Source organism: Sciurus carolinensis, unplaced genomic scaffold (genome assembly GCF_902686445.1).
Source record: "Sciurus carolinensis unplaced genomic scaffold, mSciCar1.2, whole genome shotgun sequence".
NCBI lineage: Eukaryota > Metazoa > Chordata > Mammalia > Rodentia > Sciuridae > Sciurus > Sciurus carolinensis.
Genome location: NW_025920201.1, coordinates 403,074 through 475,162, shown reverse-complemented (window position 1 = coordinate 475,162; position 72,089 = coordinate 403,074). Strand labels below are relative to the sequence as shown.

Below are 72,089 nucleotides of genomic sequence, written 5' to 3'. Positions count from 1 at the left end.
AGAATGAGATGAAAGAGCAAATGCAGGCATTGAATGATCGCACCAATCGACAGTTAAAAGAGCAAATACAGGAAGCAAAAGATCATTTCAATAAAGAGTTATAGATATTGAAAAAAACAAACAAACAGAAATCCTTGAAATGAAGGAAACAAATAAACCAAATTAAGAACTCCATAGAAGGCACAACCAATACAATAGAACACATGGAAGACAGAACCTCAGATATTGAAAACAAAATATTAAACCTTGAAAACAAAGTTGAACAAAGAGAGAAGATGGTAAGAAATCATGAACAGAATCTCCAAGAACTATGGGATATCATGAAAAGGCCAAATTTGAGAATTATTGGGATTGAGGAAGGCTTAGAGAAACAAACCAAAGGAATGAACAATCTATTCAATGAAATAATATCAGAAAATTTCCCAAATTTGAAGAATGAAATGGAAAATCAAGTTCAAGATACTTATAGGACTCCAAAACCACAAAATTACAACAGACCCACACCAAGGCACATTATAATGAAAATACCTAACATACAAAATAAACACAGAATTTTAAAGGCTGTGAGAGCAAAGAACCAAATTACATTCAGGGGGAAACCAATATGGATATCAGCAGATTTTTCAATCCAGATCCTAAAAACTAGAAGGTCCTGGAACAACATTTTTCAAGCCCTGAAAGAAAATGGATGCCAACCAAGAATCTTATACCCATCAAAACTTACCTTCAAATTTGATGATGAAATAAAATCATTCCAAGAAAAACAAAAGCTAAAAGAATTTACAAAAAGAAAGCCAGCATGACAGAATATTCTCAGCAAAATATTCCATAAGGAAGAGATGAAAAACAAAGAAGCAAATCAGCAAAGGGAGGAATTATGCTAAAGGAATTGTTAAATAAATTAGGAACCAAATTGTGTCAAAAAAAAGAAATAAATAAAATTTTTAAAATGAAACAAATGACTGGGAATACAAATCATATCTCAATAATAACCCTGAATGTTAATGACCTAAACTCTTCAATCAAAAGACACAGACTGGCATACTGGATTAAAAAAAGATCCAACAATATGTTGCCTGCAAGAGACTCACATCATAGAAAGAGATACCCATAGACTAAAGGTGAAAGGATGGGGAAAATCATACCATGCACATGGATTCAGCAAAAAAGTTGGGGTATCCATCCTCATTTCAGTTAATGTGGACTTCAAGCCAAAGTTAGTCAGAAGGGATAAAGGAGGACATTTCATAAAGCTTAAGGGAAGCATAAATCAGCAAGACATAACAATCATAAACATCTATGCCCCAAACAGTGGTTCATCCATGTATGTCAAACAAATCGTTCTCAATTTCAGAAACCAAATAGACCATAACACAATAATACTAGGTGATTTTAACATACCACTCTCACCACTGGACAGATCTTCCAACAAAAGTTGAACAAAGAAACCATAGATCTCAATAACACAATCAATAATTTAGATTTACTGGACATTTATAGATTATACCATCCAACCAAGAGCAAATAAACTTTCTTCTCAGCAGCACATGGATCCTTCTCTAAATTAGACCATATATTATGCCACAAAGCTAATGTTAGCAAATACAAGAAGATAGAGACACTACCTTGTATTCTATCAGATCATAATGGATTGAACTTAGAAATAAATGAAAGAGTTAAAAACAGAAACTATTCCAACATCTGGATATTAAACAATATGCTATTATATGATGAATGGATAACAGAAGATATTAGGAAGGAAATTAAAAAATTCTTAGAGGTAAATGAGAACAAAGACACATCATATCAAAATATCTGGGACACTATGAAAGCAGCACTTAGAGGAAAATTTATTTCATGGAGCTCATTCAATAAAAGAAGTAAAACTCAACAAATAAATGACCTAACACTACAGCTCAAAGTCCTAGAAAAAGAAGAACAGACCAACACCAAAAGTAGTAGAAGACAGGAAATAGTTAAAATCAGGGCTGAAATCAACGAATTGAAACAAAAGAAAAAATATAAAAAATTGACAAAATAAATAGTTGTTTCTTCGAAAAAAAATGAGGAAAATTGATAAACCTTTAGCCACACTAACAAAGAGAAGACTAGAGAAAACCCAAATCACTAAAATTCGGAATAAACAAGGAAATAGCACAACAGACATGATTGAAATACAAAACATAATTAGATGCTATTTTGAAAATCTATACTCCAACAAAATAGAAAATTTCGAAGACATCAACAGGTTTCTAGAGACATATGTGTTGCCTAAACTGAACGAGGAGGACATACACAATTTAAATAGACCAGTTTCAAGTAATGAAAGAGAAGAAGTCATCAAAAGTCTACCAACAAAGAAAAGTCCAGGACCAGTTGTGTTCTCTGCCAAGTTCTACAAAACCTTTAAAGAAGAGCTCATTCCAATACTTCTCAAAGTATTCCATGAAATAGAAGAGGAGGGAACCCTCCCAAACTCATTCTATGAAGTCAATATTACCCTGATACCTAAACCAGACATAGCCACATTCAGGAAAGAAAATTTCACACCAATATCCTTAATGAACATTGACGCAAAAATTCTCAACAAAATTTTAGCAAATTGCATACAAAAGCATATTAAAAAGATAGTACACCATGATCAAGCGGGTTTCATTCCAGGGATGCAAGGTTGGTTCAACATCAGGAAATCAATAAATGTCATTCACCATATCAATAGACTTAAAATCAAGAATCACATGATTATTTCAATAAATGCAGAAAAAGCATTTGATAAAATACAGCACCGCTTCATCCTCAAAACACTAGAAAAATAGGGATAGTGGGAACATTCTTTAACATTGTAAAGGCCATCTATGCTAAGCCCATGAGTAATATCATTCTAAATGTTGAAAAACTGAAAGCATTCTCCCTAAAAACTGGAACAAGGCAGGGATGCCCTTTTTCACCACTTCTATTCAATTTCATCCTTGAAACTCTAGCCAGAGCAATTGGACAGACCAAAGAAATTGAAGGGATAAGAATAGGAAAAGAAGAACTCAAACTATCCCTATTTGCTGATGATATGATTATATACTTAGAGGAACCAGGAAATTCCACCAGAAAACTTTTAGAACTCATAAGTGAATTCAGTAAGGTAGCATGTTACAAGATCTATGCTCATTAATCCAATGCATTTTTATACATAAGTGATGAATCCTCAGAAAGATAAGTTAGGAAAACTACCCCATTCACAATAGCCATGAAAAAAATAAAATACTTGGAAATCAATCTCACAAAAGAGATGAGAGACCTCTACAATGTGGACTACAGAACACTAAAGAAAGAAATTAAAGAAAACCTTAGAATATGGAAAGATCTCCCATGTTCTTGGATAGACAGAATTAATATTATCAAAATGGCCATACTACCAAAAGTGCTATACAGATTCAATGCAATTCCAATTAAAATCCCAATGATGTACCTTACAGAAATACAGGAAGCAAGTATGAAATTCATCTGGAAGAATAAGAAACCCAGAATAGCTAAGGCAATCCTTAGCAGAAAGAGCGAAGCAGTAGGGTATCGCAATACCAGATCTTCAACTCTACTACAAAGCAATAGTAACAAAAACAGCATGGTATTGGTACCAAAATAGAAAGGTGGATCAATGGTACAGAATAGAGGACACGGACACAAACCCAAATAAATACAATTTTCTAATACTAGACAAAGGGGCCAAAAATATGCAATGAAGAAAAGATAGCCTCTTTAACGAATGGTGCTGGGAGAATTAGAAATCCATATGCAACAGAATGAAACTAAACCCATATCTCTCACCATGCATGAAACTAAACACAAAATGGATTAAGGACCTCGGAATCATACCAGAGACCCTGCAGATTATAGAAGTAAAAGTAGGTCCAGATCTTCAACATTTCAGTTTAGAACCAGAGTTCCTCAACAGGACACCCATAGCACAAGAAATAAAAGCAAGAATCAATAACTGGGATAGATTCAAACTAAAAAGCTTTCTCTCAGCAAAGGAAACTATCAGCAATGCGAAGAAAGAGCCTACAGAGTGGGAGAAAATATTTGCCAGTCATAATTCAGATAGAGCACTAATCTCCAGAATCTATAAAGAACTCAAAAAACTCTATACCAAGAATATGAATAACCCAATTGACAAATGGGCTAAGGAAATGAACAGACACTTCACAGAAAAGATCTACAAGCAATCAACAAACATATGGAAAAATGTTCAACATCTCTAGTAATAAGAGTAATGCTAATCAAAACCACCCTAAGATTCCATCTCACCTCAATGAGAATGGCGATTATCAAGAATACAAGCAACAACAGGTGTTGGCGAGGATGTGAGGAGAAAGGTACACTCATACATTTCTCGTGGGGCTGCAAATTAGTGCATCCACTCTGGAAAGCAGTGTGGAGATTGCTCCGAAAACTTGGAATGGAGCCACCATTTGATCCAGCTATCCCACTCCTTGGCCTATACCTAAAGGACTTAAAATCAGCATACTACAGAGATGCAGCCACATCAATGTTCATAGCTGCTCAATTCACAATAGCCAGAGTGTGGATCCAACCTAGATGCCCTTCAGTTGATGAATGGATAAAGAAACTGTAGTATATATATACAATGGAATATTACTCAGCCATAAAAATGATAAAATTATGGCATTTGCAGGCAAATGGATGAAATTGGAGCATATCATGCTAAGTGAGATAAGCCAATCTCAAAATTCAAAGGATGAATTATCTTGCTGATAAGTGGATGATGACACAGAATGGGTGTGGAAGGGGTTAGTGTTATGGTTAGAATTAGGGTTAGGGAGGGGGGCAAATATGGTGGAAGGATTGTATAGAGGGAAAAGAGGGGTGGGGGGAAGGGAAAAATATCAATGAATCAAACAACATTACCCTATTTGAATTTATGATTACACAAATGGTACGCCTTTACTTCATGTACAAACAGGGAAACAACATGAATCCCATTTGTTTACAATAAAAAATAAATAATAAAATCCAAAAAAAAAAAAAAAGAAATCTGAGAGAATACAAATAATTCAGAGAGTTAAGGAAAAAGATATAGGATATAAATGAGAAATCAAACAGAAAACTTTGGGGGAAAAAAGCAAACACAAATCTTAGTAATGAAATACTCAATAATGTTGTCAGATTAAAAACTCATCTTAATACCAAAGTACTAGAATAGATCAAAAGGAAGAGAGAATATCTGAATTCAAAGATGATTTTGCCAACGTATTATATTCAGACTGAAATAAATAAAAGAAACCTCCAAGACACCATTAAAATATCAAACATTCATATAATTGGCATGCCAGAAGGCTAAAAGCTACATTGAATGCATAGAAAAAATATAAGTTGATATAAGAGTCACAAATTTCTCAAATATTAGGAAAGACATGGACATCCATGTTTGAAGGATATTTATAGCCCCAAAATAAAAATAATCAGAGATTAACATCTTAATGTCATGTTATCGGTAAACTGTCAAAAACACAGAAGTAAAGAACATTAAATTTGCAAAAGAAGGTGAGTCCTTCCACAATAAATGAATACCCATTAGACAACAACAGATTTTACAGCCAAATCTCTAAAGGCCATAAGGGCATGAAATAATGTACTTCAAGTCCTGAAAAAAAAAAAAATCAAAGAACATTAATATAAAAGCAAGATTATAATTCAGAATTGAAGAATAATCAAAAACATGTCAAAATAATTATAAGAAGAGGGAATTCATAATCACTAGGACAGCATTATTAGATGATATTTAAGAGAACTCTACACTCAGAAGAGAAATAAAGACAACTGCAATCATGAGAACATGTGAAAGAATGAATCACAGTCAAGGGGTAGACATGCTAAAGAGATATAGGAAGGAATCAGATATTTATGTAGTAGACCATCAAACTTATGAGAGGACTAAAAGATGAATAAATGAACACAGAATATTCAAAACAACCAGAAGAAAAATCACTGAAATGGCAGAAACACATATATTTTAATAATTCTGAAATTAAGTATCCTTAATTCTCTGATTAAATAACAGACTGACTAAATAAGTCTTAACAATATGCTACATATAAAAAAAACTTATCCAAAATGCAAGACAAACTGAAAGTGAAAGGAAGGATGGAAAAAGTATTAAAAGCAAATGGAATTCTAAAACAAGGATAGCAATAATTATATTCAACAAAATAGACTTTTAAACAAGATCTGTGAAACAATTTCACTATATATTGATCAAGTGAACAATACATCAAGAAGCTATAACAAGCTGGGCATGGTGGTGCATGCCTGTAATCTCAGCGGCTCAGGAGCTGAGACAGGAGGTTTGCAAGTTCAAAGCTAGCCTCAGCATGGTGAGGTGCTAAGCAACTCAGTGAGACCCTGTCTCTAAATAAAATACAAAATAGGACTGGGTATGTGGCTCAGTGGTAAAGCGCCCCTGAGTTCAATCCCCAGTACCAAAAAAAAGAAGCTATAACAACTACACATGTAAATGTCCTGAAATTTGGAGGCCCCAATTTTATAAAACAAATAGTACCATACATAAAGGGAAATATAGGCCTTGATATAAGAATGATGAATAACTTTAATACCACACTCTCACCAACAGAAAATCCAGACAAAAATCAATGAATAAATAGATATATTATATTATAGATCAAGTGGATTTCTCAAATGTCCACAGAATATTCCATCTACCATATGCAGAATACACAATCTTTTCATCAACATGTGGATCTTTTCCCAAAATCTACCACAGATATTCCACAAGTACTTCTTTACAATGTTTTTTGAATTGAAATAATTTATTACATCTTATCTCATCCCAAATGGAATAAAACTAGAAATCAGTAGCAAGAAAAATGCAGAAATTATACAAATACATGGAAATTTGGCAGCACACTACTGAATGAACATTGTCTTTGAAAAAAACCACAGGATAAATTGAAAGTTACTTGAATTAAATGAGAATGGAAACAAACCACACTTCAATCTGTGAGACATACCAAAAGTAGCCTAAAAGAAAAATTTACAGAATAATTGAATTAAAAAAGTATAATGATTTTACATAAATAACCTCATGATGCACCTAAACTTCTTACTAAAAGAACAACAAATCAAACACCTAAATTAATGGAAATAAATAGAAAGGCTCAGAGTATAAATGAATAGTGACTAAATGAACAATACAAGTGATTAGTAAAACTGAGAGTTGGTCCTTTGAAAATATGCACAAAAGACCTTAGCTAAATAGCCAAAAGAAAAGGTGAAAACTCAAATTAAAGATGGAGAAGATGACATTGTAACAGACATGAATAAAATGTGAAAGGTCACTAAGAAATATTTTGAAAGACTATATGCCAATAAATTTTAAAATCTTAAAAAATAGGCAAACCTTGGAGACATAAAACCACTGAAATTGAAATAAGAGGACTGAAAATCTAATACATCTGTAACAAGTTATAATATTGAAATAGGAATAGAAAGACTGAGCAAGAAAATCCAAGTTCAGTTAGATTCACTGCTGAATTGGAACAGATTTTGGGGAAAAAAAAAAGAACTAATTCTCAAACTACTGTATAAAATTGAAAGGAAAGGATCACTTTCCAACTCATTTTATGAAGACAGTATATTATGTGGTACTAAAATATGACAAGGTCACAACAGAAAAGAGTACAGGCCAGTATCCTTCATGAAAATGAATTAACTGAGGATGAGAAAAATCTTTACAATGAAAATTACAAAACACTGAAGAAATGACTAAAGAAGACACTTCAAGGTGGAAAGACCTCAAATGTTCATGGATTGGTATAATTAACATTGTTAAAATGGTTATAGTACTCAAATTAATCTACACATTCAGTTTAGTCATTGAAATGCCAACACTATCTACATATGTTTATAACAGTTTTATTTGTAGTAGCAAAACTCAGAAAATCAGGTGTTTTTGAAAGATAAATTATAAGGCAAATAGTGATACCTTCATTTTATGAATCATAAAAAGATACACTCCATTAATACATATGGATTCATCAGAATTATTTTTTATAAGTTAAAACTCAAAAGTTTATATACTGTATAATTCCAATTATGTAACATTTTGAGATGAAACATTTTGGAAATAGACAACAGATTATTGATAATTGGAGTTTCAGTGCAAAGAGAGCTGGGAGGGAGGTGATGGAGGTTATAAAATGACAGCAAAAGAGAAACTCTTGTGATGAAACCACTCAGTATGGTATCTGTGTTAGTAGCACAGCAAAGACTTGTGGGAAACAATGAGCTAAATGTGCACCACAGACATGTTCACAAATGTGTGCTGTTAAAATTGAGGAAACTAAGACAAGTATATTGTGTATTCAGTATCTTAGTTGTGACATTATCCCATAATTCTGTGTAATGTACCCTTTTTTAAGAATTTACCATTTATTTATTTATTTATTTATTTATTTTTAATTTGGTGCTGAGGCTCAACCCAGTTTCTCATCTGTTCTAGGTAAGCACTCCCCACTGAGCTACAATCCTCTGCTGCCAGGGGCTACTGCCACAAGCTGCACCTGGACCTCATCAAGGAGATGTGGCAGTTCTTCCTCATGGTGGCCTAGGCCTGCTACTCCATCCCCAACTACCACCGTGGCCAAATTGGCTTCATGTTATGCAGCAAAAACCAGAGCACCAATTTCCAGGAGCTCCAGCAGCGGCTGATACAGACACAGGTGGAGCACATAAAGCTGAAATACTACAACATGGATGTGCACCTTGCAGCCTTTGTGCTGCCTGAATTCACCCACAAGGCCCTGAACAAAGTGTGCTGAGCCCAGGTGACACTGCAATGCTGCCCAGGATCTCGGACTAGACTGGGAAGTCTCCGGGTTGCCCAGGACCCACCAGGCCTGGACCACATCCCTTGTCAGCTCATATCCACCAACCAAGTATTCCAGGCCCCAGAATGCTGCCTGGCCTGCCCTACTGGGTGGACTCTGTGTGTCTTTTTCTCTGACATTGAGCCCCGAGCCTATACCAGCTCTGTACAGCACTGTCTCTCTGCTCTCTCTTGCCCCTCAGCAAACATGTATTCATAAAATCAATAAAACATTTTGAGGTGAGTGAAGGTTTTTTTTCCTCCTTTCAATATAATGTAAATATAAAAATATATTCCACTCTCTTCATTCTTTTTGGTGAAAAGATCCTTACAATCCCTAACCCTTTTTCTATATATGTAATCATGTTTTTCTCTTACTTGTTTCAAACTTTTCTCCTTTCAGTGATTTTCTGAAGTTTTAATACATATACCTACAAATAGTTTTTTGGTTGTCAGATTTATACTATACATTCTACTTGATGTTCTCTGAGCTTCCTGAACCTGATTGTTGTCTGTCAGTGATGTTGCAAAATTCCAAGCTGTTATTACTTAAAATATTCCTTTCACTGCCTTCCTTCTCTATCTCCCCTGCCTCTCTTCATCTTCTACCTCCTCTTATTTTCCACTGGAACATGTGCTATACTGTCATAATTCTCCCATAGTTCAGGAATGCTCTGTTGATTTTTTCCCATCCTTATTTTCCTTTCCATTTCACTTTGAAAAATTCTACTGGCATACTGTCAAGCTCACTTTTCCCCCATGTGTGTTCAGCCTTCTGAGGATTTTCTTTGAGACATTCCTCATTTATGTTTCTTTTATTTAATTTCTGCACTCTCCTTTGGATAATCTCTTAGAGGTTACCTTCCTCAACTTATAGTATGACACTTGAATTGTATGCTATTTATTTAGAGGCCACAACAGCAATCATCATTGTTTCCACTTTCCCATCCAAAATTTCCCAAACCCATTCACATGTGACTCTCAGTCTCACATTTTTTCTCTTTAACCTGTATTTTTCTGACCATAAAACTTTTATTAATATAACTTTACAGTAAATGTTGAAATTGGAATGTTTTATTGCCCAAATTTTTCTTCAAAATAAAGAACAGCTGGAATAACTGCTGATACTATGTATCAGCATACGTAACTACGTATGACTATTTCTTCACTAATAGACATAAAAATATGACAACTATGTGAAAAATACAGGATATATGTATGAGAATGTGTTTTACATGAGATGATACTATAGTAAATGTGAATGAGCTTAGAAAAGTAAATATTAAATCCCTAGAATTAAATTCCTAATATTACTGGAACAATTCAAAGAAGCATATTTACAAACTTGAGAGGAAAATTAAAGGTAATTCTAATGCAAATTTTAAGTTTTGATGAGAAAAAAAGAGAAACAAAATGCAAGACTATTTAGTGGTATATGCTTAATAAGATGGTACACCAAATATAAATATGTCAGCAATTTTATTAAAGTTTAATGAATTCATGGCAAATATAATGGCAGAAGCTGAGAAGATGGGCTTAAAACATTATTAAGTATATGCTGTCTACAGTTGAAATGTTTTAAATATAAAGAGAAAATGAATTATAAGTAAGTTAATGGAAAAATGTGTCAGGAATTCAGTAAATGTAAGCACACCCGAATGTTTGACAAAATAGATCAAGACAATAGGTATTAGCAAAGTTATGGAGGAAAATATCATCACAAAAATATGTTAATTCATGAGGGCACAATAGCAGTCATACTCACTTTACAGATTTAAATATAGTTTCCAAAAACAGTGAAAAAATTTTACAGAATTAAAGCAAAAAAATAGAATATTCCATAATTATAGTTGGAAATATTAATATTCAAAAGACTGTACCAATAAATTAACAGATATGAAGAAAGTTGCCAACCAACTTAAATTATTTTTGCAAAACACCATAACAATAGCAATAACAATAGCAGAGATTTTTCCTTTTTTATAGTTTTTCAAATGTTTGGTACACTTACTGAAATGACCATATACTGGGCTATGAAGTAATAAACTTAAAACCATTGAGATTATATCAGTTATGTACTCTGGCCACAATAGAATTATTATATTCAATAGCAATAATAAAATGATATAGCACACCACAAAATATAAAAAAAAAATTAACACCTTCTAAGTAACTGATTGTTCAAAGAAGAAATGACAGGGGCTAGTAGAAAACAGCTTCAAGTGAATGACGCTCAGTATGCAGACCTAAGCCCAGACTGGGTCTGGAAAGCCCAAGGTTAGCCTGTGTGGAGGCTAGTAACAAACCTCAGCAAACATTCACCTCTCATTGCTCTGTGACCCTCAGGGAACAGGTGAGATAGATCATTCAAAGTGGATATTTAAACTTTTTTCTTATACACCAAGTTTAAACCTAGTATCACAATGAAAATAGCAGTAGAGAGCTACTAAAATATGAGATAATTCAACATTCAGTATTTCACAGACCAACTCTCTGTCAGCCTGAGTTACAAGCCAATATTGTAGTGCTTTAGTCTCCTCAGACATTGGTAAATTCATCCTATCATAGTAACACATTTTGATTTGGGAAAAAATTCCAGACCTTAAGATGCTTAAATTAACAAATGATATACTTTAACTTGTAGGGGGAAATCCATAAAAATCCTGATAAAACTGGAATTAAAACATTTGGAATAAATTTTAATTATATGATTAAAAATGTGTGTACATTTATGTGTATAAGCACACAAGCACATGTAAATCAAGACTTAACACTATTTCATTTAGGGTTTTTTTGTGTGTGTGTGTTTCCCCTGCACATTATTTCTTGTTCTTCCTGAAATTGGTATCTAACTACTTCAGATTTCCTTACATCAGAATCTGAAAGCCTACATTTCAGATCTCACCCATAAACAAACAGGGTTTTGAGAAAAAAGGAATTTTCACAAGACAAAACACCTTTTTAATTTTCCCGTAACAAGGGGAAAACAAAAGTAAAAAGTCAGTATAGGAACCTTCAGTGCTTACTAACCTCTGGAAGGTCAGAAAGAAATGCTGTGAAACTGGACACACCCCACTGCCTGGATGTGCAGCAGTGCAGGGCACTCCAGCAACTCATCCTCTTTTTCTTCCAAAGTTCTTCTCTCTCGAATTCGAAGAACATGATCCACTGGCGAAGAGGAGGCATAAGTCCACTATGGAACCCCACTAAGTATTCTTCCTCCAAATGTGTTCTGCAACTGCTGCCAAGGGGTCTATATAGCACTTAGGTTACTGTGATTGGTCCACAGTTATGCTAATTAGGGTTTGCAAATGTACCAATGCTATTGGCCCAAAACAGGCAAATGCTATTAGTCAATTCTTGAGTCCAGCATTCATTCAGCTCTGCCACTTCCATTTTCTCAATGCAGGTAGAGAAGTGGAGGTTGAGGTTGGGATGGGCCCACAGTGCTGTGTGGGGCAGGCTACTGTGACAGGCCTCCCTACTCTTTCTGGGTCTGATGGCTGCAGGGTGACAGGTCAGTGAGCCTTCATTCCCCTTTGTGCTGTCACACTATGGTTGTATGGCAGCGTTCATGCTGCAGCAGGGCTTCCAGTGCTCAGGCCCAGCCAGGCCTAACTCTACCACTCCATGGTTCAACTGTTGCTCTCAGCTGGAGCCAGTCGCAGGCTGTGAGGCCCAGAGCCATATCACTAGTACAGTATCCATTGCAGAAAATGTGCAAAAACTGATATTTCCATCTCCTATGCATCTTCAAACTTTATATACTTATATTTTATATTGTTCTTCACAGAGAGATAAGACTAGCTTTCAAGGTGAGCATCCCAGAGAACATAGACAGAATACTTTTTGTTCAGAAGGCAAGTTAGCCACTTGTTTTTTATAAAAGAGTATATGAGGAGAGCAATCAATTGTCAAACATAATCCTTCCTGTGTGGAGGAGAATGACTCAGTTTGTAAATAAGAACAGAGCAATTCTATTAAGGCAGTCATTCTAGTGGAACTCTTTATTTCTAAAACACATTCACAGTGTTCACTCACTGAGGTGAATTTATAGTAATGATTATATAAAATTTCTTTGATGTAATGTGAACAGTGTGATGCAGGCTAGGTTAATAATAAAACTGTAGCTACTGAGGTGAGCTCATCTAGCTAATACAGGAGCTTTAATGTAAACAGCTTACCATGAAAGAGACACAGACATGCAAGTATTTGCCAGGAAATTTATTATGTTCTGTATTGGAAAACACATTAGAACCATATACTCCTGGACTTTCTGATACTGCGGGGCAAGAAGATTATGACAGACTACAACCACTAAGTTATAAACAGATGTATCTCTAGTCTGGTTTTCAGTGGTCTCTCCATCCTCATTTGAAAATGTGAAAGAAAAGTGGGTGGCTGAGATAACTCAGAAGTCCAAAGGCTTCTTTCTTACTTGTGGGGACCCAAACAGATCTCAGAGATGACCCATCTACTATTGAGAAACTTGCCAAGGACAAACAGAAGTCTATCACTCCAGAGACTGCTGAAAAGGTGACCCATGATCTGAAGGCTGTCCAGTATGTGGAATGTTCTGCATTCGTACAGAAAGATCTAAAGAATGTGATTGATGAATGTTGGCTGCCCTGGAACCGCCAGAACTGAAGAAGAGCCACAGGTGTGTGCTACTATGAACATCTCTTCAGAGTCCTTTCTACACAGCTGTTGGTCAGTATCATACTGAAAGCAATGTTTAAATCAAACTAAAGTTTAAAAATCAATATTCACTTCTGAAATTATGAGAAATGCCCTGTACCTACCCACATGCACTCGTGTGAGACAAGACCCATTGGTATGCCGCTCGACATACTAGTTAATTTTGAGTAATTTTGCATTGTCAGAAAGTGATCAGTACTTGTTTTTGTTTTGTTGTTTCAAAAAACACTTTTTTGTTTTGTTGTTTAAAAGCAAGGCATGCTTGTGATGACTTTGTAACAGACTAATTTGTTGAAACTATTCCCAGGTTCAAACCTGGAGAGTAATCCGGAACACCTTTGTTCCCCCCCCCCTTTTTTATGGGTGGGGAAGTGTGGGGGGGGTTATTTTTTAGTGGTTTTTTTTTTTTTTTAATTCATTACCTGATGGACAGTCTTTAGAGGATTAGGAGAAATTGATTCCACATTCCACTTCCTAGATCTTGTTTAGAAAACACGTTCCCCACCTGGTGCTCTTAGGAAGACGTATAATAAATGCTTCATTTAATAATATACTCCTTTTTGAAAGTAGCCTTTCCTCTCCACCCTTGAGTAGATCCAGTGTTTGATGAAAATGGGTGGCAGCTGTCTTACCCCTCCTCTTTTTCTAGGATGCAATCTATATGTGACTGTGACTTTCAAGGAAATTTGTTTGCCATTTGCTGGTTTTTTTTTTTTTTTTTTTGCGGGGGGCAGGGTTCATTTCTAACTTCTTTCACTGATAATTGAATTAAAGTATTGCACCTTTTGAAATACACCAAATGAAGTTGGTTTGCAATTAAAAAACAATTTTTTCCTGTCAAGCATTGTCTTATATACTAGCATAGATTTGCAACATGTGGTGTTCCTAGAGCCCAGCTGAAGACCTAGCACATAGAAGAACTATGAGGGGTGGTGCTAGAAGACAGATGCCTGCAGGATGATTGACATCCTTTCACATTTGAGGATGTAGGCCTGCTTCATTAAGAAGCTGGGAGTGGAAGGGGTGGGAGAATATTTATCAACCAGGGGTCTGACCAGGTGGAACTCCCCTTATTTCTGTTTTGCATATGAGGCCTCTCAAGCCCCCCATATTCTCCAATGAAAATCATGGCAAGAGTCTGGGAGACTCTTCATTAGTGTTAATAGGGATTTTCTTCTGCTTATTTGGTTGCAGTTTCCAGTTTTTAAAAATGTTTAGGTAATATTTCCACCTTACCCAAATCCTAAATCTTATAGATTCATTAGTGTTGAACCAATGCTTTTCCTGTCTCAATTCTTTGTATAGGCATTCTTTACTGATGTATTAAACAAACAGAAACCCTTCACAAAAAAAAAAAGGTAATGTGGGAACTAAGCCTTAGAGAAAGCAATTTGTTGGTTATTGGACAATCAGGTCAATAATGCATTGTATTTTCAAAGTTCTATGAAGTTTCTGCTCTTAGGAAAATTTGCTACATATGTTGCAGTGTTTGTGTCATATAATAATTGTTTCCCTATAAAGTTTGTGTATTGGTAGAGTTGAGAACAGAAATATGTATATTTGGAGGGTCCAAAGAAAATCTGACTTTTAATGAAAGTCACATACCACTCTTTTAAGGAGTAAGAGAAAACTGTTAATGCAATACCAAAAAAAAATGCAACTTGAATTTTGTCTTCATTACTAACCTAATTACTGTTTCTTCACATTTGTCCTTTATTTTTCAATAACTACCACTAAAAATGCAATTAGCAATTATTATAGGAAAAATTTTACTAATTTTGTAATCACTGGTCCACAAAATAGTGCTTCCAAAGGTTTAGACTGATGTCATAGAAGATAAAACTGAGAATACCAAGGCAAGAAAAAGTATACAAAAAATTCTCAGGTAGAAACAAAAAAGTTAGACCATTCTAAGTGGAACTTTTTTAACTTCATGAACAAATAAATGTGGTTGTGACTTAATTCAGGATTTAAAAAGTAACATAATATCACAAAAATATTAAAAGATAACAGCAATTGAGTTACAGGAGAATCAGTAAAACGAGGGACTCATTTTAGACCAAGAATGGTAGTTTGGTGTAAAAATGTGAACTTTCATGCTACTGAAAACCATTGGAGAGGTACAGAAAGAGCACTGTACTAAAACAATAAATTTTTCTAAAACAATATTAGCAAAGTAAGAACATGGGAACAGAGAAGGTCTGAGAGGGAAATCTTGTTAAAATTCAAAGTTACTTAATGACTGATGTAGGTTTGATTCCTTGACTTAATGGACCAATATATGTTGACTGTGAGATTTGAGGATAAGGGCTAAGAAAAGAAAAGTGTGCAAAGAAATATTGAACTGGAAAGATGTATTGATAAGTTGGAAAATGTAAATTGAATTAAATAAGGAGACTGGCATAAATTTGAATTTAAAAATCTAAAAGCTATAATCATTTTTCTTGCTTCTTGACCAAAGATTATGAATTGGAAGATGAATAAAAACAAAAAATATAAGTTATGCTTTTGGCAATTTAAAAAAGCAATTAATTTTCCTTTATGTTAGTTTCTTCTTTCTGTCAAGTTTCCATTCTTAATAATACACCAGCACCAGCACTAATAACAGCTACCTAAGACCTACCCCTAAAAACATTGATATCAAGATTGTGTGAAGTTTTACATGTTCTAAAAGGAATTTCTCAACATAAAATCAGTCCAACTACCATTGGTGACATGTTGGGCATGTGTTTGAATTTTAATTGACATTGAATTTTCTAATCTTCAATTTTTTCTTGCAGGACTGCTGTCTTGTATGTGTTTATCCTTATGTCCATGTCAGTGTGCATCATATTACCTTATAATCATGAATTTTAACATATTTCACTTCTGCCCCATATCTATTTTTAAATCATCATCTCTAATTTCATTTACTATTCTTGAGATAAAAATTTTTAAGGAATCATACCTTCATAATTGAATAAGTGTGCACTAAGTGAAATACAGAAATACATAATATTTAGGCATTCAAATGCATCACATGTATGCATGGGTATGTGTGCTCTTAAAAAGGAAAGTGAGATGGTACTGAAAACAACACCTAATAACTGTGAAGAAGTCACTGATAGCTGAGCATGCATTTAATATTTTAGTTTAGCTAAATATTTATAAGAAAGTACCTTTAATTTTTTCATTATAACCCTAGTTACTTTCCCATTGTCTTTCTAGATTTTTTAAACTAATGTAGGTGTCTGAACTAAATCAGCTCCAAAGCGTATTTAGGTAAAAATTAAAACCCAATATTAATAAACTGTGATTTATAAAATAGTGTGCATGGATATGTTATTTTAAAATTATTGCCTTTGTTACTCCTTCATGAGTTTCAATTACTTACTATACAGCAAGCATCATTCACCCAGATTGAATATCCATCCAAAACAATTTAAATCATTTGTACAAGAAATTTGTACTCTCAACTAGAGTATTGGAACTTTTGTCCAAAATGTTTTCATTCCCCATTAATTTATATTATCTGAAAACCTATCAATTAGGTATTTTAAGTTTATACTATATATAAAAAGTCACTATTTATATCCACATGAGTATATGAAATTAATCTCATGAGAAGGTATATATGACTACCAAGAGGCACACAGAGCCATTTCCTTAGTCACTTCAGACTCAGTAGACCCTGAGTCTCCTAGATGCCTGCTGCAGGCTGGGCTGTGGCTCAGTGGTAGAGCGCCTGCCAAGCACATGTGAGGCACTGGGTTCAATCCTCAGCATGACATAAAATAAATGAAAATAAAATAGAGATACCATGTCCATGTATGACTCAAGAAAAATTTTAAAAAGAAATAAAAGAAAAGCCTGCTGAAACACATCATAAATCCAAATTTTACTAAAGAAAAACTAACATTACCTAACAGAAATTGATGTTTAAACCTTTTAACCAGGACAATTGTCACAGGAACTGAAATATTCACTTGATCTGGACAAAGGTATCTGTTGCTCCCTGTCGAGCAACAAGGTCCGATGTATCTCCTCAGGGCCCGCCTGAGGAGAATACGGGGCCAAGCAGGATGATGAGTGACGGCAGCAAAGGAAACACACCAGAGCCGGGAGGTCTGTCAGCGCACGAGGTACAGCAGGAATCTCATTTATTGAGGAAATCACACAGCTTTTATGTAGGGTGGGGGCTAGGTGGGAACCAATCAGCTTAAATGTCAGCAAGGCACAGGGAATTCATGAGGGAGAGAGTCCCATAGGACTAAATGGCAAGCACGAGCTGATCATGTTCACGGAACTGCTGCTAACCAATCCCAGACAGTAGGGGGTGGAGATGAGCAGGCCAATCAGGGAGTTGCTGGGTAAGAACACATTTTTCAGTTTCCAGGGGAGAGTGGCAGTACAAAGAAGTCCAGGTAAACTGTTGGTGGATCAGGTAGTACCACGTATGAGGAAGAGGTTGTCACGAGGGTGCAGCCGCCATTAGGGTGCATCCCCTACAGGTATCCTATCCAGATAAAAGAAAAGATCATATTCTTACCAAAAAATGATTAGGTTACTACACAATCTATAAAAGAAAGTTAATTGTATGGCTATAGTGTAGGTTTAAGACATGATATTAACCTGATATATGGTATAAAATTACTTAGGGTAACACTACAGAAGCCAGTTAAATTCAGTGCCTTCCTTCACTAGAGACTCAACAATTATGTCAGGGACTATATTCCAATATCCACTTCCCTCATCCTCCTACCCCTTTTTAATTAATGATATAATTTAATTCTTCTTGACCAAGCTTTTTCTTATGACTTTTTGATACTTTTAAAAGTGAATCTGATGTAAAATAAAATGGATGTTATTGTTTTTATATTTCTATGATCAACTTACCGTGTTCCTCAAGTTCAAAACAATGTGACATCTTCAGAGATAACTCCTGGAATTTCAGTAATAATGTAAAACTGGGAGCAATGTAAGATTACATCATCAGTATAAAAAATAAATCTCAACATAATTTACTCTCACTCGTGAATGTAGTGAAATATTTCACTTTATATTTCTTTCCATAAATATATCATGGATTTCAAAATTTCACAGTTAGATGTATATGTGATGTTTGTAATTAATTTTAATTTGAAATATACCACCTTATATTAGTCACCTTTTATTTTCTTTTGGTCATAATATTGCATACTGACTACAGTTTTTCCATGTATCTTTAAGGTACTATGTTTTGCAGTATGCCAGCTGATGCATTTTTCCAAATGTTACTTATGTTTAATTTTCTGCCTCATAATTTTGTTTACATTTGCTGTGGAGATCAAAATTGTTTGGTATAGGAAGGAAAACAATCCTGGACTGGTTAATTACTTGCAATCTTCCTGTTTTTCCTTGGATGCATTTCATCCTTACATACATTGTAGATTTTTTTAACCCTTTCTAATACAGCTCAGCTAAACTTCCCACAATAGTTTGCTTTATATTGTCAAACTGTTTTATGCTGAAAGTAAATCATGATGTTCAGCAAGAAAAACATTAAACTCAATATTGTAAAATAAACTAAAGCTTGAAATTTTTGCATGGAGTTTTAACAAAAAGAATTGAAAGAAAGAGTAAGGTTTACATGAAAAAATAGCTTTTATTCTGATGAATTGCTTACACGTCTGTCTCTTTGTGCTTTAAAATTGGCATGGGCATTTAGTTACAAAGACTGCTGTTTTATTCACATCCAAATATGAAATAGAAAAGAGAAGGAAAACAGAATAGAATACAAAACGTTATGAATCTGGAGGCGGCTCGCATTGCAGCTCCTCTGTGGGACCTCCAAGCGGCTGCTCTGCTCACCTGGCCCAGAGCACAGCCTGGGTGCCCACTGCCAGCATGGAGCCTCGCCATGAAAGGACCTCAGAATATAGAACCTAAAGAAATTCAGATAGTTGAATTTCCATGGAAACCTTGTCATTCTTTGATGACAGTTGTGGCATCTTTGCTTCTGATGGTTTTTCAAAGGAGAGACTGTGGGAAACCACCAAGACTGTAGACCCTACAGCCAGTACAGACCCTCTGGAGTTCTCAGGGTGGCCATGAAGTTCCCAGTGCAAAATACCCGGGAGGCAGCTAACAAAACACAACACCCCCAAGCCCTCCGAGAATTTTGCCACTGATTCCAATTCTGATTCAGAAGATGAAAGCAGCACGAACTTTCTTGAGAAAATGGCTTTAAATATAAAGCAAAACAAAGCAATGCTCACAAAAATTATGTCAGAATTACAAAACTTCCCTCATTCCTTCCCTGGAAGATCTTCCCTCCCAGGCCCAAAATCTGTAAGTGGATCACAGACACCACAAAGTTGTAGATTCCCAGGTGTGGATTCCAGGAGGAACTCTGACTGGAGATCTCATCCTCTGACTAGATCAAGGTCCTGGATCTTGGGGTCCCTTAGTGCTCTTTCCACAGAAGAGGAGGAGGAAAAAGAGGAAGAGAATAAGTTTATGCTAATGAGGAAGTGGAAGACTTTGGGCAGTTACATGGAGGATGATGATATGCCCAGAAGTCGGAGACCAGGATCCATGACTCTTCTGCATATAATTCATCCAGTGGAAGGAATCATGGAGGAAGCGTTGGAGAACACCTGTAGCAACTCTTGAGAGAAGATGTATATCCCTTCACCGGGACTGTAGAACCCCAATGGCTGGGGCATTTGAGGCCAGTTCTGTGGGCCCTGCCTTCAAAACTGTTATGATGAAGAGGTCAAGGATGCTTCGCTCAATCCAAACTGGCAACTGCAGTTTCTGCCACCAGGGAGATGGATGGTGTGCAACTGGGGTCCTTATGTATTCAGCCAAGTGTCATGGCTTTGGGAATGTATGTGTTACTTGAAAAACTTGAAACAGGAATTTGAAATGCAAGTATAATGCCCACAGATGCTGGCTATCTGCTTCTCACACTGCCCTTAAAGTTCTCAGTTTTGTCATTGATTGGAACCTGAGTTAAGCATCTTGACGATCAGTCTGCTTTATGGGAAACTCAAATCAAGTTCATATCATTAGATTGGCATGTGTTTCTGGACTATCATGGGGGAGGGAGGGAGGCATTTGGCTAGTTACACTTCACCCTCCTATAGTTTCTCCTCTGCTTCCCCTGCCCACATCTCATAGCTTCCCTCTCTTTTTCCAGTGGTCCTCTCAGTGGTCACTAATTTTCAGAATTTTTTTAAGTGGCAATTTTAAAAGCATATTTGATTTAATTGGTGTTGAAATCACCCTGAAATTTACCCATAAAACTTGACACTTAGAAACAGGACACCAAAGTGTTAACTTTTCTATCAAACTCCAGAGAGCAGCCCTCTAACTTGTTTATATAGAAACAATCCTTATGATTTTAATGTTCATTAGTTATTTTTAGCAGAATTAAGGCATGAAAATCTTAGAACTATCTGGAAACATTATATAATTGTTGTGAAATGAAATACATTACTTTTTATGGCTCTCACGAGACTACCCCATGTATTGTAGTTTCTGTAAAACTCTTCGCAGTTGAGACTTTGTTGCCACTGGTTTCTTCAACCCTGAGGTTAAGCCCTGCATCCTGTTTACATTCATCCATAGTCAGTGGGCAACATTGCACTGCACTACTTAAAACTACTGCCTTAGGAGACATTCTGGGAAGTTAGAATGGAGAAACCTCAGAGTAGTCTTATTCATATTCTTGCTATAAAATTTTTAGAAACTTGATAATAATTAGTTTATCATTCTTTGCAATTTCTTATATTATCCCTGGGAATTGCTATGCCCAGGGATGTTAATCTGGTTTTAAGAATTTTATCATAATAAGAAGTACCTTTTCAGAGATAAGTAGCCCAATGGTTTTTTTTTTTTTTTTTTTTTTTTTGCTTAATATCTCTGCCTTTTTTTTTTACATTTAATAGTAATTTAATAGTAAATAAAAACAAAGTTCAAATGTCCAACAATAGTTTGGTTTAACATCTGATATACATATGAATAAAGATAAAAGGCTGCTGAGTAAACACTGGAGTTAAATAAACGCATGTACATATAATTAACTATAATTTATTTTATGAATAAATAAGAAAAAGTCACTGACTAAAAAGGATTTGGTTTCTAATATTATTTAATTTGGAGTCCTCCACTCCCCAGCAAATTTCCCATTAGGCCAAACTGACAATTATCCCTACCAGGCATCACAACAAACCATACCACTGGCCCCACAGATTTGGAGGAAAATGTTTGGTCTGTGGTTCTACAATCTTTATTCTCACCTGGTACCAGCTTGAGGAGCAAACCCTTGCTTTTGGTCACCTAACTTTTTTGGTACTGTTGATTGAATCCAGGGGTTCTTAACCACTGAGCCACATCCCTAGTCCTTTTCAAATTTTGAGGCAGGGTCTCACTAAGTTGCTGAGGCTGGTCTCAAACTTGCAATTCTTCTGCCTCAGCCTGCTGGATCACTAGGATTACAGGCTTGAGTCACTGTGACCAGGTTGTTTTTCAGTTTAAAAGAGAAAGGGAGGGAGAAAAGAAACTTACCAAAATTAAGACCACCCAGTAGGAATGGAAGAACATTCCTACCATTCCAGTATGTTCTTAACCTCTTTATTCAACTTTTGGCTAATGTATGCAACCACAGAATAAATATAACCTTCCCACAAAATGGCAGGCTAAACCAGCAGCTTCTGGCAAGACCGTGTTGCCTAAAGTGTAGGGCTTGTGATGTGGCTCCAGTGGCCTCTGCAAATGAGGCTGTGACAACAAACAGTGGATAGACACATAGTATCCAGCATCTTCCTTGGGTCCTTCTCCTGATTTTCACAGGCAGGACCTGTGTGAGGGGAGTAGCCCATATTACTGTTGGAGAATGGCTGTAGTGCTTTCCAGGGCACAGCTTGGATGAATGATGCCAAACCTTCCAGACACAGATAAGTCAACCACAGTAGAATGGAGGTGACCCTCAGGGTTCTGGCCATCCCCAATTGGTCCCCCATCAATGACCAGTGACAAATGAGGCCAGAGATCTTGGAACTCCTCAACACTCAGAGAACTGGCCTGGGAACTGAGGTTGGCACTGGTGAGAGCAAGAGGTCCCTCAAATATCTGGGCCAAGTCCTGCATGAAGGCATGGTCAGGAATCTGGATACCTACAAGAGGGGTAAAAAGGTTCAGGTCTTTGTTGAGCTCTTCAGAGCGTTCCATCACCAGGGTCACTGGACCTGGCAACAGGTCTTTGAGGAGCTCCTCTGGTACTCTCACTTGGCAATACCTGTAGATGTCCGCCACATGGCCCAGGCATACGGCCAGCGGCTTGGCCTTGCTACAGCCCTTGAGGTGTACACAGCGTCCAGTGCTGACGAACAGCTTGCAAAGCAAGCCAGGCCACACAGCGGGTCTGTGGGGACTGCCACCACTGCGGCCCACAGTGCCTCAGTCCAGCCAGCACACTCAGGGCTCGCGGCTTGCACAGCCCCATTACCCGGGAGCCACAATAGTGGGCTCCCGACACCACTAGAGCAGGGCTCAGTGGGCAGGGCTCAGTGGGCAGAGGAGGCAGCCACTCTCTGCCATTTTGTTTCTGGGGAGATTTCATGTGTCACCCTTTCGCTTTCCTTTTGCGTAAATCATTATTTGGCAGAAGTAGAATTCTAAGTGTCTGTGAGTCCAGTTTATGTGCATGTATAGCTTGTTGCTTTATCCATTCATAGTACAGCTTTTGATTTGAAATGCTTTTATACAAAATTTTAATTTTAATAATAAAACACTTTGTTATAAACTAATATGAATTTAGAGAACACTTGTCTTGGCAGACATGGAGAAACACAGAATGGAAGGAGATCATTGGGCATTGAGATAACAAATAGTTAATTATTAATTAAGACCAAAACCTCAATGTTTATTTCCATTTTTCTTTTTATATGTTCAAGACTTGATTTATGAGAGCAAGGATTTTTTTATGTTTTTATTTTTTAGGGCCTAGCAGTATAGGGAATGATTACAGCAATGCTTGTTATGTGAACTGGACATTTAGAAGACTAAAAATATTGGCAAATGGAGTAAAATAATTTAATATACAATTTAGAATAAGCTGCATAGTAAGCTCATATAATTGTTTTTACATTTCCTTTAAAATGTTTTCTTTCTCTGAATTATAACATAGTATAAACATATACAAAACATGTAATTACATGAGTTACTTGTGTTTTCTAGCTAGGCAAAACTTCGGATATATGCCACTAAAAGACATTTTCTTCCTTTCCCTATATCACCAATCTTACTTATTTATAAATTTTGTTGCTTAACTTTCACTTTATTCATTCAGTCTTCCTTTTCTTATCTAAGAGATTCCATATGAATAACTTTAAGGGAACCTTGAAGTAATGTTCTATCTTACAAATATGATTTTCCAGTTCTTCCATAGTATTCCAGTTAAACACTCACATGCCACTAATCTTCCCTGTGTTTCACCACTCAGACTTCTCCAATTGATCATTGATACACCTAAAGAGTCTGCTTTTTAATACACAATATCAGGCTAAAACTTTAGAGATTTGATAGGCATTGGATAGATTTCTTTTTAATTTTCAGAAGAAAAATCACAATGTCTCATAACTATCAAAATGAGGTTCAGTGGAAAATACATTCAAGACTTTGACTAAGGGGAGAAAAGAATCTCTTGTGTCTAAGTACTCCAATGACAAATTTCATAGGGCAAGAGGTTTTAGTTGAGTGAGTTACTTTCCTGACTTTAAACAGATAATGTACGATGTCAGACACTTTGGTATTCTATGTATAATTGGTAGGTTAATAATGGACTTTAAAGAAAATTGGCTCATTTATATTTGGGATGACATGAGATGCTAAATTTAAGTAAAATAGATTTTACTCGATTTTACTTGAATATTTCCAGTATATCTTTGGGGATTTCATTTTATAAGAAAATTGTTTCCCTGAGTATTAATGGTCTAGAAAACTGGCAATACATACTGCTCATTATTGTGAAATGATGCCTTGGCTTTTGATTGAAACATTTACAAGGTTACTATGTCCCTCATGATGAAGGTATGATCAGCAAGTCCCTCAGGAGAACATTTAGGCAGTTTTATTCTTTACAAAATCCAGTCATTTTATTTGCTTGTAAAGAAAAAAAATTATAAGACTTCTATTGTTATATACAAAATTGTGCTGAAAGCACTTAGTGACTTTTCCTATTTGGTTCATTGATATGAATTCCTTTATTACAGGCTCATCCCCTTCCTTTTCCACTAACATTCAATGCTATGAATTCACTCCTTCATCTATAAGTATATATTGAATCAGACCAATTGATACAGATTTGAAAATGAATTAAATATTCTTGTTGTCAACTATAACTAGGAGGAAAGTTATAAAAATATTTGAAGTGCTATAATTGTTATAATGGCTATGACTGCTAAGTAATAAATTGGCATGAATTGGTCTTGAAGAACAAGTTCCAGAAGAGAGTAAAGATGATTTCACAGAAGTAGAGACATGCTGAATTTTGAAGGTTGAGAAGGATTTTTAGAGAATCAAGGGAAGTTTGGCAGTAATATACAAAGTCTAAGAAAATTGTCGCCACATAGTGTAACTGCATGTATTTGCACAATTCATGAATTAAGACTTTAAAATTAGACAGAAGTGCCAAATATAAAAATTTATGTCTGGATATGTCTGACCAGTGCTTGATGGAGTTTTGAAATTAGCAGTTGGGGGAGTTGTATTGTCTCCCACAGATAGACCAAAAATTTTGGTAGGTGGAGGAATGTGAAAGTTTTTACTCTTTTATGCATAATGTATAGATATATGCAAAATAAACACAGAGAAAGGTTATAAATAGTGATATTGAAATTTCATTGAGGACAATGTTCAAAATACAGTGTATTTATGAAGAATAATAGGATGGGAGGAATTTATAATAACAAAGTTGGGAAATCCTGGTCTGATAGAGTGTGCTGTGTTCCATTATTTCGTGATGATATTTCAGTGTTGTTCATGATTTGTGAAGTCTTGAATGTCAGCTCTCATACCAAGTGTCATTTAGTGACTACAAAATCACAAGGACAGGCCATCTCCCATTCTTGCACGCCTACTCCAGTCTCTTAGTCTGACATTCTTTACATATTCAGCAACTCTGTCATCGTGGGTTTAATTCCTCTCTGCTGAGTTCCTGTCCCTGAGGGACAATAAGCTTTGATTTTTGAGCAAACTATGAACTTGGTGCCAAAATAATTAGTATTGCATATTAAAAGATCATTAATGGAATTATCATCAGATATTGCTTCAATTGTGAAAGTTTTCTTTCGCCAGTGATGTTCCATTTTATATTTGTTCTTGTACATAAGATGACTGACCAAATTGGTTGCTTTTATTTAAGCATTTTAAGTGCTTGTTTTTGAAATTTATGAATTCTTAACCTATAAACTGATCTTATATAAAAAGTATTTTAATTATATGTTTGATTTGTAGCATATAAAATATTCTGCATTAATAACCCAAGAAGCAACTTGTAATCATACTTCTTTTTTTCCTGTACTAACAAATAATAAGTTCTAAATATCCTTAAATAAACTTTCTCTGAATATATTGTGTGAAGTAAGCAGGTGGCCTCTCTGCTTAATGTGTACATAAGACAAATATATGAGATTTGTAATCTAATTCCTCCACGCAGAAAGGCAGTTAGGAGGCGGCCAAGATGACTGAGGACAACACCAGCAGGATAACCACTCGGGCGGCGAACATCTGGCGCTCAATGGCGTTTCTGCCGCCACAGGCCAGCTTGAGCAGTGCGCGCAGCTCGCAGATGAAGTGGTTCAGTTGCAGGGGCGCGCAGAGCGGCCCTGCGACCAGGAGTGCATTTTGCGCGGCGCGCAGTTGGTGAGGTCGCCAAGCGAGGAGGTGCCCGCCAGCGCGCGGCAGAGGCGGGGCGAGGCGAGTCCCGCGTAATGCAGCGGGTGGCACACCGCGGTCGCTGGGTCCAGCGCCATCACCGTCAGGAGAACGCACTCTGCGGAGCCCAGGGCCAGTGACGTGCACAGCTGGGCCATGCAGCCGCCGCGGGGCAGCCAGAGCGCCGGGCCACGCAGTTTGGTCAGTAGCGGGGGACACCAGCTGGTTCTGAAACGGGCGTCCACCAGGGCCAGGTGGCAGAGGAAGTAGTACATAGGAGTGTGCAGACGCAGGTCGCGCATGGCCAGCAGCAGCAGCAGCGCCCGAGTTGCCGGTTAGAGGTAGCAGAGGAGGACAAAGGCAAACAGGGAACAGGACCTGCTGCACCGAGGGCCAGTCTGTGAATCCCAACAGGAGGAAGCGCTCCTCTGTGCTGTGATTGGCCTAAAGGAGGAAAACTCCAAGAATATTTGGAAGGACAATATAAAGGGTGACACTACTCTTACAAGTAAAAGGATAACCCAGGAATGTGGGACTGCGGAAGAGCTGAAAGCACACAATAGTATAGATAATAATTTACTTATTGAAGTCCCATTTAACAGATCTGAACCCTTATTTTAGTTGCTACATGCCAGTATTCTTTGTTTTTATATATTTACAGGGTCCTATGGGGGATATCAAACGTCTATTTTATGGGTGAACAAATAGGGTCTCAGAAATGCTAATTAAGTTGTCCTAGGGTCTTAGCTAGTCAGTGGCCTTGTGTGACTGTACTCAGATCTGTTTCCAGATCAGTGCTATTTTCAGCTGCCTCCCTGGCTCTGGTTGTACTCCCAGGGGCCAAAGAAGAAATCTAATCTCCCTCCCACATCACAGCCTTTCAGATTTATGAAGACAGATTTCACTCTGAGCCTCCTTTACCCAATTTCCTGGAAAGTGTATAGTACCTAAAAATTAGGACAATATCCCATGCTTGCCCCAAACAACAATTTATAGATCAGAATTATCACCTTCCTTGTTTCAGGTGCTTCACTTTTGTGGAACTGGGGTCAGAAGAATTTCTGAGCAGACAAATCCTGTTAGACCTCATAAACTGCCTTAACCTTGTTTGATTTGTGAACACAAGTGAGACTTCATCAGAGTTATTTCTTGTAAATACCTAAAGAAAAACAAAACTCAAATCCAATCAATTAGAAGCAGACAGCATATTTGTATATCTAGGCTCTTTCTAATAGGACAGACCAAATAGTGCAAATATATAATTATAAGCAATCAAATATTTTCTTTGATTTACTTCTCTGTTTGTTCTATTAAACTCTACCTCTTGTGTTACTGCTTTGACTTTACTGAACTACTTTTGAACTGGAGATGCCTGATTCATGAAGAGCTGTTTGTTGAAATAAACTTTAAAATAAAAAAAAGGCAGTTAGGATGACTTAGGGCAGCCTAAATCCTAGCTGAGGATGATGGAAATGAGTTTGCACATTTAATTCCTAAAATCTAGCAAAATTTAAAATTTAAAATTAGGAGTTTAAAGCTGAGATATCTTAAAATGACATTCTGACTTTAAATTGTACTTTTGCTGAATTATTTTATAAAAAGAGAATTTGAAAATAAAAAAGTAATTTGTAAGCTAACACTCTCATCAAAATATCCCAAAGGACTGTAGTACAATATAAACTCTTGCATGAAAAGTTCTCTCTTTTTTACCTTTTAGTTTCTTCTAAACTTTAACTAGAGATCTACAATTCAAAAAATGATAAGAAAAATTATTCATGTGTGTTCTTTTTTTAATTTTCCCCTTTAGGAGATATTTCATTGAAAGAGTTCTTCGCCTGCACACGTGAGCACTTTGTCTGGTGCTTTTCCATCTCAATTCTTCCCCTTATGTTTGGAGGAACTGGTGTTATTCTTCGGTGGGCAGGGAAAAGAGAAAAGTGGCCTCTGTCACACATTCCCATGCCTGGCCTTTGGCTAGGCTTATGCTTAGCACAGTGAGAGCCAGTTTTATGTGCTCAGCACAGGAAGAGTCAGGCTGCCTCATCTTTGCTCTCTCTGTACCCAAATAACTCCCGCACCTCATCTTTCTGGCCATTGTTAATGTATTTTCATCTAAAGAATCCATCAGGTCTTACATAACAATTCCATGTATGCAATTTTAAGTAAGCTTCCTTTTATTAATAATAAAACATTTTCATGTTGCATGCATTATGACAAATTTCACAATATTAGGGATAAAACAACTGAAACGTGTCTGTGATGCTAATATTTTTCTTAAGTATAATGCAATTAATTACTCAGTGATACTATGGAATTTATTAAGAAAATAAAACAGAAAATGTGTATGCTAGAAGAACATTATCTTTTGTATATTCAAATATGGATGGAATGAAGTGAACATTCTTAAAAAGACAAAAAATGATAGCAATCTTTGGGGGATAAACAAAGTATGAACTTTTGCTATAAGTGATAACAAATTTACATCATAATAATACAATAACTTCATCTTTTATAAGCTAGAGAATTTGAACACTGTGCAATGTTGCTTTTTAATAATGAGTAAATATTCTGAATGCAGAGAGTTCATCTTGAGAGTGAATAGTAGCTAAGTCCAAATAAATTAACTGAAGGAAATGACAAAAATATATGAATTGACAGTATATTTTCCATTAAGGAGAGGAGCAAAAGAATATTCACAGAAAAGTAATCACTATGAAACTTGCTGATGTATGCAGAAAAAAATTGAAAGGAATGTTAATGAGTTAAATAGAAAAGAGAAAAAAGGCATTAAGAAAAATATGTTGTTAAAATGTTAAACTTACAAAAAAATTCATATCCATACAGAGAATATGTGGATCATCTGTTTCTTGAATTCATTCTAATGCACATCTTATTATTTCTGCTAGATAGCAAATTACTTGAGTACAGAATCTGTGTTGTGTTCATTTTAAAATTACAGACATCTCCTGTTAGAATGACTAAGCTGTAGTTAGAATTTCAGAAACATATTTGATGGACAAGAGAAATTTCATTGCATAACCAGTGTCTGTCTGGACTTGCAGAGCCCATGAAAGGCAGGGTCTAGGAATGTTTCCTGAATTGAGCCTCAGTTGTCACAAAGTCTTATATACTTCAGAACATAGCTGAAGAAACTCTGGATAACTTCTGTTCCTCTATGCTCAAATCTCTTACTCTGAAAGCCCAATTATCTCATTCATATAGGAATATACATTCAAAACCTTAGCAAAAAGTTTTATTTCTTAGCCATCCTGTACAAGAACCTCCCAGATATTGGTGATATTTAAGGAAGTAAATCTATTCGCTTAATATGCATTTTAATGACTTATGACATTCTTCCACTGGGAATATAAATGTTTTGCTAATTTGGGTTAATTTCTTAAAGTCTTGCCTAATATTGTGCCATAAGTTGTCATTTCAGGAGATCAAGGTGGCTTGTACCTTTGACTAATGTTAAAACATGTTTCTTCTTGATTTTGACCCTCCATTTTCTTAGTTCTATTATAATAACCTCAATTTTCTTATTAGTATTAAACTAAAAAAAATATCTTTCGGAAGATACCTTGGCAGATTAGAACCTAGGCATGTCATCCTGAAGAGCTGGAAGGGTCTCTTTGACATATAAACATGTACGATATGTCACCCCAGTGCTCTAAGTTCTATGGGTGGGCACGAGTTTAACTTCAATTGTTACCAATTGGCAAACACACATTGTCTAAACTCTTAGAAAATTATTAACAAAATTGGAATGTACCCAACATTGTTTTCCAGGGCTCATCCTGGAGAATCTTTCAACAATGTTACCTCAATACATCAAAACCCTCTGAGCTTTTGTTTCATCTGAGTTGAGATCAGATTCAGTTGTGGCCTCTATCACCTACTGCAATAGTATTGAGTAAAGTCTTCCTTGCCTGTTCAACTTTGTGTAGTGCAAATTTTGCTTTTAATTTGCTGTGCAATTACTACAAAATATATTATCTTTGGGTTTTTTATTTAATTATATTTAATTTAGAATTCCCAATATTAGTCTTTACATATAATAATCTTTTTATAAGATGATGATAAAATTTATTGTGTATTTTTCAGAGGCAAAACTTCATATTTTGTTATTATTGCTATAGTTAAGTGGACTTCATTTAAAACAATGGCTACAAGTATAAATTGCTAATATTTTGTAGAAAGCAACTTATTAATAGGTATTAAGGATTTTGGCATATGCATACATTTTGACCAAATAATTTAGTTTACACCAAAAAAAATCAAAGATTTATACAATTATTTATTAAAGTGGTCCTAAATGCAAAACAATTAAATAACAGTTTAAATTATGTTGCACTTCAAAGACAAATATAAAACATCAAATAGCATTAGAAAAGAGTAATAGTGCATAGTACTGGTGCAGTCATATGTTGACAATGTCAAAGAAATTACCTAAGGGAAAAATGATTGCAAATCCTTAAGAAGAATGAAATCTATATTTGTGACCCAGACACAGAGGAATAAATAGCTTTGTGCATTAGGTAGCTATTTTCATAAGATGTCCCAATGACCCATTAAATCTCAGGGAGAATTTTTGGAAATGTATTCCTCCTGCCAAACTAATATGGAGATTTTGATGTACTTTCCTGGTTTAGAAGTTGGTAGATTCAATCAAGTTCCCTTTGGAAAGATCAATTTCAAAAATCTGAAAACAAATATAATTGAGTTAATGGAAAAGCTCCTCTTATATTGGATCAGGGTGATTTTTTCAATTATTCTAGCCAGGATGTATAAGTAGTACTCTTTTAAAATTTTTATATTATTTATTCTACTCAGTTGTATATGACAATAAAATGAATTTATACATTTTGGTAGATCATACATAAATAGAGTGTAATTTTTCTGATTATACATATTGCAGGATCACATTGGTCATGTAGTCATATGTGTACATTAATAAATAACGTCTGGGCTGGGGAGATAGCTCAGTTGGTAAAGTGCTTGCCTTGCAAACACAAGGCCGTGGGTTCGATTCCCAGCACCACCACCAAAAAAAAAAAATAGAAATAATGTTTATTTTAATCTACTATCATTCCTTTCCCTGTACCACTTCTCCTCCCTTCACTCCCTTCTACCTAATATAAAGTAACTCTATTCCTCCCTATCCCCCACACCCTTTATTGTGAATTAGCATTGTCATATTGGAGAAAACATTTGGAATTTTGTTTTTTGGGTTTGGCTTATTTCACTTAGCATTATATTCTCTAATTCCATCCATTTAACAGCAAATGCCAGAATTTTATTCTTCTTTAAAGCTGAGTAATATTCCATTATATATATCACATTTTCTTTATTGATTCATCTGTTGAAGGGTATCTAGGATGGTTACATATTTTAGCTATTGTGAATTGAGATGCTATAAACAATGATGTGGCTATGTCACTGTAGTATGTTGATTTAAAGTCCTTTGGGTATAAACAAAGGAGTGAGATAACTAGGTCAAATGGTGGATCCATTCCAAGTTTTCTGAGGAATCTCCATACTTCTTTCCATAATGGTTGCACCAACGTGCATTCCCACCAGCAATGTGTAAGTGTACCTTTTACCTCACATCCTCGCCAACATTTATTGTTGCTTGTATTCTTGATAATGGCATTCTGACAAGAGGTGAGATGAAATCTGAGAGTAGTTTTGATTTTCATTTATCTCATTGCTACAGAAGTTGAACATTATTTTCATATATTTGTTGATCAATTATATATCTTCTTCTGTGAAGTGTCTGTTCAATTCCTCAGGCCATTTATTGATTGGGTTGTATTTTTTTGTTTTTTGGTGTTAAGCTTTTTAAATTCTTTATGTATCTTAGAGGTTAAAGTGTTTTCTGAGGTACTTGTGGTAAAGGTTTTCTCCCAATAGGCTCTCTCTTTATATTACTGATTGTTTCTGTTGCTGAGAAGGTTTTTAGTTTGAGTCCATCCCATTTATTGATTCTTCATTTAACTGCTTGGGCTCTAGGGGTCTTGTTAAGGAGATCAGGTCCTAGGCCAACATAGTGAAGATTTGGGCATATTTTATCTTCCAGTAGTCACAGGTCTCTGTTCTAGTGCCTACGTCTTTAATCCACAGTGCGTTTCATGCAGGGTGAGAGATAAGGGTTTAATTTCATTTTGTTACATGTGGTTTTCCATTTTTCCCATTTGTTGAGTAGGCTATCTGTTCTCCAGTGAATGTTTTTGGTAACTTTCTGTAGTATGAGGTAACTGTACTTATGTTGGTTTGTCTCTGTGTATTCTATTTTGTACCATTGGTATATGTGTCTGTTTTGCTGCCAATACCATGCTCTTTTTATTACTATTGCTCTGTAGTATAGTTTGAGGTCTGGTATTGCTATGCTTCTTGCTTCACTCTTCTTGCTAAGGATTTCTTTGACTATTATGGGTCTCTTATTTTTCCAAATGAATTTCATGTTTGCTTTTTCTAGTTCTATGAAGAATGTCATTGGAATTTTAATAAGAATTACATTAAATTTGTATAACAATTTTGATACTATGGCTATTTTGACAAAATTAATTCTCCCTATCCAGGAGCATGGGAGGTCTTTCCATCTTCTAAGGTCTTCTTCTATTTCTTTCTTTGGTGTTCTGTAGTCTTCATTGTAGAGGTTCTTTAACCTCTTTTGTTAGATTGATTCCAAAATATTTTACTTTTTTTGAGGTGATTGTGAATGGGGTACTGTTCTTTATTTCTCTTTCTGTGGCTTAATTTCTGATGTATAAAAATGTGTTTGATTTTTGGGTATTGATTTTATATTCTGCTACTTTGCTGAATTCATTCATTAGTTCTAGAAGATTTTTTGGTGGAATATTATGAATCTACCAAATATGGAATCATATGCTTTACAAATAATTATAGTTTGTTTTTCTTTACCTAATTGTATAACTTTAATTTCTTCTAATTGCCCTGGCTAGAGTTTCAAGAACAATGTTGAATAAAAGTGGTGAAACAGGGCATCTTTCTCTTGATCCAGTTTTTAGAGGGAATATTTTAAATTTTCTCTGTTTAGAATTATGTTGGCCTTAGATTTAATAGTATGGCTTTTATGATGTTGACATGTTTCAAATATCCTTAGTTTTTCTAGTGTTTAGAACATGAAGGGGTGCTGTATTTTGTCAAATGCTTTTTCTGCATCTACTGAGATGATCATATGATTTTTGTTTTAAAATCTACTGATAAGATGAATTGCATTAATGGATTTTCATATGTTGAAACAACCCTGCATCCCTGAAATGAACCCTATTTGATCATGATGCACTAACTACTTAATATGTTTTTGTATGTGAATTGCCAGGACTTTTTGAGAATGTTTGCATCCATGTTCATCAGGGATATTGGCCTGATGTTTTCTTTGTTTGGTATGTATTTGTCTGGTTTTTGTATCAGGGTGATACTAGTCTCATAGAATGGGTTTGGAAGGGTTCCCTCCTTTTATATTTGATGGAATAATTTGAAGAATATTGGTGTTAATTCTTTTTTGAAGGTCTTATGTAATTTAGGTGAGACTCAGTCAGTCCTTCACTTTTCTTAATTGGTGGGCTTTTAATGCTGTTATCTATTTAATTGCTTGTAATTGTTCTGTTTATGTACTGAATGACCTCCTGATTTAGCTTAGGAAGGTCATATGTCTCTAGAAATTTTTCAAGGTCTTCAATATTTTCTATTTATTGGAGTATAAATTTCCAGAATAGTTTCTAATTATTTTCTGTGTTTCAGTTGTGTCTGAAGTGATAATTCCTTTTTCATCAAGTATTTTACTCATTTGGGTTTTCTCTCTTTTTCCTTTTGTTAGTGTGGCTAGCATTTATCAATTTGATTAATTTTTTTCAAAGAACAAATATTTTGTTATGTTAGTTTTTTCAGTTGTTTCTTTTGTTTCAATTTCATTAACTCAGCTCTGATTTTAATTATTACCAGTCTCCTATTATTTTTGGTGTTGATTTTTTCTTCTTTTTTAGGGCTTTGAGATGTAATGTTAGGTCATTTATTTGTTGACTTTTTTTATTTTAATGAATGAGCTCAATACAATGAGCTTTCCTATTAGTACTGCCTTCATAGTGTCCCAGAGATTTGTGTATGTTTTATCAGTATTCTGATTTACCTCTAAGCATTTTTTCATCTCATCCTTGATTTCTTCTAGTAGCCCTTTGTCATTCAGTGGTATATTATTTAGTCACCATGTTTTAGAGTAGCTTCTACTTTTAAATTTATCATTGATTTCTAATTACAGTCCATTGTGATCTGATGGAATTCAGGGTATTGATCCCATTTTTTGTATTTACTAGAAGTTGCTTTGTGACATAAGATATGGTCTATTTTAGAGAAAGGTCTATGTGCTGCCAAGAAAAAAGTGTATTCAGTAGTCAATTGATGCAATACTTAATATATGTCTGTTAAGTCTAAATTCCTGATTGTATTATTTAGTTCTATAGTTTATTAGATTTTGTTGATAAGATCTGTCTAGTAGTGAGAGAGGTGTGTGAAAATCACCAGTATTACTGTGCTGTGGTCTATGTGATTCTTGAAATTGAGAAGGGTTTGTTTGATGTACATAGATGTTCCATAGTTTGGGACATAAGTATTTACAATCATCATGCATTGCTGCTGTATAATTAATTCCCTTCAGTAGAATGAAGTGACTTTCTTTGTCCCTTCTGATTAACTTTGGTTTGAAGTTCACTTTATTTGATGTGAGGAAGGGAATCCCTGCTTGTTTGTGCAACCCAGAAGAGTGATGATTTTTCACATTCTTTCACCTTCAATCTGTGGATGTCTTTGCCTATGAGGTGAGTCTCTTAAAGACAGCATATTTGTGGGTCTTCTTTTTAATCTGATCTATAATTATATGTACTTTGATTGATCTGCTTAGGCCATTAATATTCAAGTTTATTACTGAGATATGACCTGTATTCCCAGTCATTTTGGTTTATTTCTAGTTTTTAATTTGATTTAGATTCTTTCTTCACTATTCCTTTAGGGTAGTTCCTCCATTTGCTGGTTTCCACTTTTTTTTTTCACTTTATCCTCATGGAATATTTTATTGAGATTGTTCTGTAGTACAGGTTTTCTGATTGTAAATTTTTTTAACATGCAATTATTATGGAAGGCTTTTATTTTATCTTCAAATCTGAAACTTAATTTTACTGGATATAAAATCCTTGGTTGGCATTCATTTTCCTTCAGAGCCTGAAATATGTTGTTCCATGACCTCCTCACTCTGAGGATCTAGGTTGTGTAATCAGATGATATCCGAATTGGTTTTCCCCTATACAAAATTTGCTGTTTTTCTCTCACAGCCTTTAAGATTTTATACTTACGCTGTATTTTAGTCACTTTTATTATAATGTGTCTTGGTGTGGGTCTGATGTAGTTTTGTATATTTGGTGTCCTGGAAGCCTCCTGTATTTGATTTTCCATTTCATTGTTTAAGTCTGGGAAATTTTCTGTATTTTGCTTTGAAAAGATCATGTCCTTTGGTTTGTACCTCTGCTCCTTCCTCTATCCCAAAAACTCTTAAATTTGTTCTTTTCATGTTATTCCATAAATTTTGGAAGTTTATTTCATGGATTCTTACCAACTTCTTTCCATGGTCAATTATAATTTCAGTATCACATATTTTGACTTCATTGTCTAATGTTCTGTCTTCCAAATAGTCTAATCTGTTGGTGATGCTTTCCACTAAATTTATAATTTGATTTTTTAATTCCTTTATTTCTAGAATCCCTGCTTGACTTTTTTCACAATCTCTATCTCTTTATTATTCACTTCATTTTCTCTTTGATTTCCCTCTTTAGAGCATCCTTCACATCAGATTAACTATGTACATTCTACACTTTTTCTGGAACATTTAGTCTATTGTGTCATCAGTGGCTTCTATTATTGGGGCATCTTAGTTTGTTTGTGGTATTTTGTTGTCTTGTTTTTTCATGTTTCTTCTGCGTTTTCCCATCAAGTGGTATGGATCTGAGGAAATATAGATTCTACCCAGTAGAGGTATATTGTCACTGAAGATTTTCTCTATCCCATCTTTAAGAGTGAGACCAATATCAACAACACCCAGTGCAAGTAATGTTGAACCTCATATCTAGTAACTCCCAACAAGGTCTCCACTGCCCTCTTGTTATAAAGAGCAATGATGAGTTCAATCACTTTCCACAATAAAAACAGAAAATTTGCCAAACAGATTTATGATCTCAAATAGTGAACAACAAAAGAACAGAAACAGTGCAGGACATGGATTTCATGAGAGAGAAAGAGAGAAGCCAGAAGATTGGTTGTTAGGTGAAGAAAAGATAGAAAGGGAATCTAGGAAGACAGACAAGTGAGAGGAAGATTACATATGAAGAAAAGAAAATAAGAATATAGAGCAGAACTGCAAAACACCATGCATATGTCATCATCTTCAACAAACTGATGCACAAGAAACACATGGTGACATCTGCAGCAGTGGCTTATGAATTTCTTTTAACCATTTATCTTTGCACTTAAAATTTCCTGCTAAATGCAGGCGTATTGCCTAAAAATATCATCAGTTAAAAGTGTAAATGAAAGTGAGAAAAAATCATTTATAGAAGAGGTGTTCAACATTACACCAGCCAATGATGCTTGTCTCACTAAAATTTACACAATATGCACACTATTTCTAAGAATTACAGATATTAATGGAATCAAAAGTTATCTCTCATTCATCTGCTGCAAATAAGATTTCAAAGTATACTCATTTGCTGTGTTCTATTGGAAGCTGTTTCATCTGTAATAGCATTTTTCTTTTCATGGTAATTCAGCTTTCCAAAAGCAAACTGTGTATTCTATTTTGTTCCCTTAAATTGAATTTTTGTAGAAAATATTGAATTCTCTTCTTTTCTACACTGTAAATTTATTCCTTGAATTAGTAGTGCAATGAACTGTTCATCAAATCATTAATATTGATGATTAAAGCTAAAATTGTATTGCAGGAAATATTAATCACCATATCTTCATCATTTTAAAGGTATTAAAAACTGTTCCTTAATCAAATCTTTATTTAGGACATGTGTATCAAACAGTGAGGGTAATTAATAGCATTATATAATTCAGGTCCCATAAACTTTAATTAGTGAAGAAGAATCTGCAAATGTAAGGCCAATAGAAAAATCTCCACACTTTGGATGGAATCCAAGAAGGTCAACAATGGTAGAATGTGCATTCATAATTTAAACTCTGAAATACAAATGAATAAAATTATAAGTTCTAAAACAAAAATAGTCACAAGTGTGCTTCATATTTTAGTATCATGATGCTAAAAATGAGCTACATTATATTTTTACAAAAAGCAATCATTTGTTCTACTTCATATTCCTTTCCTTTTATTGTTTCTCTTTCCCTGATCTCACGTATTACAGTTTCTTGAGTTCTCTGTATCTCACAGATATATATGTAAATGTTTCAAGGTTGACTCCAAGTCTACCTTAGACAAGAGTATGCTCCTGTTTCAATTCTTATAAGTGGCCTCCCTTCAGACTATTCTGTTTTCTGTGAAACACAAGAAAAAACATCAAATTAGGGGAAAGAGTGGCTCAGGGCCCCAGGTAAGTAAATGAATTAAATAAAATGACTAGTGGATAATTTATGTATAGCAGTGGCTCTGTGGATGAAGAAATATAACTGCTAGCCAGACCAGTGATGATTCCCACTGTGTAACTGAAATGATCATGAGTAAATATAATCACTTGACATATTTAATAAACATTGTCTGGGGTTCTAAAACAGCACTTGTGTCTACAAATTACATAATGATGAATATGGCAGCACATACTCAGTGGTATCTTAAAGGTAGAAATTATTCTAGAACACATAGAACATCCTGAAATGCAGCAGAAAAGATTATAAGTAAGGAAAAATGACAAATTGCTGCAAAAACTGAGTACAAATCCATTTGTTCTTACTTATCCTCTCATGCATTGCTTTGATAATGCAATTTTGTTAAAAGTATTTTTTCTAAATCTCCAAAAGCTTATATGCTCAAGCTATTAGCCTGAATTGCAAATGTCTTTTATTCCTTGTAAGAAATTAGTATTTTTTAAAACTTGAAGTGTCCTAAATAAGCCTATAATTAGAAAATAAAACACTGCACTTGGACTATGGTGATTGGCAGTAATTGATTTGTAGGATTTAATACACATAGAATTATCAGAGAAAAGTAGTAAGAGGAAGATATTAAACTGCACTTTTCATCATAACTTTAATTTGTATACTCTTAAGCATCATAAAATTATAAGAATTTTAGAAGATGAATATCAAGATAAATATTCACTCATTTTATCTTTGAACAACTATGCTAACCCATTGAGTCATGATGGATAATTAAAATGCAATACTATTTACTTTTATCAAAAGTGTTTAAGTCAAACTCAAAAAAAAAAAACAAAGGCTGAATGTTTTCTCTGATATGAGGAAGCAAATTCACAATAAGGGGGAGATAGGGAAGAATAGAGTTACTTTATATTAGGTAGAAGGAAGTGAAGGGAGGAGAAGGGGTATGGGAAAGAAATGATAGTAGAGTGAAACAGACATTATTACCTCATATACTTGTATGACTGCATGACTGATGGGATCCTGTGATATGTATAATCATAAAAATGAGAGATTACACTGTACTTATGTATGATCTATCAAATTGTATAAGTGCATTCTACTGTCATGTACAATTAATTAGAACAAATAAAAAAATGAAAAATCAATCATAAAAATGTGTTTATTCTGCAAAAATGCCAGATGGTAAGAACCTATGTGGAATATCAGCCTTTTGTTACAATAGTAATAAATGTTAGTCTTCTACTTGAAACCAGTAAGATGTAAGAAAAGAAATATTCAATAATTTGAGGATCTTTTAATATTTTATCAAAATGAGATAAAACATGGTACTAGTTCCCAAAGACCAAGTATGACAGACAGGGTGACTACCTACTAGCAAACTCATTTGCTCACTGTTCAGCACATTAGAAATAGAAAATCAAACTTTCTGCCTGTGGCTATCACTTATACCTGACCCTGATGAGCTATAGCAATTTTCAGCATGTGCCTAGCTCTGAGTTCCTCCATTTTGTAAAGCATCACTTTGCCATGAGTAACTGTTTTGAATACAAATAACAAGGGAGAATGACTGTACATCTTGCTTGTACAATTAAACAACCATATTCTGCACAGCAGAACTATAAGTAGTAAACTGAAAAATCGGTTGTTACTAAAATTAACCACCTTAAAGTTATTGAATTAAACCAGAAATATAGATGCATGGACTTATCAATACTATAACAGAAAAAAACAGGCCTGTTAGCTTATCAAATATACCAGAGCACCAAGGGAATCAGTCCCCTCAGCTGAGACCCATAAAAGTGGGAGCATCTCAGAACTTGACATGGCTGCACACTGATCCCATTTTCTGGTCACTCATCAACAATCATGCTCAGAAAAAATGCCATAGCAACAAATCTCTGATTCTCTGTTCCTGGGAGTCAACTTAGAATGGTTTCTCCTGCACAGGACAATAAAACATGGCTCCTCCGATTGACTCTTTAAGTTGATACTGTGAAACTGCTCACCATCAGGACTCTTGCCTTGACAATCCTGAGGAACTTATTCCTTAAAACCCTTATCTAATAATCAGCTACAGTGACTTTGAATTTATATATTCTTTATGCCTTTGCTGTTATCACAAAATTCTGTGTACACACACACACACACACACACACACACACACACATATATATATCTTTATGTGTGATGTGTTACAGATATTAGAAATTTAAAAAGTAATGGAATAAAATAACTGGGATTGCCTTAGTCATGACACCAAAAGAATCACTAGCATTTTTGGTGAATTGCAATCAATGAGAATGATATAGCTTTGAGTTTATGGTTATTCAATAGATCCCAACAATGTGGAAAGAAACAATCAGGTTTGGTGAATGTTAGTAGGATAGCTCATTTATGACATGACTGTAGACCTTTCCAAATGCTCTAGGGATAAATCAATCCTTGCCTCTTCTACTTTCTGATGTTTGCTCTCAGTCCTTGGAATTCTCAGACTTGGTATTCTCTTTATGTCTTTACATGGTCTTTCCTTTGTGTGTGTGTTTATGTCCAAATTTCCCTCTTCCTTTTGGACACTGGTAATGGTTTGTGGCTTCCCTGTTTCACAATGACTATATCTTTACTTGCTTATGAGCAAACACTCTATTTCTAAATAAAACCAAATTCACAAGTTCCAGGTAGGCATGAATCTTTGGGAACGCCATCCCATCATGTGCAAACAGGAAAGGTTAAATATTATGTTCAGTTCCCTAGTTTTGTGAATGTCTTTCAATAAGCAAAATTACCCACTGAAATATTCACCTACATTTCTACTGCACTAATGGAGGAATAAGAATACTGTTTCTGTGACCAGTGATACATACTTTAAGATTCCCATACAGGAGGAAGTCCACAACTACTCACCTCTGATGTAACACAAAAGAATTCAAAACTATAGATAAATGGTGTGTATCATTATATTTGGCTGAAAGCCTGAGATTTTAACCTCCTTTGTTATTGTGGAAAATTATTTCCTTTTATGGAATAAGTTAAAAATAATATCAAGAAAAATCTGTTCTCTGAAAACACTGTTCAGAATTTTTTAAAACTATGTATTATTAATGCTATTTTAAGAACTAGAAATCATAATGTGTCTTAAAAAGTCAAACTCATATACAGAATCAGTGGAGCCTAGAAAAAAAAAATGTGTCTCTTCTGAGAGAGACAGAGGGTGACTGCATAGATTGTGTGCCCTTGAAATTGACACTGCTGGGGAGTATTTTTTGAAATTGTGTTCTTTCAGCAGACTTGGTTTTAACAAATAGTATTTTTTAAAAAGTCACTAATAATAACTCACAAATGGTTCAAATTAATAATACATAAAGTACCTAATATAGTGTTTTGTACTTTGATGTCCAAGTATGAAGTTTTTTTAAATGAATTTAGTTATGTACTTAATAGTATGGAGTTGTGATTATAGCTCCAATACGATTTTTTAAATGGAACTTATCGTATATTCAATAATATTTTTGTAATAACAATAATATTGTAGTTAGCCAAATATCAACAAATAAATTGTTACTGAGTTACTGATATTTTGTACAAATACTTAGTTTTAGGCATATACAGGCAAAAATTAACATTTGGTAAGATATTTTGTATTAAGAAAAATTAAAGAACAATAAATAATGTGGAACTGCAAATGCAAATCCCATCCATTTGTTTGATTAGCAAAGGAAATAAAATTCTACATAGCATAAAATATTTTTAAAAAATTTTTTTGTAGTTGTAGGTGGACAGGATGCCTTCATTTTATTTGTTTATTTTATTTATTTAGTTTTTCTTCTTTAGAGAAGCTAGACTTTAATCACTTAGTGTTACAACAAAAATAGGTACCTGAAGACCATCTTGAATATTCTCAGCTGTACAAAAGACATACAAAACTCCCAGGCAGGAGCTGATGGTGGCGAGGCCTGTTGTTTCCCTCTCTGGCATTGCCTGGGCAGTCCCCCTCCTCCCAGCATCGCCAAGTACCACCTTTGTTCCCTCAACCTTGTGGTGCACTAGTAGGGGAAAAGCCCTCACACTCGGTCAGTAGAATTTCTTTAAGAAAAAATAAAAAAGGTAAAAGTTTAACAGGCACTAAAACTGGGAAGTTATAACTCTTTTGGTTAACTTTAACATTCGAAACTCTAATATTGCATCCAAAAAGTATCTTAAATATAAGATACTTTAACACAAAAATATAACCCATATTAAAATATAAAAAATAAGCCCAATACACTCCAGAGAAAAGATCTAAAACTTAAACAACCTGGGGCTCCACAGCACTGTGGGTGACTGGGCACAGGCAAGGACCTCAACCTGCCAACATTTACCCCCTGGCTGCTTAGGCAAGCCAGAAGGCCCTTGTCCCTGGGAGCCTTATGCAGTCAGGGCCGGTGGCATAGGCAGGTGACCCTCAGGACACGTTGGTCATGGGTTTGTACTTCTTGAAGCGCTGTCCATTGGTCTGTGGAATAGTTCATCTCAAACACAGTGTCCACCAGCTTGGTGGTGCTGTCCTGGCCACCAGTCTTGGTCAGGTCCTATGTGTGCTCACTCAACTTGATCTGTATCATGTCCCCTTGCTCCTGGCATGGGTTCTCGTGAAGTACAACTTCTTAGGCTGCTGCTGGGCAGGGGTCTGTGTCTGTGGGACCACCATGGCCACCAGGGGCATCTGAGGGGCTGGGGCGACAGCTGGGGGCATGGTAGGCGTCAGGGGCAATGTGGGTGCTTCCGGAGTGGGCCCAGCAGGGCTCAGGCTGCTATTGTACATGGGTCCCTCTGCTTAAACTGTGCTGGCAGTGTGGGGCTCAGGGTACTGGGCTCCTCAGGTGGCCAGGTGGCCTACAGGCTGGTTTCCCAGGAAGTTGGTGCTGAGGGAGCATCAGAGCTGGGGACATAGGAGGAGGCTGGGACCACGCTGGGTGTGGAGGGCAGGTAACTCGTGGAGGGCAGTGCCGACCCAAGTTTCTGTGTGGACACCAGGCCAGCTGTGTAGTCTGGGGTGGCATTCTCCACCACGGTCTCCTCCTTGGCTGGCTTTTCCACCACTTCTGCTTCTCTTTGCCTCTCAGCCAGCACCGACCATACCCAGCTCAGAGATGTCGAACAGCTTCACGACCCTTTCTTTCCGCAGTGGGGTCCTCAAAGGTGAGATGGGGTCCGGTTTCCAGCAGGGCTGAAGACACTGGGTATGGTAGGGTTTCTGAAGGGTGCTTGCTTCTGGATGCCTTTAGCGGGGTCGTGGTGTCCATGTTGCAGAGCGGCCCCCAGCTCTTGGCATGAACCGCACCTCTACGCTCCTTTTCAGCTGCTGTGCGGTCTCCATGGACTTCTGTAACCGCTCCTCCCGCAGTGTGGCACTCTTGGGCTTCCGCTTTAACTGAAAATACTTCACCAGCGGGGTGAGGAGTCCAGCGAGCGTGGTCAGGACATTTTTATTCAGGCATTCCAGGGGCAGCATGGCGGATGCCTCACACTCGCCCACCTTTCCTCTAAGTTCTCCTAAAATATCTTGAATGTTGGGGTCTGTTCCTCAAGGTCAAGGTTAAGGGACCCCTTGTCAGGAAAGGACTTCAGAATGTCAGCAACCATGAGGACCCAGGGGTTAGAGTGCAAGGTGGCGAGCTGGATGATCTCCATCAGGGCATCCTTCATGTCGTCCACTGTGCGGCGCAGGCGGCACAGCGTCTGGAGAAGCAGCTTGAGCTTCACAACCCACAAGAGGCGGTGGAAGCAGAGGCGGATGTTGTCTATAACGGTGGCCTTGAGCAGGGTCACGATGCTAGGCGGCACCCACAGCTCGTCCATGGCGCCCAACCACATGGTTCTTGTACAACCACAGGACCGTGTTGCTCTCCCGGATGGATGCCATCCTGGGCCTTGTTTATTTTAATGTGGTGCTAAGGATTGCTCCCAGTACCTCACATATGCTAGGCAAGCACTCTGCCACTGAGCCACAGCCACTGCACAATATCGGAATTTTTAAATGAGTTCTTTTTCTACTAATAAAAATGTTAACCCTTTACAATTGTCATTTGAAATATATGACTCTTGCTAGAAAAGAGATGTCCTGAACTTATTAACTGTTAAAACAATAGATTATATGTTTACAGTGCCATCAATTCACTGGATTAGAACCTCATTGCCTGAGCAAATTTTACCTATGATTTACATTAGGCTTGGTATTCTGAACAGCACTTATTACCCTAACAGACCTAATAGCTAAACAAACCTTGTTGCATCTGATCAGTACTTTTTGTAGATTGCAGACTTAGCCTCTCCATTTCTAAAACTCTGGGATTTGCATTTCTATAAATTTACTATTAAAGTAAAAATGACATGAACTCTCTCCATCATTTATGTTACTACCTTTCCAAATTGTTCTCTGCATTTCACCCAGAAATAACTTTTTAAACTCTTTATCTAATTACTAAAATGTTTACTTAAACTTATTCAAAGATTGCCTTTAAGGATCAGAAATAAATTCAAACTTTCTTAACTATACTGAGATTTTAAAAATCTTCATATATTGAAAATATTATTTTTATTCATTGATTGATTTATACATCTGTGAAGTGGTCACAACAATCAAGGTAATAAATACCCACACTCTCATACGCCTTTGTTATTATTTTTACTGTTTTGGGATTTTTTTTTTTTTTTTTTTGGTGATAGAAACACTATCTAGTGGTATACTTTCTTTAAAAAATTGTTAAAGTCACTATATATTTTTGCTCACTATTGGAATACTGTAGTTCAGGAGAACTCCAGAACATATTCATCTTTCATAAGTATCTATTACACTGAACAGGTCTCACAATGTTCACAGAAAGAAGGATAAAATCTCATGATCATCCTAAAAGATGTAGAAATAACATTTGAAAAACCTCAATACTGTTGATGGATTAAAACATTCAGGGGAATGAGGTATAAAAGGAATTTACCTAAACACAATAAAGGCCACATGTGAAAACGCATAGCTAATCTCACACTCAAAGGTGAAAAAAATGAACACATCCCCTAGATGATCAGGAAAAAGTAAAAATGCCCATTCTTACATATTCCGCTTTTCATAGAACAGGACATTCTAGCCAGAAAAGTGGACAAGGAAAATAAAAGGCATCCAAAGTGCAAGAAAAAACCAAAGTATCCCTGCTTGCTGATGAAAAGATCTTCTCATTGTCCTTCAAGAACTTGCATATATATATATATATATATATATATATATATATTATATTTATATTTATATATATATACACACACACATATATATATTTAAATGCAGTTTGTACTTCATATATATTTCATATGTGACAGTAGGTTACAGTGTGTTTAATGGGAACAATCACAAATTTTGCAGAAGCAGGTTGAGATCATATAATAAAAACATTACACCTCAAGGACAGAGAATTTTAGTTGTCAATTCAAGTGATTGCATATAACTGAAGGATTTTTTAAATACAACTACATCTTAGGAAGTTTGATGAGAAAATAATGACAAAACTAAACTGGAGAAGTGCAAAGTTACAAATGAGAACAATCAGAAGATAGCAGCATTAGTCTAGGCCAAGTGAAACACACTTGAACTGAAAAAGTGGCAGTTGGAAAGGTGATTATTTGGACTATTGTATTGTGTTTTCTTCATTTTTCCCTGCATGAGTTGAGTTTTATCTCAACTACTATCCTTGTGAACTTTGAGGGATATTATAATAAGTTCAGAAAATTTAGGAGTTTTCACCTATGTAGCAAAATTAGAATTCATCTGTGAAACATTCTTCACAACTTCCTTTCAACTTGTCCTTCTTTTTTTACGTTTTTATCTGAAGAACATAGTTTCATATTTATGAATGGAATTCTTCCCATTTACTTTGTCGGGCTTCAAAATTTAAATGGGATTTCAAAATTGGAGGCTATGAAAGATTTTATACCCAAAGTTTGTTATTCCAGTGTTCTAATTGTAATTAACACTACTATTTACTTAAGGCTTATGAAGAGCCAGCTGAGAACTTTAAATGCAGTTATGTATTTCAATTCTCCACACAATGTGGAGTTATAAGTCCTATCTTCAGAAATGAGAAAGTGACAGCAGGTTATCAGTGATGTAACTTGACATAATCATGTAAATAACAAGCACTAAAGAAGGAATTTGAGCTTAAGTCAAACAATAAACACTGTGGTCTTAATTACCAAATCTACCAACTGATAACTACCCACATTCCTGAACCAAGATGTATGTATATATTATAAGTTAATTATGAGTGCAGAAGTGAAAATTATAAGACCAGACTTTTAGATTTGCCATGACAGAAGTAACAGTTTATGACTGATTTTGTATATTTATGTTGAAGTGAATCTAACAAGTTTTATGTAGGGAAGGTGAATATATTTGGATAATAGAAATATGGTTCTGTTTATTTAATATTTTTCCTACTTAGAATGGCAAGTATAAATTATTTTAAACACTAATGCAAATGTGTAGTATTTTGTTTTCTATTTTATGATTATTTTAAATACAATGCCTGAGTGGTAAATAAAGAACTTGTTCTTCAAAAGACCACTGAAAGTTTTTCTCAATTAATAAAAATATTACAAGTACATTCATTTTAGGAGATCATGCAGATAAACATTTAAATATTCATGTTTTCATTCATGGAACTGTTTTTTTATTTTGATATTTAAAACATAAAAACTTTTTACCATTGATATGTTAATAAATAACATGCAATTATGGTAGATAATGTGATAAAACATAGTTTCTCTGTATTTAAATTTTAAAGTTACAAGAAAAAATTAAAAGAAAAAATGAGACTAAGAGTTTATGACCTAGAAATATAATATTTTGTTATAGGCAGAAAAACACATTTTCAAGATTAAGAAATTTGGATTGTGATTGTCTTAGAGAAAAATTACTGCACAATGAGGACATTAAATAAGAGGCTATATGAAGGGCCTCTCACCGTGGATAACCCAGAAAATATCTTTCAGGGTTATGAAAATGATATTTCAGGAAAATGTCACCCTGGTGGGGTGGGCAAAGCACGGTGGTGATCCCCGACCCTGGGCCCGCAGCCTGTGGGCCCTCCGCATGGACCTGCCTGCATTTCTGGGCTCTCGGCTGACAAGGCTGACAACCGCACTGGGTCACCAAGGAGCTAGCGGGTGGCCCTCACCAAGACCCCGGCGTCCCGCGATCTGCGGCCACACCTACCATTCGGGGGCATTGAGTCAAACTGAGAGGCCCTCGGGGGTCTAGCTGGTTCTTCCCTTGAGGAGCCGGGTCCGCAGACACGGAGCACCGCAGTGGGAGGAGAGTGACCAACCCATCCTGACCTGGCCCTGTGTGATTTAAGTAACTTATTAAAAAATTCTACTCCAGAGGAATGTTTGATGCCCACGTGCAGAGCTACAAAGAGATGACCCACTTGGTGAATGGGAAAGCTACATGCAGTGGGTAAAAGAGAATTTTCCTGCTAATAAAGACTACTGGATGGATAATGCTATTAGAACATTCAATGAAGGTATTTTTAGATAAGAAGAGATACCACTATAACCCAGGATTCATCATTTATTGTTTAAAATTCGCTGAATACAACAGTGACCTTCACCAGTCACTGGGGGGAACCCAGGCATCTCCTCTGTATAGATCCTGGGTGGAGCATCTGGAAGTCCAGGGAGAGCTGCAGCAGGCCAGTGCCGTATTTTTGGAGAGGAATTCAAGACCAGGCTGAATCTCAAAAGCTCTTGCAACAGCAGTGCAGTTTGTTTCAGACATGCCTCACTGAAACCCATTTGCCAACTCAAGCTAGAACCTCAGGACCTCTGCATAATGCTTCAATTTTAAACCAATTGGTAACCTCAAAATCAAGTCAAGGAAAGAACTCAGTCTCTGTCTCTAAAAATCAGGCTTCAGAACCGTCTGGAAAAATAACTTTAACTTGTGACAAAGAGTCAAATATAGAACAAAGTGTAATCATGATTTCTAAATCAGAGTACTCTGCACACTCATCTTTGGCAGCCAAATCTGATGTTCAGCAGGTCGTTATGTGTTGCAAGGAAAAGCTTATTCATGGAGAATCAGAATTTTCCTTTGAAGAACTGAGAGCCTAGAAATACAATCAACGGAGGAAGCATGAACAATGGGTAACTGAAGACAGACATTCTATGAAAAGAAAAGAAGCAAATGCTTTTGAAGAACAGCTGTTAAAGCAGAAAATGGATGAGCTTCTTAAGAAGTTGCATCAAGTGGTGGAGCTGTCTCAGGAGGACCTGCCCAGTATCCAGGAAAGACCTGAGGTACAGACGTGCTCTTGCCTGGGAATCCTGTGCCCAGCAGTGGGGTTTGTTGGCTCTCTGTGCCATGTTTTATGGTTAATTCTGTTGCTCATAACATTCCAAAAATTTCAAATTATATGATCTAGAAAGAAGTTCAAAATAAAGAATGAGCAAAAGAAAAGAGAGAGAGAGAGAGAGAGAGAGAGAGAGAGAGGCTATATGAAGGAAGACAATTCACTTAATTCAGTCATGTGACTGCAAAGCTTTGTAAAAATTACTTTGAAACACATTGATTGCCAATGTTCACTTTATACCTTTATTATAAGTAGAAAGAATTTGTGTATTTTTGCTTAATTCAATGAATTTCTTTTCCTGATGCATGACAATGAACTCATATCTTTTCTAGAAAATTTAAAATATTGGCAAATTGAAATTTCAATTCCTTTAATGGGAGTAAAGAAAATATGACTTTCTCACATGGGCCCTTCCTTTGCGTCAAGATTACATTTTCCTTCTCTTACATATTCAGTCAATATAGCCTTATTAAGTCTTCCTTCAAAATCCCTCTTAATTTAATTGCTTTTCCATTATTTTTTCACTTTTTTTTGTCAGGAGTTCCCAAACTTTTCATCAGTGGTTCCCACCAAGGTGATTTTGATCACAAAGAAATTTTTGGCAAGACTTAGAGAAAGTTTTGATGATCGCAAATGGGTAGAGGGTACTATTATAATCCAGTTGCTGGAGGCCAAATATGATGCTAAATATCTATAATGCATAGGGAAGAACCTTGCAACAAAGAATTATCTCATGAAAATGGCAATAGTACTAAAGTATAAAAGCCCAAACCTAGAGTATTGCAATAAATTCATAAACTTACACCTGCTTCAGTCCCCACTCTCTCAGAAATAATTCAGTCAGCTGGGCATGGTGGCACTTGTCTGTAATCCTAGCAACTCAAGAGGCTGAGGCAGGAGAATTTTGACTTCAAAGTCAACATCAGCAAAATTGAGGCACTAAGCAACTCATTGAGACCATGTCTCTAAATAAAATACAAAACAGGACTGGGAATGTAGCTCTATGGTCAAGTAAAACTGAGTTCTATCCTTAGTATACCCTCCAAAAGATAAGTAAGTCATGTCATCCTAGTTACTGTTTGATATTGAGCTATTTATAAAATATCCTAGAAGAGATATTTATTAGACTAGTAAGAATCTAATGCAGGAGTCAAGAGGAAAATTATTTCTGGAGATATAAATTTAGAGATGAATGAAGTAAAAGGGTGATAGATCAAAATAGAGAAATAATGAAAATTTTTCTTGAGAAAACCTATAGAAGGAAAGAAGGCCATAAATATTTATGTATAAGAGGATAACGAAGACAGAAAAGTAAAAAAAATTTTAAATAGCTAACAACTGAGAAAGAACCATGAGAGTAGAAGAACAGCTCTTGATAAGGCATGTGGCCATCACCAACTCCTTCCATGAAGTGACACTCTTCAATATCCCCTTTCTACTTTTTCCAAACACGTATTTATTTTTATTTAAAATTTATTTAATGATACATGATGATTGTACAGGTTAGGGGGCCCATAGTATGATATTTTGATATGTGTGTAATAATCAGGGAATTAGAAAATCTGTCAGCTGATGTGTGGATTATGTCTTTGTGTTGGGGACATTCAAATTTCTGTTGTCTCTTTTGAAATACATAAATTATTGTTGAGTATTGTCACCTTAATATGCTATGAAAATATTATTTAGTCTCTCCCATCTTTGATTTTTTATCTGTTTCCCAATCTCTCTCTATCTGTCCCCCACCATCCTACCATTTCAAGCTGTGGGTAGCCACCATTCTTTATCATTCTGAGATGAACATTATTTTAGCTTCCACTTTTTTTGAGAATATGTAGTATTTTAACCCCTCTGTTTATTCCCTCTTTTAGAAAACCCTTCAAAGTAATAAAACCAAAAGAGGAGCAACCAAGTTCTTTAAATAATGTGAAAATCTAAGGCTTATATAATAGAGTTCAGGGGACACATCAGTACACAATTTCAGCTGACTGTTAACTTTGACAATTTAAGTCCCCCTCTTGATGCATCAAGGATGTTCAAGAAGTGAAATTGAATTATTCCATCAATCATTCCTAGGAAGTATTTAAAATTAGCCCAGGAAAAGGAGCAGTTTTTTTCTTACAATAACAAAGAAAATTGCTTTGACAAGAGTTGGGCTCATAAACACTTTGACCAACAGAATGATTTGGGGCAATTTTAAAATGACCAGATATTCACATTACACCTGCTTATTAGTATGCAGGCTTTAATGAATCTTATAGTGCTCTGTTGGGTGAAAAAACTATCTCAATATTTAACCCAAATTTTCCCAAGCAGAAATAAAAAGCTTTATTTATATTACATTTTGCCTGCATTAAATACTGTTTAAATATTTTACTTCATTTGTTTGTTAAATGTATTGAGTGGTTTACCTAGTCAAATAAATAAATAATTCAGAAAATAAACCAATTACCAAGTGTAGATTTATCCATATAATTAGAAGGTATTGAATTACCTATTTCATTGCTCAAAGAGAGGTGAAGATTTTCTGTTTTTTTTTTTTATATGATCACATTCTCTTTTATATTCCTGAAGATGTGTAGTGCAAATATAGACAGTAAGCATGGAAAAAGAAACATATACGCTAGCAAATTCCAAGAAAGCATAATATAGATTTGATAAAAACTTACTGACATATTTTGTTTTTCTTGTCTGTAACCCTCAACACATTTATTTGACAAATGATGATTTATATTATACATAAGAAATGAAAATGGATTAAATTACATATCACACATATTCATTTATTTATGTGTTATAAACTTACTGACCATCTGTTTACAAGATGCAGAGTTTGTCATCAAAATAGCACTTTTTGAGCTTGAAATCTAGGGGGATAGAAATCAAAGAGCCTAGCACGCAACTAATTATTTTACCAAAATTCTAATAAATATTTGAGAAAATTATAAGTTGCTGTGAGAGCATATATCATAATTATAATCTTACTCTACAGACTCAGATAGAGCTTTGTCAATTAGATCACAAACAGATTAAATTATAAAGAGTTTGAAACAGTTGGTGAGTAAAAGTGCAAATATTCTTTCAGGAAGATGAAAAGGAATGATACAATGTCCTCAGAAAGAAAGCATAAATTATTAGAGTCACTGGAAACATTACTGGAAAATCATGAGGTATATATTAGGCTGGGGCATTATTAGAGATAAAGTTAAAACAATAGGCAAGGACCAAACTACATATATTTCTGTTATCTATTAATATAACAATGGAAGTATTTTAGCAAAAGAAAGTCATTGAAATTTTGAAGCAGTGTACTGAGCTGGTGGGGGACATTCATACTTCCATTGCATGCATTTTCTGTAGTGTGGAAAGCAAGTTCCAATGACAAAAGATTGTATTTAGAAAATGACTAAGAAAGAAAACAGCTCTTCAGGGAGAAATTAGGTGGAATGTTCTACCTGATGTCAGAAATGATGTGAATGAGAAAACAATTATTTCCAATTTATTAGGAGTTGAAATAAACAGAAATTGAAAACAGTCTATAGGCTATGATGTTAAAAAATGGTGTTAAATCGAAATTCTGGAAACCAAGAGATCTCTAAAGGGGAAAAATGTAGATAAAAAGGATTCACTGAGCCATAAAAAAATGCTAGACCAGGGCTGGGGAGATAGCTCAGTTGGTAGAGTGCTTGCCTTGAAAGCACAAGGCTCTGGGTTCAGTCTCTGGTACCATACACACACACACAAAAAGGTCCAAAAATGCTAGACCAAAGGACTGGTCCTGAGACACACTCCCTGAGCCACCAGAAGTATGGTAAGTAGCACTTGGGAAAGTGCCTGCCAACTCTCATAAAATAAAAATTTAGGGAGAAGAACATACATTGCTCACATTGAACCTATGTTGGCTCCAGATGAGAACAGAAGGACAATGCAAAGTTAAATTTTGAAGAAAGGACAAGTTTGGGAATGTAAGAATAGCTGCTGCTTCTTGACTGGTAAGAATGTAAGAAGAAGATGAGGCACCTTAGTGGTCATCCTCCACCTAGAGGATTTTGAATGGAGGTCTGAAAAGTACACATGAGTGAGGAACAGTTCTTTTTGCTCTGTTGTTACTGTTCTTTTGAAACTGTTGGTTGAATTGCTTTTTTAACATCTCCTCTCTTCCATTCTCTGTCTTATAACAAAATTAAGACGTTTCAGAATTTTTTTAGTATTACTGGAAATTGTTAAGTTTGTGTTTTACAAACGAAACGTTTAAAAGTGTGAATCAATAAAATAGGGACAACCTTTCCCTTTAAAAGTTTACATTAGAGTAGACGGAGTTTCTGTGTAAATTATGCATGGGTTGTAATTGAGATGCCATTTACAAGTGTAGATATGAAAGATGGGGAGAAAAGGTGGAATTTAATACATATTTAAGTATTTTTGCTTATAGTTAGTACATAAATGAATGAATAAAGACTTTTCACAAATTTGTTTCCAAGACAAGCAGAACATACTTATTAGTGTATAATAGAAAATGCACAAATAAGTTACTTTCCAAATATCATCTGGAAACATCAAGGAAAGATTTAAAATAAAATGACTATAAAGCATGAATAAAAATCTGGAAAAATACAATAAATTGGAAGGAAAGTGCAAGAATTTATGAAATTATATTGAGAACTGAAGCCACTTTCTTTAAAATTCCAAGAATTTTCTCTGAATGTATGATACACTGAGATACATTAGAAATTTTATTCATACTTATGTCTATGTTAACTTCATAATCTAAAAAGGTGTACTTTGTATATATGTTCCTTTCAGTATTTCCTTTAGAACATACCATGAAAATAGTAAGTTAATGAGACTTGTAAGGAGGGGCATAGTTATTTTTTATTCAACCACTATGAATAAATACATAAGAAAAATATAATTAAAACATCATAACTTATTAAATATAAAAATACATTTCATAGATTACACAATAAGAATATTTCTTTTAATTAACATTTTAATGTTATCCATTATTCAGTAATACTTCTTACTAGTTGTATCTTATTTTAATTCATCTTTTCCTATTCTATTTGCTATGAGACATTAACTGTAATATTTTAAGTATAACAAAATTATATTGGGATATATGTATTTCTTCAATTCATTCTTCTTTAATTTAATAATCAGTTTTATTTATCCATAATTTTCTTTACTGAAAATAGGGCATACTGGTATTATATATCAACAACTTAAGACCTTTTGATAGAGAAAAAATATGTTTTGATTTTGAAAAGTGTTTTTATGGATAAGAGCATCTTATGTACATACATGTTAAGGTACTTATTCTATGGTAAATTCTTGAGCATGCAATTATTTTATTTTTTAAATTTTTTTATGTTTTTTTCTACTTAGTTGTACATGACAGTAAAATGCATTTATATACTTTGATAGATCATACATAAATAATGTGTAATCTCCCATTCTTCTGATTATACATATTGCAGGTTCTTATCAGTCATGCAGATTTGGGTATTCCCTTATTTATCCATTGTTGAATGTGAGGTATTTAAGTCCCCTAGTATATTGTAATGCAACCAAGTCCTCTCTTCAGATCTACTGACATGTGCTTACGTATTTAAGTGCTGTAATGTCAACATCATATATATATATATATATTTAATTATCATTATCTTTCAGATAAAATGATTCCTTTATCAGTCTGTAATGACCATCTTTGTCTCTTTTTATACTGCATGATGGCTTAAAGCTTTTTTTTTTCTTATTTAAGCATAGCAAATACCTTGCTGTTTTGCCTGGTTTGGTTTCAAATTTCATTTTCTAACTTTGTGCATCCTTAAATTCACATGAGTCTCTTGTAGGGATTGTACAGATGAATCTTTTGGAAAGATACCCAATCATTTTGTTTATTTAATAGGAGAATTTGATCTCTTTTATACATCTTTTCAAAAAGACAGATGTACCAGTTTTAATATTCTGTAGCAAAACCTTAATAATAGAGGTGGAGTCTCTTCAATTATTATCAATAGTGAAAATTCAAACTTGTTATTTTTAATTGATATTTAGCTTATAGTTGCCTATAAATTTTGCAGACGTTGAGAAAATAAATTTTGTCATACATTTTTATGTTATGTGCTTAATAATATTGTCTCCTTTTTATTGAGTAGTTATTTAAATCTACTTTTCAGACATGAGAGTAGCACTGATCATCACCATTACCATCATCATCATCCTTACTTTACATTTTTTTAACCAGTATTTATTTTTTGTGGGTCAGACTCATGCAAAACTCTAGAGAAAGAGAATACATATTCAAGTACTCATTCCTTTGGTCAAGAAAGTTTAGCAAGACCCAGATCTGAGTCTGAGGGACCAAATTTTCCTCACTGTTATCACCTAGGAGACAAAAAAGACCTAAGCCAGCCCTATGTCTACAGAGCCTGTTAGATGCCCCTGAAGAGGGTCCAGGCATGGCTTTTCTGTTAGCCTCCCTGGTGATTTTCTCAGCGGCCCAGTATCCTCAGTGCCCACTGGAATCTTGAGGTTCAGAGGGGGTGCTGGGTTTGAAACTGTTTGAGGCCACCTTCCAGACCCTCAGTGACATCAGCTTATTCCCACCACAGGGCCTTTGCATAAGCTGCTCCCTGGGTCTTCATGGTTTGAGACTTCTTATGCTCCCTCTGGCCTCTGTGGAAACACCACCTTCCATGCTGCCATTCCTGACTATGCTGCCTACTTCCCCTTTACCCTCGCTGCTGCTCTTCACTTCCTCAGGGAAGTGAATCTCCAATTTTATATCCATGATGTCTTTTTTGTTTATTGCAGATCCCACCACTCAAATGGGAGCCAGAAGGGTTCAAGATGGTAGCCGTGCTATTCACCAGTGGCCCCATTGCTAAGCATGAAACCTAGTACATAAGTGCTCAATAAAATACCTGGTGAATAAATTTAGTGATCTGAACACTCAATACTCTAAGTCTCGCAGTGCTGGGAGGCTTAAATGAGTGAATTTCTGTAAAGTGTTTAGAAAGTTCAGTCTCATGTTCATTAAATGAGCTGGGGCTGACCACATGCAGTGCACAAGGCCTGACCTAGAAGAAACTTCCACAATTGGCAATTACTATTATTGATTTGTCATTATTGTTTATCCTGTGTAGATAGCACAGAGTAGGCACTCTGTAAAGCTGTGAACTACCAAGCAGACACAGCCCTGGAATAGGCACAGAGACAAAGGATGCAACTGCCACCAGAAGCATCTGGTCTGATATGGTGAGGAAAGCAAGACTCAGGGAGATAAACTGCCCCAAGGGCACCCAGAACTCTGAGGTCCCCTACCACAGGAGCTCTGGTCTTTATTCTCCTGTCATGGCCATGTGTCCCTGAGTAGATTTCTTTGATTGTGGACTTTGCTACATTTGCATAAAGGATCTGGGGCCTCCAGCAGTGTTGGAGAGGTCAGGTACACCCTTTGTCCCTAACCCCGGACTCAAGCCTGCCCCATGGTGATCTGGAGTTGCAGAATAATCTCAATAAAAATACAATTCCTAATTTAGTTTTCCTCTTGAGAGAAATACAATTTCCCTCAAACTCAAGTATGTGAATTGCTGCCTTGGGATATCTTTTACAATACCTTTGCAGGTTGTTATCTCAAATGTACTGTACAATCTGTAACATGGTTTTCAGAAGATGATGGCAGTAAGCATTTATGATAGGTTTTTTTTTAAAGACAATTCACTGTACACATTTTATTTACAGTTTTGTACACTGTCTTAATATGAATGGGACCACTTTTCTACTTGAGCCATTTTTAACCAAAGCAAAATAACCTAAGTAATACAAAGTGTTAAAATACAGCATAAAGATACAAAAACAGACATACTAATTCTAGTTAGGAATGTAATTATGATGTTACGTTTTTTTATAATCCACAATCATGTTTAGGAAATCACACAAATATAAATCACTGATTTGAATGAAATGCATAAATTTGTAGCAAAGTTTTGTAGTTACAAAAAACAAAAAAATTACCAAAGAATGCACAAAATTAATGTTTATTCCACCTTTGTGTCATTGTCATATTCCTGGATCATTCACCAATGTTACATGAGGAAAAAACAAAAGCAAAACAAATGGAAAACTGAAATCAGAATCACTAATGTGATCAAGTATGGAAACAAATAAATTAAAATCTAGCAGCCATCAGCAAGAGTACAGCAAAGATAATGCTATCAAAAGAAACAAAGAAAATTGCTAGAAAACTGTATGCATCATACTCTTTCAAACCAGCAAAATATGCCCCTGCATACAATGGAACATAAACTCAATTTTTTTCCTATTAAGGTATAGAAATGCAAGTTTTTTGAATATTATGGATGGGTAAAATGTGTTTGTAATGGTAATTCTACTAAGCTAATACAGAGTGGGCCAGAAACACATTTATGGATTCTGGGGATGATGTGCACTGTAATTCTTTGATTGGAATAGTGGACACTATAATAAAAATTAAAAAAAAATAAACACAGAAGTACAAGACAAAGGCGAAAGAGACTTCTCTTATATCTGAGTAACACTTAGATGGAATCAAATATAAATGCAGTCCACTCTGCTTTTGAAGAGGCTTTGGTTCAGCTCCCAAATCTCGATTGCTTGACACAGTCTCCTATGAGAATACTCAGAAGGTGTCTTCTTAAACAACAAACCTATTTTTAGTGGTGGAGCCGCTCTTAGTAGCTGTGTCTGCATGGGACTGATAACCAATCACTATCTTTGGAGGAAGTCCTAACCTTTCCTTGTATACTCTCCCTATATGTGTAACAGCCTCTCTGTTTTCACATTCAGTAGTCCATATTGCTATCTTATCACCTTTAGCTCTAACATTAACAACAGCTCCACATACATCATCACTGTAGTCATCAAAAGATTCTCGGATAAGGCACAGCAGTCTCTCTAGCCAAAAGCGATCAAGGTCACTTCATCTCTGCTGTTTGTTCAATGTAATGAGCCATCTTCCACCCCGTTTGTTTTTCTCATCTTCCCACATAGGCTCAATACCATCCTTAAAAAGTGAGTAGTCACAGACAGGCATTAAATTATAGACAACTGGATATGGTTGTAAGAGCCCAAAAGTCTTCAACAGTATCAAACTTAGAGATCAGTCGAAGGTTTGCTTGCCAAGTTTTACTTTTATCATTTTACAAAAACAAGAGTGCTCATCTGTAGAATAACTGAATTCAATATTCTCTGAAATGTAATACATTAAGCCCTTGGTATCCAAGAATTTCATAATCTTAGGTTCAGCATCCTCAGATTCAACCAATCTCAGATGGAAAATACTCAGCTATTCTGTAGAGGATGTTTTATATCGTGTTCTGGGTAACCTCCTGATTAGATTCTGTTTACTCCTCTTTTGTAGGCGGGGGTTAGGAGTAGGGGTGGTTTCCTGTTCCACAGTCGCCATCTTAGATCCGATAGTTTTTAATGTACTGATAGTACAAAACTCAGAAGCATCTCAGATCTTACAAAAAACAGATGTGTTAGATTTATGTCTTGAATACAGTGACTAAAATTCATTATTTACCCTTTTAAATTCTAGAAATTAAGTAAACAGGAGAAACAATAGCTCTAGTTTTAGAAAAATTGACACTCTTTACACATCAAATAAAGGTATAGATGGGCACAGGTGAGAGGGATCCTGCAGGAAGAACCTGAGTGGACACACATGTCATAGAGAAATATAAGCATTTCCAAGAAGGGAAAGAGCTGGCAGTAATAAACTTCCTTACAGTGAAGGCCTGGCTCTGTTGTTTATCACAGGAATCTCCAAGCATGGCCTAAAATATGTAAATGTATAATAAAAATGTGTGACCTGGAAGCAGATTAGCAATAACACATTTATTTTTTTTTCTCTCTAGAAGAACCAAGTTAAAATTGCAGAACACAAAAATGGTCAAAAGAAAACTTCCTTGGGCAAAATAGCAAAACTTGGAATAGTGCTCTAGACTTTTCATCATCTTTCAGAAACCTCCTCCAAAGTAGACCAGAAAAATTTTGTCTGCCTTGAAAACGAGTAATAGTTAATTTTTAAAAAAATGAGCACCTGTATAATTCCAAAAAGAGGAGAAAAAAAGAGTAGAGGAGAAAACGTATAGGCCAAACTAACAACAGAACACATTGAAGAAAATTTGTTGGAAAAGAAAAAAATAAAGTATACATGTAGGAACTTGAATTTAATAATAATTAATCAATCACATTTATAAATAAGACAACAGAATAGATACACAACAATCAGGAAACACTGCAAAATATATGCTCTAGAACTAAGTGAAATAAAGAAAAGAATGGGAAATTGTTTACCTATTTTACAAGAAATAAGACAAACATACAAAGAAAAGCATAGCTTATGGCATAGTCAATTATTCAAATAAAGACAGTAAGGGTAGGAATAAAAAGTATTAAAAGAAAATAATTTTATAATGATTATGGGAGGAGGGGAGAGAAAGTGAAGTATTTGGGAATGAAATTGGTCAAATTATGTTGTATACATGTATAACTATGTAACAACAAATCCCACTAATATGTGAAACTGTAATGAACAATAAAAATTTTAAAAAACTTAGATATCATATTGGTTGGTTCTTTGCATCATGTGTATGATGTATCAGGGCCTGATTATATGAAATTAATAAGTGAATAAATAAAACTTTGTCTCAACAGTATTTGAGAGATTTATAGTGATGGTTACAGAGGCTCAAATTTGTTCATTAAAATTGCTACATATTATTTTCATCAGCAACTCTATGGTATTGTATTTATTCATTCTTATTGTTGACAGCCATGTGAATAGTTTTCAGTTATATGCTATTATGGATACTGTAGCTGCAAACATTGTTTAATATATCATCTATTACAAAAGTATGAATTCCTTTTAGTAATTTATCTTAAAAAATAATACATATATACATATATAAGTATTATAATAGTAGTTAATTTATAACTTCAGATTGAGAAATGCTTTGTAATTATTACTTGAATTGATAATCTATAAACAATAGATTGGTTATTTTAAAATTTTTTTAATTGTAAACAAATGGGGTACAACTTGTTTCTCTTATAGTTGTAAATCTATAACTTAAATTATAAACCAACAGGAAAAAAAATGATTAACCCCCCACCCCAAAATTATAAGCAATGCTTCTTATAGACAAAAGAACTCATTTTTAAACACATGATGTGCTCCTGCCAATTCATTTTTAATTGGACCAATAGAAAAATAAATATATGGACATGAATGGGAGCTATTTTATTCTACCACCTTCCCCAGTTAGGGTGGCAGAGATCCTAAAGTTTGACAATACCCTATGTTGGGGTATGTAAGGAAAAGTTTATGGGGTAAAAAGCATATGTAGCTGATAAGAGTACACTTAGATAGAATTTCTTTGAATAATCACTCATTAGAATGCATTATAAACTCAATGATTTTATTTCTAAAAATTGCCTTTTAGACACATCTGCATTTTCAAAAAGAACTGCTAAAAGTAATATGACATTGTTTATAATACCAAAAATATAATTCCACTTTAAGCATGGGTGCACTTTTAATATATATCAGTATAATAGCATTTTATGCCTAAAAATAAGAAATCTCATTAAACTCAATATGAAAATATCACTATCATTCTTTGGAAAAAGAAGCTACAGGATATCGTGCATAGCATGTTATTGTTTTATTTGTGGCAAATAGAAAAAGACATTACCTCCTTGAATTTACTTTTACATGAATTAAATATATATATATATCCTGATAATATAAATATATATACATGTATGTATGTGTAGTTATTTGTACAGATGAAATACATTTATGTTAATAAATGTATAAGCCCATGAATTTTTATATTTCAGTCATTTGACATTCAAATATCAATTAACCTGTTAAGAAAACTATGCTTATCAAGTTATAGATCTTTTTTTGGGCTATGCTAGCCTGATAAATGATATTTATATAGATCAGCACTTTACCCAGTTGGCTATACAGGAATATTTATTCAACCACAGAATTCTTAGATTTTAGGATGATTCCGTGACCAAATTCTCTGAAGAAAAATCTGCACAGGATTATTGAATTTTTTATTAATAATAATAATAATAATTGAGTTCTGACATCAATGGTGAACAACTCCAGAAGAAGGAAAGCAAGAGCTATCAACACAAAATCAATTTAACTTCATGAGAAGGGCTCCCATAAGTTCAGAACCAAAAGGTCATTCTCTCAAAATGGTTTTGGCCCTTTAGTTCATAACTGCTTCCATGTGCCTTCTCTTATGGTCATCTGGTTATATGCAGAAGTAGAAGGAGAGAATGCAAACTCATGAGGCTCAGAGTATTGGTGAGGCTCAGTAAAGAACAAAGAAAGAACAAAGAAGGTGTGAGTCTGGAATGATTCAAAGTTCAGACCAGTGCAATTAAAAAAACACTTTATTCTAATTAGAAAATTGTATGCATTGAGTATAAGTTGTTCAGCAAATTTAGACTGATAAAGGGGAAAAAATAACATTCCTAAGGCACCATTCATAAAATAGCATGAATGCAATATGTAAGAATTTGTGAATTGTGACAATATAGTATGTTATATTTTTACTTACAGTTATGTAATAAATATTTCTGATGATAACACTTAATTATAATGCTAACATTATTTTTCATATGTGTATAACTATAATTGAAATAGTCAATCTTTTATTTTGAGCACTCATAAAATATTTTGTTTTCACTATCGAAAGCAAAATTTTGATGATAAAATTTTATAATTGCAAAAATCCAATTGTTATGTTAATATGTTATAAAGTTCCAAAAGAGTTTTATTTAAGGAGGGTGCAAAAGAGATATTTTAAGAATGTACTTAAATTTCAAATTCTTTATTGTTTTCTTTGCTATGAAGAAACTTTTTAGTTTGATTCAATCCCATTTGTTGATTTTTTATTCTACTTCTTGTGCTTTAGGAGTTTTGATAAGGCCATCAGTTCCTAAGTTGACATGATTTGGGCCTACTTTTTCTTCTATTAGGCACAGGGTCTCTGGTCTAATGCCAATGAGAGAAAATCTTTGCCTCTATCACTTTAGATAGGATATATAAATAACTCAAAAGATTTTAAACCAAATAACCCAATTAATGGATGGACTAAGGAATGGCACAGCCACTTCACAGAAGAAGAATTACAATGGGTCGACAAATATATGAAGTATGTTCAACATATCTAGGAGTTAGAGAAATGCAAATTAAAACTACACTGAGATTTCATCTCACTCCAGTCAGAATGGCATTTATCAAAAATGCAAGTAACAATAAATGTTGGCAAGTATGTAGGGATAAAGGTACACTCGTAAATTGCAGGTGGGATTGCAATATGGTGCAACCACTCTGGAAAGCAGTACACAGATTCCTCAGAAAACTTGGAATGGCACCACCATTTGACCCAGTTATTCTACTCCTTTATATATACCCAAAGGGCTTAAACTCAGCATACTACAGTGACACAGACACATCAGTGTTCATAACAGCTGAATACACAATAGCTAAACTATGGAACTAACCTAGGTACTCTTCAACAGATGGGAAAATTTGGTATATATAAACAATGTAATACTACTCAGTAATAAAGAGAAATAAAATTATGCCATTTACTGGTTAATGGATAAAGTTGGAGAATATCATGCTAAGTGAGATAAACCAATCCCCAAAAAACCAAAGGCTGAATGTCCTCTCTGATACACCCATACTAACTCACAATATGTGGGGCTGGTAGGGAAGAATAGAAGTACTTTGAATTAGACAAAGAGGAATGAAGGGAAGGGACAGAAAATGGGAATAGGAAAGATAGTAGAATGAATCAGATATCACTTTCTCATGTGCACATGTTTACATGACCAATGAAATTCTACATCATGTAAATTCAGACAAGTGAGAAGTTATACACCATATATGTATACATGTTAAAATATATTCTGTCATGTATAACTAATAAGAACTAAAATGTACAGTAAACTTAATTTTAGGGCAGTTTTAGAGTCAAAGGAAAATTGAGCAGTAAGTATAGACCTCCTATAAATTTCTGCCTTTATACTCTTGCAATCTTCCCTAATATTGGCATCTCACACCACAATGCTACATTTGTTACATGGACCATTGTCACTCAAGTCTAGAATTTTCATAAGGGTTTGTCTTGTATATTCTGTGGGTTTGACAAATGAGTACTGATGTATTCACCATTATCGTATCATACAGAATAGCTTCAATGCCCTGAAAGTCCAGTGTGGTCCACCTATTCTTCCCTTTCCCCAAACCTCTGGAATAACTGATCTTTGTACTATCTCCATAGTTTTGTCTTTTCCAGAATATCAAGTAATCAGGATCATAGAGCACATAGCCTTAACAGATCGACTTTTTCATATAGTAATAGGCATTTAAATTTTGTCCATGTCTTTTGATGGATTGACGATACATCTCTTCTTAGCACTTAATTATATTCCTTTGTATAAATATAAAATTATTTGTTCATTAATTTACTTGCTGAAGAACAACTTGGTTACATCCAAGTTTTGGCAATTTACAAATATTGATATTGTACACATTTGGATGCAGGTTTTCATGTAAGCATAAACTCTCTTGGGTAAACACCAATGAAAATAATTACTGAATTTTATTATAAAAGCATGTTCAGTATTGTAAGAATTTTAAAACTCTCTTCCAAAGTGACTGTTCTGCTTTAGAGTTTTATGACAATAGTGATTACTTTTGCTTCACTTTCCACATAACATTTAGGTTTGTGTTTTGGGTTTTGCTTCTTCTTCATAGATGCATAGTGATGTCCAATTGTTTTAATTTGCAATTCCATGATATCACATGATGTTGACTATTCTTTCTTATGTTAATTTGTATATTCTTAGCTGAGGTGTCTCTTCAAATATTTTGTGTATCTTTTAATTTTGTTACGTTTATTTTTAACTTCAAGATTTATTTGCATATTTTAGATAACAGTCCTTTATCAGATTTATATTTTGCAAACATTTCTCCTTATCTGTGGCTTGTACTTTTATTCTTTTGACAGTGTTTTTCACCAATATGAAGTTTTGTTTTGTTTTCATTTAAATGATGATGAGCTTGTTAATGATTTATTGCATGTATTGTAGCTTTGGTATTGTATCTTGTAGGGGTTTCTGCCATGCCCTGCATAGATGAGAAAAGAGTTAACTGCCAGGGGATGATGTCAGCTATATATCAATTAATTATGAATAAAATTATCTAATCAATAAATACACAAGAGCCAATACTCTTTTTAAATGAAAGGGGGTGTGGCAGATCAGGCCAAAACCAGATCTGGCTTCTAACAACATGGAATAGCCCACCAGTCCTTTATTTATAGTCACAAAGGTAAAGTGGTCTGGAACTGGAGGAGCTGCTTCTGTGATGAACAGGATTGGTGGAGTTAGGGGAGTCAATTTGCTCAGTGAAATTATCATAGAACCAGACAGGGAACCACTCCCACATAGTGCCACATACTGCCCGGGGCTCTGGGACAGTCCTTACTGGCTGCCAGTTCCTAAGAGTCAGACCTCTGGTTTCCATGGCTAAACCACATCTGATTCTGATAGATAAGAAGGGCTCCCCACAATATTTAAAATGTTATTGCCAAATTTTGAATCATCTCAATTTTCTCCTCTGTTGTCTTGTAGAAATTTTAGAGTTTCTCCTTACATTTAGGTCTATAATCCTTTCTGTGTTAATTTTCGTAAAGTGTGTAACTTCTGTGTCTAAATTTATTTATTTTTGTGCAAATGTCCAGTTACTCAATTACTTGAAAAGGCTAATGTTTGATGAATGAATTACCTTTGATCCTTTGTCAAAGATCAGAAGACTATATTCCAGTAAGTTTGTTTCTGGGTTCTCTGTTCTGTCTTATTCATCCAACTATTCTTTCTTAAAGCAATACCATACTGCCTTGACTACTGCAGATCCATAATATGTCTTGAAGTTGTGTAGTTTCAGTATTCTAACTTTGGTTTTCTTGAGTTCATGTTGTCAATTTGAATCTTTTATCTTTCCAAAACAACTTTATAATCAGTTTGTCAGTAACATAAAATAATATTTTGGAAATTTATTGCAATGGCATTGAATTTAAAAATAAATTTTTATCAATTTTTATCAATTTTTATCAATCAATTTCAGAAGAACTGATTTTTTAGCAATATTGAGTCTTTTAACCATGAATGTGGAATATTTCTCCACTGATTCAGTTCTCTGAATTATTTCATTAGATGCAATTTCTCCCATAGAGACCTTGGATATATTTTATTGCATTTTGTGGATGCTAGTGTAAATACTATTGTTTTTAATCTCATTTTTCACTTTTTTCCTTGAAATATAGGAAATAATGCACTTTCTAATATTAACCTCATATTTTCCAACTTTGTAATAATTGTCTACTAGCTCCATTATTATTATTGTTGGTTTTATGGTTTTTCTACATAGACAATTATGTCACCTGCAAAGTTTTATTCTTACTAGTTATTTCCTTATTTGTCCTAATCTTTAGCTAGGATGAGAAAAGATGCTGAAAACCAATATTGAAAGAGTACATTTGGGTTTCAAGATGGCGGACTAGAGGGCGGCTGCATTTCATGTTGCTCCAGGATGCAGGATTCAAAAGAGGAGAGAGTGAGAGACTTGGGACCAACTCAAAGCCGCTGGGTGAGTCTCTCCCATTGGGGAGGCGTCCAGATGGGGTGGTAGTCCCGGAATGCAGGGAACTTTGTGAAGTAGAGTTGCCCAGTGAGACGCCCCTCCCCCCGCTGGAGCGGTAAACATGGACCACTGGGAACATCATAGAGGTGGCTGCTCAGCACAGTGCTTGCACTTGGAGCAATCACTGGGGCTCCAGGAGGCTGCCTGAGGACGAGCTGCGTGGTGAGCTGTTTGGACTCAGAGCGATCACTTCTGAACACCAGGGGGTTGCCCGGAGGAAGAGGAGGAGTGCGGCGGGTCGCTTGCTCTAGGAGTGACTGCATCAGAGCTACAGGCGGTTGCCAGAGGAGGAGCTGCGCGGTGAGCTGTTTAGACTCAGAACGACCGCTTCTGAACACCGGGGGGCTGCCCGGAGGAAGATGAGAAACATGGCGGGTCGCTTGGTCTAGGAGTGACTGCAGCAGAGCTCTGGGTGGCTGCTCAGAGGAGGAGGCAAATGGTGAGTTGTTTGGACTCAAAGCGACCACTCCTGAACACCAGTGGCCTGCCTGGAGGAGGAGTGCGGTGGGTCGCTTGGTCTCGGAGTGACTACTCCTGAACACCTGGGGGGCTACCCCGAGGAGGAGGAGGAACAGGGTGGGTCACGTGGACTCGGAGTGACTGTCTAGGGCTATGGACGGTTGGCAGGAGGAGGAGACGTGAAGGGAGTTGCTTGGACTCCTAGTGACTGCGTGGGAACACTGGGCAGCTGACCGGATGAAGAGGTGTGTGGCGGGTCTCTGGGGCTCAGAGCTATTGTACGGGGCTCCAGGTGGCAGCTTAGAGAGGGGGCCGCATAGGCAGGCGATTAGGTGCAGAGCAGGGTCCCAGGACCTAGGCGGCTTCTTGGTGGAAGAGCCCCACAGAGACAAGCTAAGGGCAGAGCGAAGGTTCCAGGACTGAGGGCAGATTCTCTGAGGAGAGGCAGCCTAAGGATACTTGTCTGCCAAGGGTGAGGCTCCCATGCCCAGAGGTAGATCCGGGTCCCTGGGAACGTTGCAGAGGAAGACAGTCCAGCCCAGGCAGTAGTCGTAGATTGAGGGGAACCTCCAGGAGGGGAACTGACCAGTGAGACCTCCCCACCGGGTGAGTCTTCACTGCCAGATGAGGTTTTCCCACAAGGATGGTAAAACCACAGACACAGGCACAAACAGGCCTTGCCTCAGCCCGCAGCCTGGTTCCCGGTTGGATGACCATTGGTCAACAAGTGGAGGCACCTCTGCCCACTAGCAGGGAATATACCCCACCTGAGGGTCACCACCCCTAGAGAGGCAGCTTCCTTGTGGAGCACCGCATTATCAACTTCCTGCAAGACTTCAGGCTACTGAAGGATAAGAGGGGATATACTAGCAATCTTCAGTGACATTATAAGTCAATAGAGGAAATATGCAATATCTTAATGATCCACTGATTCCTGAACAATATGAGAAAACAAGGGAAGTAAATGTCCCAAACAAATCTAGATGTTACATCAATAAAATCCAATGACAGCATGGCAGAAGAAATGACAGAAAGGGAGATCAGAATGTACATAATTAAAATGATCAGGGAAGCAAATGATGAGATGAAAGAGCAAATGCAGGCATTGAATGATGAGATGAAAGAGCAAATGCAGGCATTGAATGATCGCACCAATAGACAGTTAACAGAGCAAATAGAGGAACAAAAGATCACTTCAATAAAGAGTTACAAATATTGAAAAAAATAAAACAAACACAAATCCTTGAAAGGAAGGAAACAATAAACCAAATTAAGAACTCCATAGAAAGCACAACCAATAGGATAGAACACCTGGAAGACAGAACCTCAGATATTGAAGACAAAATATTTAACCTTGAAAACAAAGTTGAACAAACAGAGAAGATGGTAAGAAATCATGAACAGAATCTGCAAGAACTATGGGATATTATGAAAAGGCCAAATTTGAGAATTATTGAGATTGAGGAAGGCTTAGAGAAACAAACAAAAGGAATGAACAATCTATTCAATGAAATAATATCAGAAAATTTCCCAAATCTGAAGAATGAAATGGAAAATCAAGTTCAAGAGGCTTATAGGACTCCAAATACACAAAATTACAACAGACCCACAACAAGGCACATTATAATGAAAATACCTAACATACAAAATAAACACAGAATTTTAAAGGCTGTGAGAGAAAAAAACCAAATTACATTCAGGGGGAAACCAATACGGATATCAGCAGATTTTTCAATCCAGAACCTAAAAGCTTGAAGGGCCTGGAAAAACATTTTCCAAGCTCTGAAAGAAAATGGATGCCAACCAAGAATCTTATACCCAGCAAAACTTACCTTCAGATTTGACAATGAAATAAAATCATTCCATGATAAACAAAAGCTAAAAGAATTTACAAAAGAAAGCCTGCATTACAGAACATTCTCAGCAAAATATTCCATGAGGAAGAGATGAAAAACAAAGAAGCAAATCAGCAAAGGGAGGAATTATCCTAAAGGAACTGTCAAATAAAGGAGGAACCAAGTTGTGTCAAAAAATAAATAAATAAAATTTTAAAAATGAACCAAATGACCAGGAATACAAATCATATCTCAATAATAACCCTGAATGTTAATGGCCTGAATTCATCAATCAAAAGACATAGACTGGCAGATTGGAGTAAAAAGAAAAATCCAACAATATGTTGTCTGCAAGAGATTCACCTCATAGAAAGAGATACCCATAGACTAAAGGTGAAAGGATGGGGAAAATCATACCATGCACATGGACTCAACAAAAAAGCTGGAGTATCCATCCTCATTTCAGATAATGTGGACTTCAAGCCAAAGTTAGTCAGAAGGGATAAAGGAGGACATTTCATAAAGCTTAAGGGAAGTATAAATCAGTAAGATAAAACAATCATAAACATCTACGCCCCAAACAGTGGCTCATCTATATATGTCAAACAAATCCTTCTCAATTTCAGAAACCAAATGGACCATAACACAATAATACTACATGATTTTAACACGCTCTCTCACCACTGGACAGATCTTCCAAACAAAAATTGAACAAAGAAACCATAGATTTCAATAACAGAATCAATAATTTAGACTTAGCAGACATTTATAGAATATACCATCCAACCAAGAGCGAATACACTTTCTTCTCAGCAGCACATGGATCCTTCTCTAAAATAGACCATATATTATGCCACAAAGCTAATGTTAGCAAACACAAGAAGATTGAGACACTAACTTGTATTCTATCAGATCATAATGGATTGAAGTTAGAAATAAATGAAATGGTAAAAAACAGAAACTACTCCAACACCTGGAGATTAAACAATATGCTATTATATGATGAATGGTTAACAGAAGATATTAGGAAGGAAATTGAAAAATTCTTAGAGGTAAATGAGAACAAAGAAATATCATATCAAAATCTCTGGGACACTATGAAAGCAGTACTTAGAGGAAAATTTATTTCATGGAGCTCATTTAATAAAAGAAGTAAAACTCAACAAATAAACGACCTAACACTACAGATCAAAGCCCCAGATAAAGAACAGACCAACACCAAAAGTAGTAGAAGACAGGAAATAGTTAAACTCAGCTGAAATCAATGAAATTGAAACAAAAGAAACAATACAAGAAATTGACAAAATAAATAGTTGTTTCTTCGAAAAAATAAACAAAATTGATAAACCTTTAGCCACACTAACAAAGAAAAGACGAGAGAAAACCCAAATCACTAAAATTCGGAATGAACAAGGAAATATCACAACAGACAGGATTGAAATACAAAACATAATTAGAAGCTATTTTGAAAAGCTATACTCCAACAAAATAGAAAATTTCAAAGACATCAACAGGTTTCTAGAGACATATGAATTGCCTAAACTGAATGATGAGGACTTACACAATTTAAATAGACCAATTTCAAGTAATGAAATAGAAGAAGTCATCAAAAGCCTACCAACAAAGAAAAGGCCAGGACCAGATGGGTTCTCAGCTGAGTTCTACAAAACCATTAAAGAAGAGCTCATTCCAATACTTCTCAAAGTATTCCATAAAATAGAAGAGGAGGGAACCCTCCCAAACTCATTCTATGAAGCCAATATTACCCTGATACCTAAACACATCGAGGAAAGAAAATTTCAGACCAATATCCTTAATGAACATGGACGCAAAAATTCTAAACAAAATTTTAGCAAATTGCATACAAAAACATATTAAAAAGATAGTGCAACATGATCAAGTGGGTTTCATCCCAGGGATGCAAGGTTGGTTCCACATCCAGAAATCAATAAATGTAATTCACCATATCAATAGACTTAAAGTCAAGAATCACATGATTATTTCAATAGATGCAGGAAAATCATTTGATAAAATACAGCACCACTTCATCCTCAAAACACTAGAAAAATAGGGATAGTGGGAACATTCCTTAACATTGTAAAGGCCATCTATGCTAAGCCTATGGCTAATATCATTCTAAATGGTGAAAAACTGAAAGCATTCCCCCTAAAAACTGGAATCAAGGCAGGGATGCCCTCTTTCACCTCTTCTTTTCAATATCATCCTTGAAACTCTAGCCAGAGCAATTAGACAAACCAAAGAAATTAAAGGTATATGAATAGGAAAAGAAGAACTCAAACTATCCCTATTTGCTGATGATATGATTATATACTTAGAGGAACCAGGAAATTCCACCAGAAAACTTTTAGAACTCATAAGTGAATTCAGTAAAGTAGCGGATATAAGATCAATGCACATAAATCTAAGGCATTTTTATACATAAGTGATGAATCTTCAGAAAGAGAAATTAGGAAAGCTACCCCATTCACAATAGCATTGAAAAAAATAAAATACTTTGGGAATCAATCTCACAAAAGAGGTGAAAGACCTCTACAATGAGAACTACAGAACAATAAAGAAAGAAATTAAAGAAAACCTTGGAAGATGGAAAGATCTCCCATGTTCTTGGATAGGAAGAATTAATATTTTCAAAATGGCTATACTACCAAAAGTGCTATACACATTCAAAGCAATTCCAATTAAAATCCCAATGATGTACCTTACAGAAATAGAGCAAGCAATTATGAAATTCATCTGAAAGAATAAAAAAAACAGAATAGCTAAAGCAATCCTTAGAAGAAAGAGTGAAGCAGGGGTATCTCATTACCAGATCTTCAACTCTACTAGAAAGCAATAGTAACAAAAATGGCATGATATTGGTACCAAAACAGAAAACTGGATCAATGGTACAGAATAGAGGACACAGACACAAACCCAAATAAATACAAGTTTCTCATACTAGACAAAGGGGCCAAAAATATGCAATGGAGAAAAGATAGCCTCTTCAACAAATGGTGCTGGGAGAATTTGAAATCCATATGCAACAGAATGAAACTAAACACATATCTCTCACCATGCACGAAACTAAACTCAAAATGGATTAAGGACCTCGAAATCAGACCAGAGACCTTGCATCTTATACAAGAAAAAGTAGGTACAGAGCTTTAACATGTCAGCTTAGGACCAGACTTCTTCAACAGGACTCCCATTGCACAAGAAATAAAAGCAAGAATCAATAACTGGGATAGATTCAAACTAAAAAGCTTTCTCTCAGCAAAGGAAACTATCAGCAATGTGAAGAAAGAGCCTAGAGAGTGGGAGAAAATCTTTGCCAATCATAGTTCAGATAGAGCACTAATCTCCAGAATCTATAAAGAACTCAAAAAACTCTACAGAAAGAATGAAAAAATCCAATCGACAAATGGGCTAAGGAAATGAATAGACACTTCACAGAAGAAGATCTACAAACAATCAGCAAACATATGGAAAAATGTTCAACATCTCTAGTAATAAGAGAAATGCAAATCAAAACCACCCTAAGATTCCATCTCACCCCAATTAGAATGGCAATTATCAAGAATACAAGCAACAACAGGTGTTGGCGAGGATGTGAGGAGAAAGGTATACTCATACATTTCTGGTGGGGCTGCAAATTAGTGCAGTCACTCTGGAAACAGTGTGGAGACTCCTTAGAAAACTTGGAATGGAACCACCATTTGACCCCGGTATCCCACTCCTTGACCTATACCCAAAGGACTTAAAATAAGCATATTATAGAGATACAGCCACATCAATGTTCATAGCTGCTCAGTTCACAATAGCCAGATTGTGGAACCAACCTAGATGTCCTTTAATTGATGAATGGATAAAGAAACTGTGGTATATATATACAATGGAATATTACTCAGTCATAAAGAATGATAAAATTATGGCATTTGCAGGCAAATGGATGAAATTGGAGAATATCATGCTAAGTGAGATAAGCCAATCTCAAAAATCCAAAGGACAAATGATATCGCTAATAAGTGGATGATGACACATAATGGAGAGTGGGACGGGTTAGTGTTAGGGTTAGAGTTAGGGTTAGGGAGGGGGGCAAGAATGTAGGAAGGAAGGACTGTATAGAGGGAGGCGAGGGGTGGGAGGGGTGGGGGGAAGGGAAAAAAAGCAGAATGAATCAAACAACATTACGCTATATAAATTTGATTACGCAAATAGTTTGCCTTTATGCCATGTACAAACAGAGAAACAACATGTATCCCATTTGTTTACAATAAAAAAAGAGTACATCTACTTTGTTTCTGAGCAAAAGGCTTTTATCTTTCTCAACGTTCTTGTTTACACTTGGTAGTATTTTTTAATCCTAAATTACAGACCCAGACATTTCCAATTCATTTTAATTTTCTGATTTACCAGTTAATTTAAGCATATTGATATATCTATATTTACATTTTATATACACATTTTGGTGAATTTTTTCAAATTTCATTTCTTTACTTTTTATTGGTAGCCAGAGG

The 72,089-nt window shown here is 35.4% G+C and overlaps 5 pseudogenes; 1 reads left to right on the top strand and 4 right to left on the bottom strand.

Moving 5' to 3' along the window:
• The first annotated feature begins 19,522 nt into the window (after nucleotides 1-19,522).
• LOC124974983 (cell division cycle-associated protein 7-like) lies at nucleotides 19,523-20,494 on the top strand (annotated as a pseudogene).
• Nucleotides 20,495-22,405: 1,911 nt separating this feature from the next.
• On the bottom strand, nucleotides 22,406-25,746 carry LOC124974982 (yrdC domain-containing protein, mitochondrial-like; annotated as a pseudogene).
• Nucleotides 25,747-26,284: 538 nt separating this feature from the next.
• LOC124974981 (putative olfactory receptor 2I1) lies at nucleotides 26,285-40,821 on the bottom strand (annotated as a pseudogene).
• Nucleotides 40,822-42,557: 1,736 nt separating this feature from the next.
• Nucleotides 42,558-44,018, bottom strand: LOC124974994 (negative elongation factor A-like; annotated as a pseudogene).
• A 13,096-nt stretch (nucleotides 44,019-57,114) lies between these two features.
• On the bottom strand, nucleotides 57,115-57,937 carry LOC124974990 (eukaryotic translation initiation factor 4E-like; annotated as a pseudogene).
• Nucleotides 57,938-72,089: the final 14,152 nt, after the last annotated feature.